We start from the raw sequence: 72,089 nt of genomic DNA on the forward strand, positions 1-72,089 counted from the left end.
ACAGGTACGTAAATTGAAAAACTTACTTATGGAAACAAATTTGGAAATCGTTACATGGAAACCTGGCGTAATTTGCATCTGTTTAAGTTAATAGATTTATGAGGTTAGTTTTTATTAAGAACTTAAACTTAAAATTTAAACAACAAATAGAAGTTATAAAGTGAAAATTGTGGATGCAAATTTCCACCGTCTTTTCTTTTGACGAAAATGCACCTGCAAAATAATAACACTTAAGATTAAGGCCAAAAGCCTCACGCACCCAAGATGAATGTGGGGGGGGGGGGGCTTTGGCCGAAGAATCTCCGATGCCAAAGTTAAAATTTGAGAGAGAAAGTGTTTAGGAATTTTTGAGGAGAGAATGGCCTAGCATTTTAGTGAGAAAACATGACTATTTATAGGGGAGTGACCGGCCCTATTTAGAGAATAGAGGCCGGCCACATACGGTCAAATTGTGAGTGTAATTGCAAGATATTATGTGAAATAATATCTTGCAATTAACTTGGCAATTAATCCCAAATTGAATAGGAAAATTGGGAGTTACCTTTTGAGTGAGAATTTGATGAGGACTGATGAGAGGGTTTTGAATAATTACCATTTCGATCACCTTTGACTCTTCATTGATTGAGCCACTATTGTCTGTTGCATGCGTGTGAGATTCTCGGTGTGCCTCGAGGGTAATTTTGTCATTTTCACCCAAAAAGTACACGTGTCGCCTCCATAATTTTCTTGATTATTTTTGGCTCCACAAATGCCCCCATACCTGCTGGGCTGCTAGCAGGAAAGGGCAGCAGATGTAGAGATCTCCAATTTTGATGCAGATTCCCATTTGGACTTGGAATTAGATTCTTCTAGGAAAGGTAAATAAATCGCTTCCAAAGCCTATTTAAGCCTACCTTAAGTAAGGGATTAAATCAACTTTGGAGGGCAATTATTTATCCCTACAAGAAAGAGAGAAAGCTAGAGGATATCTGTTCCCCCATCCCTAGCGCTCTTCTTTTCTTGCCCATGCAAAAAACCGTCTTCTGTTGATTTCTTTGTCTTCTTCGCGCCGCACCAATGTAAGAAAAACTTAATTTTCTTTGTCTTTTCTTGGGTGGTGCTGCTACATGGCAGTTGTCGGGATGGTGCGGCACGTTGGCTGGCAGGGGCCAGGAATCAGCCTGCCATGGGCCGAGGAGGTGGTGTGGTAGGGGGCCACAACTTGTGTTGCTCGGCTTGACTGAAGCCAAGGGCTGGCTCGACATGGGCTAGGAAGTGGGGTGGCATAGGCCACGGTTTGGGTTACCACGTATGGGTTGCTTGCTAAGAATGAGGAAACTGCTTGAGTTTGATTTCTTAGCTGCCGTAGATGGAGCAATCAAGGACAGAGTTGCCAAGATCAGAGCTGTTGAAGATGAAATGTTTGATGAGCGAACTGTTGAGTGTGAAGTGGTTGTTGCCCCCTGACCATTTGCTGCTTAGCTGGCCTTCGAATATTGGATCTTTTAAGCTGTGTTGCCTTCTCGCATTGGAGAGCATTTAGTTTACCCTTTCGCACTAGAGAGTAGACCTAAATCTGTGTCGGGGAATTAGTTTACCCTTTCGCACTGGAGAGCAATTAGTTTATCCTCTCGCACTTAAGAGCAGACCCAAATGGTTGTCGGGGAATTAGTTTACCCTCTCGCACTTGAGAGCAATTAGTTTATCCTCTCGCATTGAAAAGCAGACCCAGATGGGTGTCGGGGAATTAGTTAACCCTCTCGCACTGAAGTGCAATTAGTTTATCATCTCGCATTGGAGAGCAAACCCAGATGGGTGTCGGGGAATTAGTTTACCCTTTCGCACTGGAGGGCAATTAGTTTATCCTCTTGCACTGTAGAGTAGACCCAGATGGGTGTCGAGAAATTAGTTTATCTTCTCGCATCGGAGAGCAGACCCAGATGGGTGTCGGGGAATTAGTTTACCCTCTCGCACTGGAGAGCAATTAGTTTATCATCTCGCACCGGAGAGCATACCCAGATGGGTGTCGGGAAATTAGTTTACCCTTTTGCACTAGAAAGTATGGAAGTCGTTGTTGTGAGCGCAGTTAAGGAAAACTGGACTGCTAGATAATTGAAATAATCATTAGCTATGAAGTCTTGTTCGGCAATCTACATGAGACTTCAAACTGCTTATGGAACCTGCGTAAAGGTGTAAGTGAGAAGCGCAACGAGCTGCTCCCAGACATTCTTCAAGTATTGTGCCATTGTTAGATGTTTCGTCATGTGCCATTCTGAGGTTTGGTTGATGATCAGCTGAGAATCTAAATAGATTGCAAGCTTTTTCATCGCTAAGTCTTTAGCTAGCAAGGGCTACTAATAAAGCATTGTCTTTTGCTCTATCTTTGGATGCTTTGAAGTTTGGAGTGCTATGGGCTTGGTCAGCGCGATTAGGAGACACAGGGCAAGATGGTAGGGTTAGGAGCCATGGTGTAAGATCGGCATGGTTTGGAGCCATGATGACAGATCAAGGGCTGTGGAGAGCCATGGATCAGGTTGGCATGACTTTGAGCACGAAGCTGGGGTCGGCTCGGGCTAGGTTGTGCACCGTAGGAGGACATGGACTACTAGGTCATGGATGCTTGCTTGCTGGTGATGTGTTGCTCTAGTATTATGGAATGATGAGCATAAGACATGCTACCAGTTTGGGCTAGTGTGTTCTTTTGGTACTCGTTTACCCCCATTGCCCCATTAGGCTGGGTTGCTGCGTTTGTCGGAACATAAGTAATCATTGTATCCTCCAATGTATATAGGATGGTTTTGTTTGCTCGATCTTGTCAATGAAATGTTAATGTTACCTATTTATGTTGGTCATATCTCATCGAAGAGCTTTGTTGCGTTAGAAATCGCGTAATCGCTCGGTCATGCGCCTCTTTACTTCTTCCGAAATTTTCCTTTGTTGGGGTAATAGAGCTCTCAGCTACCTCCGGTCGTGACCTGTTAGTCTAGGCTGCTCTTCTATGTGTTTGGCTCAGCTATATCGCATCTGTGGTGCATGTGGTACGCTCCTAACAGGCAAGCAAATTTCTTCGCAGGCTGCTGGTTGAACTTGAGCCGGATTGTGTGACTGTTTATCTCCGTTCTTCGTGCTGCATTCTCAGATGTAAAGTGGATGATGCTTTTTGCGGGCCTAGCCGCGAATGAACACTTCGCCTGGAAAAGGTTGCTCGTGTTGATTATTAGAGTGTGGCCCCAACTGTAAATGTATGCTCGTCTGTGGGCTTAACCAAAAGTGCACGCTCCTCCGTGGGCTAAGATGAGAGTATATGCTATCTCGGGGGCCCAGTCAGGAGTGTACGCTGCCAGAACGCTTGGTTCATAGCTGGTCAAGTTTCGTTCTCTGCCATTGTCCTACTTCAGGACATCTTGTCTGGGGCACGCTGCATCTCGGTACGCTACAAGAGCTGATTCACCTAGGTAGTCTGTTGCACGAGGGCGCTTGTCAACTTTATAACTTGTTGAGATAAATGTTGTTCACCATTTTGGGTAAAAGAGCATAGACGATATACGTCTCCTTGAGTAATGGAAGTGTAATGGATTCCAGGCGCGAGGTTTGAGATGGGATTTGTTAAATCTGCAGAGAAATAGGGTGAAAATACCCCTTATTCAATCGTTGGTCTAGAAATCTGAAGCTGGGACGGATGGTTGAACAAGTTTTGGGATTGTATGGAAGGCCACGGGAGTGGGCTGGGCCACGTGCGTGAGCTGATTTGCATAAGGGGCGCTTGGGTGCGGTGCAGCCTGGTTTGCTTGGTGTTAGGTTGAAGGTGAATTGGGCTTGCGCAGGGCTTAGAGTGCGCTGGGCTCGCGTTGAGTCGCAACTTTGGCTACTTCTTGTGCAGCTCAGGTCGGTTCGCTTTGGGCATGGGCCCATGTAAGCTGGAATAGCGCTGGGCGCTTTTGCCTTGGGCTTGTAGCCCCTGGTTTTGGGCCAGCATCTATTGGGCTCGTTGGGGTGTAGCATTTTGGGTTGCTTTGATATAGGCTTGCGACATTGTGGCGCGAACCTGGGTCTGCTGCTATGAGGTGGCGCGGGCATGGGCTTACTGCTACATGGTTGCCTGCTTACCGTAGGCAGAGGGCTCACCAAAGGTTACCACAATGGTTATTGCAGTGGTGGTTGCCATGGTGGTGCCCCCTGGGGTGGTGCTACTTCATTAACCATTATGTTAAGCCTTGTAGATCGTCGTGGTGGGGCTATGCCTCAATCTTTATTGCTTGGCCCAAATCCTTAAACGTAGGAAGTTCCGTTTTTTGTGGTTTTCGAATTTCTAGTCATTGTACTTTTCTTTTAAGTTTATTCAAAGAACTTTATAAAAAATTCTAGGAATAAGAATGTACGAAAAATCTACAAATGAAAGAAAAATTGGAAACTTTGAATGCAAGAGTCTTCTTTGAGCGTGTGAATCAAGTTCTCAATGAAAGCATCAATTTGTGGATGCAAATTTCCACTGTCTTCTCCTTTGACGAAAATGCACCTACAAAATAATAACACCTAAGATTAAGGCCAAATGCCTCACGCGCCCACGATGAATGGGAGGGCTTTGGCTGAGGAATCTCCGATGCCAAAGTTAGAATTTGAGAGATAAAGTGTTTAGGATTTTTTGGGGAGAGAATGGCCTAGCATTTTAGTGAGAAAACATGGCTTTTTATAGGGGAATGACCGGCCCTATGGTCAAATTATGAGTGTAATTGCAAGATATTATGTGAAATAATATCTTGCAATTAACTTGGCAATCAATCCCAAATTCAATAAGAAAATTGGGAGTTACCTTTTGAGTTAGGATTTGATGAGGAGTAATGAGAGGGTTTTGAATAAATACCATTTTGATCACCGTTGTTTCTTCCTTGATTGAGTTGTTATTGTCCGTTGCATGCGCGTCGGAATCCCGATGTGCCTCGAGGTAATTTTGTCTTTTTAACCCAAAAGTACATGAGTCGCCTCCATAATTTTCTTGACTATTTTTGGCTCCACAAGCATATACTAACTTATTGTTAGGTTGATAATTAAAGAGATTTTATAAATTGTATTGTGTAATTTTTTTTAATGTTATTATTGGAGGAAATACGAATTGAGATCTATTTCAACATTGAGAAAAGACTTTCGTTGATGCACATATTTCACTTAATTTAAATTTGAGGCAATGTCAGTCTAAGCTTATAACTTGGTTTAAATTTGAGGTATGTTTTTAGTTTCCTTGAAGTAATTTGAACGTCTTTTTGTTCTCCAACTCCGTGTGATTTAGTTGGGCCTTTTCATGCTTAATATTAAATTGTCACCCAATAGGTTTAAAAGAGCGTTTCTAAGGTGGTGCGGATCGGAATTCAACGGTCGTGATTTGTTGAATTCACGGTAGAACCGGGCTGTTGTGACCTAATGTAATTCAAAACTTTTAATTTTTTTTATTTACTGGGTATGTTTTTGTTGAAAAGAAAGGGGGAGGCGGGGAACTGAGAGATTATTTGCGTGTTGAAGATAGAAAGTGATGCGAACTAAGTAAGCACACAAATTAAAACCCTCTTGTGACAATTGTAGTAAAGATGCAAGTAGGGATCGTTCTAGACCGGGGATTAGGAGGGATTACTAAATCACTTGGAAACTGACTCAAAAACGTAAAACAAACGTTAAAAACACTAAACTAGACTCAAAGAATGCAAAGCTAAACAATAAAACACTAAAGCAAATCAAAAGACTCAAAGAATACAAAACGCTTATAAACACAAACTAAGACACTTTCTAACTAAATTGGACACTAAGGTAAAGGGGGATTGAGGTTTTGACGAAAATAAATCAAATGCACAAATTGTAATTTAAAGGCAGAATTTAAATATGAATGTGATGAAATATGGAATGAATGCTAGCTAGAAGGTTCTTCTCCACACATGTTACACTTGCATACAAAATGATTTTCAGTTGGTCTTTCGATAAATTATGAAACTCAACACCCCGGGTTAATTAGGTCCGCTTAAATTAACCGTCAAGTTTTCCTTAAGTTAATGAATTGGATGGGTTAGCGCAACGCAATTCAAAACATTCTCCAAAAGTCCTTTACGTGAAAAGCACAATAAAGATACAATCAAAGATCATTAAGCAACATGAAAACTATAAGTGTTGACGAGGCATTCGTTACTATGATGAGCATGAAACTAGTGCCAAGAATTCATTTAACGCGATTGTTTATAAGCAACCTCCACTACTTGTGAATATAAGTTCATAACTATTAGGTGAAACTCACTTATATTCTAGCGTCATATTCATGCATGAAAATTAAGCGTGCACTCTCAATCAACATACATAAATAAGTTATCGATCAAGCAGTTAAACAAATTGAATTCACCATTCATGAAATTCCAACCAAATATAATCAATTCATATTGCAAGCATAAACATGGTTTCGAATCACCCCCTAGCTAACTAGGGGGATTTAGCCTCTCATGTTCACAACAAGAAAAATAAACTTGAATTTAAACATAAAGAACAAAGGATGGATTACACCTAGAACGCCCAACGACTCCACTTGAATTTCTGCGCGTCTAAGTCCCTTTTTCCTCTTCTCCTTGCTGCGACAGTGAAGTTAAATGGTGTTTTTGGTTGATTTTCTGGTTTGGGAATGGGTTTAGGGTAGTGTGGTGGTGCGGCAAGGTGGTGGAGTGATGGAGGAAAGGTTGTATGGTGGCTGGAATGGTGGGAAGGCTGCGGACAGGTTTGGAATTTTATGGGATGGTGGCTGCACGGCTGGACAGTTTTTTTGGGAAGTCACGGCTTAAGGGGGGGCGAATGGATGGAATTATGGAGAGAATATTAGGGTCAAATGGTGGCTGCATGAAGATGGGGGAAGATCATTGGTAGTGCACGGATTAGGGTGGAAAAAATGGGCCAAATGCGGCTAAGAAGAAAATATATAAATATGGTGGCTACGGCTTTTGTTTAAGGGAATTAGGTTTTTTTTTTATGAAATCCATCAATGGCAGCGGCTTAGGTTAGATTAATGGGATAATGGGCTGCACGGATGATGGTAGAAAAATGGGAAAAAGTGGTTGATTAAAAAAATGGACAATGGGAACCCACGGCTTATGAGAAGAATAATGGGATGGTTTAAATGTGGAAGTGGCTGCATGGTAAATAGAATTAGGGAGAATGTGGTTTTGCGGCTAGGGTTAGGAAAATGTATGATTTCAGAAAACTAACCCTAGCTTATTTAAAATTAAATCAAAGGCTTACGAAAATAGGAAATTAAAACATAAATATAAAGGTGCGGCTAGGAAGGGAAATAGGGCTAGGGCCTTGGTTTTGTGTCCTAAAGTGCCTATAAGGCCGTCAAAGTGGCTAGAAAATACGGACGTTTAAGTTTAGGAAAGGTTACCAAAACGGGAAACTTAGGGTTAACTTTCCTAAAATAGGAAACCTTGTTTGAGTAGGATTCCTCGTTTTGGTAAGAATTCATCGTTGGAGTATGATTTCATCGTTTCTTCAAGTCTTCAACTCATTCGTTCCTCTTTCGCTCCAAAAGACTCCAATTTGCATCTTCTTGCACACTTTGGCCTTATAATCTGAAAATACACAAAAGTGGCCTTAAACACTAAAACAACTAAGTAAACACAACATAAATGCACGAGAACAAGCTAATTAAGTCGCATGAATATGCTCCTATCAAATTCCCCCACACTTAACTTTTGCTAGTCCTCGAGCAAAACAAAACAACTAAAGTAAACAAAACGCAACAAAACAAACAAAACATAACCTAAACCTTCCAACGTTTGCCTCAAGGATTTCCAATGAAACATGACATGTCAAAGATCATTACGCACATAACTTTTAGTCTTACTTCCCCTTAAGCACATACTTAATCATAATCACCATTCACTAGTTCGCATTTAATCAATTAAAACACATTTTGAAGGTAGTAACATGCCTTAGAGAATTCCCTCAATTCCTCACTAGTTATGCACTCAATTTTCACTCAGATTTTCTGACTACACACCCTACACTAGTTATATGTGAGCAGATTGATGTAACATGAAAGACTAGTACTCACATATGTTATAACAAAGAAAGCAATTTCTAGAGTAATTAAACGTGTTTGGATATGATCTCATGAATGGAATGCTACTACTTAGATGCGAGAACCAGTGACACCATATGCTCATACCAAATTCAAACTCCACAATTGAAATGCACAACACTCAAGATAGAAGTCAAGGGTTGTAACGGGGCTTGGGGTGTTGGCTCACAAGGAAAGGTAGGGATAAACAAAAGTTCTTGAAGCATTAGCAAGTAAAGTAATGAAATTAAGACTTAGAATTCCCTTAGAATGCAGAAATCAACTTTTAGACAAACAGGGGAGATTTAAACAACTCTTATGGCCTAATTCATTGTTTTGGGCCCTTACTTCAACAACCAATACTTTTCAATTTTTTTTTTCTTTCATTTTTTTTTTTTCTTCTAACCGTGCCTATGGCACAAAAACTCACATCCATAATCCTTCCCCCACACTTATTTTCTGCAACACATTAATCAAAAGGAATTCATTGCTTACTATGCTTCAAGAACAAGGGTAAGGATTGTCCTAATCTAGGCTAGGTGAGGATAATGCGGGTTAACGAAGAATATGGGCTAACACGGCTCAATGGGGTGAAACTTAAACACAAAATGAGTGAAGGGCACATGGCTGTTTGGCTTTTGTGGTGGTCACTACACAACTTCATCTTGAATATGTGTTATGCAAATCAATATCATGCTTTAAATGAAATGGGCATGAGTTCTAGCATTTGGAACTAAGTGATGAAACGCCTTCTAAGTAGTAACCAAGCAAAGAATAATGAGATCATGCAACGACTGAGAAAACAATGATGCAAAGATTATAACTCTCCAAATAACGTTTAGGCTCAAGTCTCACAGGGATGTAGCGTTTGTTTAAGTTCCTTCCTTCAAGCATGTTACAAAAACTAATTTTTTCTTTTGTGATTACATGTGAGTTCGTAAACTATAACTACAACCAAGCATAAACCAAAGAGTATATCAAACGTCCATCCATGTTTGTAACTTTCTTTAACCATCATGCAATTACAAACCAAATCCTCATCATTGTGTTGGAAGGTACCCTACGACACAAACAAACATACAAAAATAACTCTTTTTGGGTTTTTGAAAACAAATTTTCAAATTTTTATGGTATTTTCGGATTTTTAAGTCAACACACACTAAAACACTCTAAAATAGCTTAAAAACACATAAAAACAGTGGGAAACCAGTTTAGACATGTTAGGTGGTAATACCCTACGATTTTCATGCACAAATATCTCAAAACAGAATGTTACCCCCCCACACTTAAACTAAACATTGTCCTCAATGTTTTAAACACAATTAAAAAAAAAAAACATTACACAAAACATAAAGTAAGCAACAAAGGAAAGGGTTTAGGGACGCAAATCTGAGTGTGGAGCGATTCCCAAGTTCTTCCTTTGTTGATTGCATGGGTTGCCTCCCACGAAGCGCTTGCTTTAACGTCTTCCAGCCGAACGAAGAACACAATCATGCCTTAATGGAACCCACGGCATGGAGTTGATCATTGAATGGATGATGATACTTGAAATGTTCCGGCAATGGTTGAATTTCAAGAGTGGGTGCCCTAATTATTGACATCAACAACATATTAGTCAAAAACGACTTTGGATTTTGAGTTGGTGGCTTACCTACATGCTCCAATAAGAACTTAAGTACATCCTCCACGAAATGCTTCTCAAAACATTCAAGAATTGGATCTTTGTATGGAGTGGAATAGAGATCTGTCCTAAGATCCATGTAAACTCTTTCACCAAATTGGATTTGAGTAGGTGCCTGCAATGAAGAATGTAACACACGATTAATTGAAGTGGGAATTGGAATTTGAGTTGGTGGCTTACCTATGGGCTGCAATATTGGCTCTAAAGTCGCAGCACATTCAACAAACGCACAAGGGATGTTTTCATTTAGATTGGACATTTTGAAGGTTGTGGCTGTGTGATCCACTCCAATTTCCTCCTTGATGAATTCAAGATGCTCCTCAACCACTTTTTCCTCGTGACTTGTTGGAAAGGTGTCCAAGATGTCTTTCTTCCCCTCATCTTTCATGGATTGCATGAACCTGCCAGGGAAGGGTGCATTTGGGGGAACAAAGTTAGAAATAATTAAATTTGGAACAACCTTACTTGAATGGGGTGGTGTAGGAATATTGGGAGGTTGCAGCAAGGGTTGTTCTTCCCTTGCCGTGCCTTGTGCATCCTCCTCCTCTTCGAGCAGTAGCAATTCATCCATGGGCTCATCTTCAACCATTTGTTCTTGAATTTGTTCCATGCATTCTGCATTCTGCCTAAATTGACTGTTCCACTCAGCCAACTTTTTTGCTTGATAGAAATCCTCAATTGGTCGCCAAAATGCGTTTTGTTGAAATGGTTGAGCTTCCCTGCCCTGCTCCACAGAATTCAGTTGTTGAATAACTTCCTTATAAAAATTTGATATACCTGAATTTGGATGTGAAGATTGAGGGGAAGGCTGTGGTGGTGCATATGAATCCTCATATGGTTGCCAATATGTTTCTTGGTGAGTCTCCTTAGCTTGATTTTGTGAACCCTGCACCAAAGAGTTTAATTCATTAAGAATTTGATTATAATCTATTGATGAACCTGAGTTTGATTGAGCATATTGCATATAAGGTTGTGGCGGCTGCATAGATCTTGAACAGAACTCCTCATATGGCTGCCAATATGCTTCATGTTGAACTTGTTGAGCTTTCCACCACATAGAGTTTGAATGATCACTCCAATCGCTTTGTGGATATTGATTGGCTTGGTATCCTTGCCTATAAGACGCACTAAATGTAGGGACATTTTGTATTGTGGTCCTTTCAGCAATCTGCGACAATTGAGAAGTAAGATTTGCCAATTGAGCTTGAATGCTAGCAACATCCATGTCTTACTTCTCAAGCACCTAAAATCAAAGAAAAAGAACTAAAGCAAATATCAAAAGTAACATCAAACAAAGAAAATAAAACTAAGTTAGAAACTAAAACGAAAACAAACTAAACGAAAATAAAATAACCAAGGGATTAGCAAAGTTGCTAATCCCCGGCAACGGCGCCAAAAATTTGATGCGAACTAAGTAAGCACACAAATTAAAACCCTCTTGTGACAATTGTAGTAAAGATGCAAGTAGGGATCGTTCTAGACCGGGGATTAGGAGGGATTACTAAATCACTTGGAAACTGACTCAAAAACGTAAAACAAACGTTAAAAACACTAAACTAGACTCAAAGAATGCAAAGCTAAACAATAAAACACTAAAGCAAATAAAAAGACTCAAAGAATACAAAACGCTTATAAACACAAACTAAGACACTTTCTAACTAAATTGGACACTAAGGTAAAGGGGGATTGAGGTTTTGACGAAAATAAATCAAATGCACAAATTGTAATTTAAAGGCAGAATTTAAATATGAATGTGATGAAATATGGAATGAATGCTAGCTAGAAGGTTCTTCTCCACACATGTTACACTTGCATACAAAATGATTTTCAGTTGGTCTTTCGATAAATTATGAAACTCAACACCCCGGGTTAATTAGGTCCGCTTAAATTAACCGTCAAGTTTTCCTTAAGTTAATGAATTGGATGGGTTAGCGCAACGCAATTCAAAACATTCTCCAAAAGTCCTTTACGTGAAAAGCACAATAAAGATACAATCAAAGATCATTAAGCAACATGAAAACTATAAGTGTTGACGAGGCATTCGTTACTATGATGAGCATGAAACTAGTGCCAAGAATTCATTTAACGCGATTGTTTATAAGCAACCTCCACTACTTGTGAATATAAGTTCATAACTATTAGGTGAAACTCACTTATATTCTAGCGTCATATTCATGCATGAAAATTAAGCGTGCACTCTCAATCAACATACATAAATAAGTTATCGATCAAGCAGTTAAACAAATTGAATTCACCATTCATGAAATTCCAACCAAATATAATCAATTCATATTGCAAGCATAAACATGGTTTCGAATCACCCCCTAGCTAACTAGGGGGATTTAGCCTCTCATGTTCACAACAAGAAAAATAAACTTGAATTTAAACATAAAGAACAAAGGATGGATTACACCTAGAACGCCCAACGACTCCACTTGAATTTCTGCGCGTCTAAGTCCCTTTTTCCTCTTCTCCTTGCTGCGACAGTGAAGTTAAATGGTGTTTTTGGTTGATTTTCTGGTTTGGGAATGGGTTTAGGGTAGTGTGGTGGTGCGGCAAGGTGGTGGAGTGATGGAGGAAAGGTTGTATGGTGGCTGGAATGGTGGGAAGGCTGCGGACAGGTTTGGAATTTTATGGGATGGTGGCTGCACGGCTGGACAGTTTTTTTGGGAAGTCACGGCTTAAGGGGGGGCGAATGGATGGAATTATGGAGAGAATATTAGGGTCAAATGGTGGCTGCATGAAGATGGGGGAAGATCATTGGTAGTGCACGGATTAGGGTGGAAAAAATGGGCCAAATGCGGCTAAGAAGAAAATATATAAATATGGTGGCTACGGCTTTTGTTTAAGGGAATTAGGTTTTTTTTTTATGAAATCCATCAATGGCAGCGGCTTAGGTTAGATTAATGGGATAATGGGCTGCACGGATGATGGTAGAAAAATGGGAAAAAGTGGTTGATTAAAAAAATGGACAATGGGAACCCACGGCTTATGAGAAGAATAATGGGATGGTTTAAATGTGGAAGTGGCTGCATGGTAAATAGAATTAGGGAGAATGTGGTTTTGCGGCTAGGGTTAGGAAAATGTATGATTTCAGAAAACTAACCCTAGCTTATTTAAAATTAAATCAAAGGCTTACGAAAATAGGAAATTAAAACATAAATATAAAGGTGCGGCTAGGAAGGGAAATAGGGCTAGGGCCTTGGTTTTGTGTCCTAAAGTGCCTATAAGGCCGTCAAAGTGGCTAGAAAATACGGACGTTTAAGTTTAGGAAAGGTTACCAAAACGGGAAACTTAGGGTTAACTTTCCTAAAATAGGAAACCTTGTTTGAGTAGGATTCCTCGTTTTGGTAAGAATTCATCGTTGGAGTATGATTTCATCGTTTCTTCAAGTCTTCAACTCATTCGTTCCTCTTTCGCTCCAAAAGACTCCAATTTGCATCTTCTTGCACACTTTGGCCTTATAATCTGAAAATACACAAAAGTGGCCTTAAACACTAAAACAACTAAGTAAACACAACATAAATGCACGAGAACAAGCTAATTAAGTCGCATGAATATGCTCCTATCAGAAAGTGAGGCAAAGAAAGGGAGCTAGGGTGAGGATTCGATTTCAGGTGGATTGAAGCTCCGTTGCAACTGTGACCCGATAATCTTATACATTTAATTTTTTTTGTCCACTAGGTGTGTTTTTTTTTCTTCAGCGAGAGATTGAGTGATTAGGGTTGTCTTTATAGGGAAAAAGATGCAGAGAGAGGGAGCCAGTGAAGGGTGAGAGTGTTCGATTTCAGGTGAATTGATTGCAACCCAGTAAATCTTATACCTTTAAAAAAGAAATTGTTCAATGATGTGTACTTGTCGGAGAGAGAATGATAGTTGAGGGTTGTATTTGTAAGGAAAGAGAGACAGAAAGATGGAGTTGGTGAAGGGTGTAAACGCTTGATTTCATGTTAATTGAAGTTGCGCTTGGATTGGAGTTAACAAGGGTGGTTCATCTAGAACCTTAGAACAAACTCAGGCTGTGAAGGTTAGCCTTTGAAGAAATCTAGATGCTCTATTATAATCCATTTGCATTTTATTTTGGTATCACTTTCAAAATAAATGGGCTAATTAGGTCACCTATTAAACCTACGCGTTTTCTAAGGTGCGGTCTAAATGTGGTTCATTAGATCAAATCTGACAGGCTAAAAATCAATCCATCAAAATGAGTTTGTGATGAAACTGGGTTATAAATGACCCGTCATTAAATGAAAAGAATACCCGACACCAACTTAAAATTTTTTGGATTTAAGCTCTCTCCCTGCCTGACAACAACAGTAACCTTTTTAAATTTATGTGCTCCTCCCAAACTCTCCATCTCCAGCAAGCGCTCAAATTTCCTTCTCGTTCAAAATATTGCTTCTCATTCAAAAATTTGTTTCCTGCTCTAAACCTAGTGGTACTTATGATATGCTTGTCTTCTCCAGCCTCATTGCACTTACAGACAGCGGTTCAAAAAATTAGGGGAGTTTTGTTCAAGGGTGTCTAGTCGGTTTCACATAAAGGATGTGTTTTTCGCTTCATTCAAGTTGGGTTTAGAGTCATAATCAACGTCATATTTGATTCTCCACAGTAAATTTCAAATTCGATGAGTGATGCTTTGTTCACAATAGATGTAAAGCTATGAAACTTTGTTGACAGGTTGTTGTAAGGGTATCTATGGTTGAATTTGTTTGTGTTAAGGATATGCTAACCCACGATATTCAACTAGTAACCAAAGAACAAAATTCTTATAAGAGAAAGTTAACAACCTATTCCAAGCCCCATGTGTTGGGATTAATAAGGAGAAGTTTGATGAGGCACATCTTTGTTCCTTTAGGGCAACCTGCTTTGGTGACCTTAAGTAACTGACCTATTTAATAGGTTATGAAATGAACAAGTTCACAAAGCAGGGTTTCTGCCTCATTACTGGGCTAGGATGTAACGAACTCCATGACTTAAAGGTTGAGCCAGAACGGATTGGCTACTTAAGGAGTTTTTCCTGGGAAATTAGGGTTGGTAGGTGAACGTAGCAAAGGGAGGAAAAAAATAGGACATAGGTAAAGCAAAGGCCACCCCTAAGAAAGTCACCAAAAAATTATATTTGACTTGTTGGGAGATTGAAATGGTCTTTATGGAGTGCAAGAACGAGAATGATGCCTTCAAGCTAGGTCTGGTCTACTTTGCTGAGGTTGTGTTGATTGGGACAAATACCAATGTAGCTATGAATCTAGACTACCTCTACCTCGTGAAGAATATGTATAGGTTCAACAGTTTTTCATGAGGTTCTAACTTCTTTGAACAACTTTAAGACACCCTCTCCTACATTACTTTTAGGAGAGGTAGAGGTACAGTTGACGATGGTGGTTAGGAAGATGATGAGGAAGAAGAAGAAGAAGTTAGGGAACCAAGAGAGGGTAGTGGTTCGGATGGGGCTACAAAGGATGTTCATACGTTTTTCAGGTATTATGTGTTGCTTTCGTTGGTAATATTGACTTTATTACAATGATTGAATAATAATTAATTGAGCAATACGTAAAAGTGTAGGCATACGAAAAAAAAATCCCCAAATTAAGATGTCCTTACGTTACTGTAAGATGATGGATCCAAGAGTTACATCGAGAATTATACGATGGAAGACAACAAAGAAGCAACCGATCTACGAACAACTGAAGTTGTACATAACTGAGAGCAGAGAGGTATCACTGCATTTCAAAACTTTTGAAATTTATGAATGAAAGTGAATGTCTATGAATAATGAGTGAAAATGTAAACCTAATGAGTGAATTTAAATAGAAGGAGGCTGTGGAGATATGAAAGATTGTCCCCGCTAAAGCGGAGAAGAACAAAGCGTACTAGACGTGGGTTGATGAAGTCAATGTTATGATACCTGACAACCTCATTTCCGACACAAATGATGTTAGTGAGTTGAAACTGTAGATTAAGGATTTGAAGGTGTCAAGAGAATGAGATTTCAGATAAGAAAGTGCTGACAAAAGTGGAAGAGCTGTCCATGGTGGTGGAAAGAAGATTTGGCAACAAAATGGACTGGTTTCTAGTAATGTATCCCACATAATTTCTCCTAATGTTGAAAATTGTGGCAATTGTGATGTTGAGTGTCTTTTTGTATCGATAAAATGTTGTAAATGTTTTTTCTAATTATTTTACACTTGTGGATAAAACTACTGTGAACGCTACCATGATGCGAGGACAACTCAAAGATCAATTAGAGATCGGAAATGCATTGTGTTTAAAGGATTTGGGCTAGTGTTGTTGAAAACAATGATGGGGTAGTGGTGGAGTTTAGTAGATCATGGTTGGACGTTGTGAAGCGGGTCTACATGCCCCTGAGCCTTGATCACCGTTGGGTTGTCGTCAAGATGAATCTAAAGCTAAGAAAATAATTGTGTATGACTCATTAAATATAGCAACCAACTAGCGCCAAGCGGCTGTAAAATTGGCATTGCTCACGTGTTACCGGATGTCCTCAAAAGCCAATTATGGGAGGGGAAGAAAGAACCTTGGCCAATCATGATAATTCCAAGGTCCTCACAACAAGACAAAGAGTGAGTTGAAATGTTAGTGAATTTAGTCAAATATTGAATTGTTACTGAAAGTTGTTGAATTGTTGTATGGCACATGGGGGATTGTAGTATTTTCACTTTAAAAGTAATTCAGTTGTTTTTTGCCAGACTTTCCTTTAGATGTAGTACCGCCGTCCAATGTCCTTGCATTTCAACTCATGATGACAGTTGACATGTTGCATGGGGTACACGATCTGTAGAATGATTCGTGATTAACAATTTTAGTGTTAGTGTAGAATGATCGGTAATGAACAGTGTTAGTGTAGGGGAAGAAATACAATATTGTTGATATGTGGTGCTAGACAACTTTTTTATTTGTAAACACATTTTGTAGTTGTTTCGGATGCATGTAATGTGTTGGACAGCTGTTTGATTGGGAATGTTCTAAATATTTATCTATATTTGTAGTTGTTTTAGATGAATTCGTAAACATGTTGAACCAATGTTTTTCCATATTTCTACATATTAATTAGCAAATATGTTGAACCAATGAGGATTAGCAAGGGCTCATTCACAAACAATATGATGAGCAAACAAGGACATATAGTGATCACCAAAGCAAATATATTAAGTAAAGATAATTTGTTCAAATACTAAAGGTTACATTGCCCACAAATAAACCACATTTCACAAAAAAAATCTTAAAGTTTAAAACCATCCAACCGTCTAAGCTAGCTAAAAACTCAAACAAGAAACATAAAGTACTACTACTAGAACATCAAGAAACATTAATTAAAACTATTGGAACCAATCCGTGTAATTCTAAGTAACCTATAATACAATAAAACTACCGCAAGCAAACCTTAGGCTGGCCAACGCAGGGAGAGGGGGGTGTGGTTGGCCGAAGGCTCTCCGACGGTCAAATTAGTGAATGATTTGAGATTCAAGCAGTGGGCAAGAGAATTAAAGTATATAGATTGCGTTGCCATAGATGAACCCTATGTGGGTGTATTTGTACCGTGGGAGAGATTTTTTAGGATAAAATCCTCATTCTAAGCTGGAGAATCCTAGAGGATATCTAGTATGTAGATATTACATCCTCTTAGTTGTTGTGATTATTTGCAGCACACATTTATCCCTAGATTGTAAGGACTTCTGATTGTGTCTATATTTGGGGTTAAATCGCGTGTCTTGTGGAACAAGCATGGTCATCCAGTGGAGGCGCTAGGACTCCGCCTATTACCCCGGCATTGAGTGATGGTGGCACCCTGCTTCGTATGATATAGCTCTGCCTAGAGCTGGTGAGTCCATGACCAGACTTTTGCGATAACAGTATTCGAATCCGCTTTACTCCGACCTTGAAAATCATGGTCCCACAAAAACGTCTAAACTTTAAAATTAAACAACCATCCAAATTCTTAAACTTCTCAACTCCATCATCATTTATTGTCACCTCTACAGTGACTGTTACTTGAACATTTAGACAACGCATTTGTTTTTTTTTTTTTTTTTTGAGAGGAGCTGGAAACGCGTTAGTGACTATCCTCTCCCTGTGGTCCAGACCAACTCTTGACTCATCCCTTACACCATCTTCCTTTCTACTCTCTGGTTGAGGGAAGCAAAGGATTAGATCATCCTCGAACATCTTATTAACTAGAACCAATCATCTAGGTATTTCAGATGACATCCACATCCCTCAACTATTCGTCTCCCACAACATAAACATACCTCAAAAACTTTTAATAACTGAAGAAAGTAGGCAGACAAACATCCTTCAACACTATTATTTGTAAGCGGGTACTAATGGTGAATGATTGATTGGGGATGTTTTAGAAATACGTCTCCATATTTGTAGTTGTTTTTCATAACTCCTCGTCCCTGTTCACCACTAGCACCAGCTTTAGCAGTAGAAAAACATCAATTTTTGTATTCACACTCTAATGGTCATTGCATTAAAGGAATTAATAGAGCCATCATCAACCCTTACAAGCTTGTCATTGGGTAGAGTGACATTCTTGATGATCTTCGAGTTCCTAAACTAGATAGGTATCTGAGGGATTTAGACCCACATAGTCAACAAAGTTATAGGATTAGATTCCCTAAACTCCACCATCCACCTTTCCAAATGAAAAATTTGTCCTCTCACATACCAGTGATGGTTGTGCATCACATACTCAACTTTATCTTTGGCAGTGAACACTAGGGTAAACCATTTATGGTTGAAATAGTATGAGAAAAATGTGTTTTTAAAACCACATTTTCAACTCAAAGTGAGCTCCTTGTAGATGACCTCATCCTCGAAAAGTTTCCTAAACATTTTTCCATTAAGACCCTGGCCTTTATATGCTCCACATAAATGATGAAAACCTGGTTGGTGTCCACCCTTGTCACAGCCCTTTCCAAAACTTACAATTGTCAGTTTCGAAAGTAATTAGAGTATCCCTAGGGTTAGGAATTGGAATGAGTTTGCCCAGAAAGGAAGTATACGGTTGGAGCATGATCTTCTAAGGTGGGATGAAGTAGCAACAACTAGGAAGTTGTGAGCAATTTTGGGGGAGGTGGGTGAGAGAGTAAGTGACGATTTAAAGTTTCGGGTTTGAATGAAAAAAGGGCAAGGAGATTATGTCATGCACAAATGACACCACCAACAAATAAAGGATAAAAGTGGCGTGCAGAACAATATGAACAAGCAAATAATGATTGCAAATATTTCAATTATCTGGGCATGGAAATAAAGAAGCCATACCAGGCGCCTAGGGGAAATGAAAGGACTCCATAATTGAGATTGGATGACCAATCATGGCACAAAGAAGGTTTAACCTCTTTATGAAACGTTCCATGCGAAGAGGTGGTTCCATTCAGTTATTCCCACCACTTGATTTTGAAACGAGGGTGTTTAAGATGAAGTCGTTAGTTTATTATGTATGGGATGATGAGTCAAAGGTTATGACACTAAACCCTAAATAAGTAAACAGCCCTACAAAAAACCATCTAGTTTCGCCATGTGGGAGGCTATGACTAGGTCTCTATTATAAAACTAAAATTCCACCCTCTGCACACCACCAGACTTGTCACATATGGCTAAGATTGAGCCTCTTTTATAAAAGTAAACCTGACATTTCATTTCCCTCCACCCTATTGCTGCCTGATGTATCCACGAGGCTGACTCAGGGTATGCCACATGTAAATTAATTTGTAATGATAAATTTCTAATAAAAAATTAAGAATGAAAAACGTACAAATATAAAAAAAAAAATTAAAAAAATTATGAAGCCGCTCGGGATCACATCCTCTAAGATATGATCGCGGTTATATGGCGATATGTATTTTTGGAATTAATGAAACGGTCTTGAATATTGTTTTTACTAAGATGGGCCATAATTTGAAAAAATTGTAATAATTATTTTATAAATGGGAAAAATGTAAAAAAATATTAGAAACGCTTGTATTGACAAAACCAATAATGCACAAATCGTAGTGACAAACACTAACCGTCAGATTGTCATTTACAAACACCTTTGATTTTTCATCACCGTTAGCCTATTTCATGATTCTTTTTTCAAATATCATATTTTAGTGGAATGCTAAAGATGAACGGTTTGGATCGTTGACATCATGTTCGGAAGATTAAGGTTTGCTCAAATATTACTCGATGTTCAATAAGTTTCTAAACACTAAAGAACATCACGTTCTGGCATTTGATAATTAATTGCAAAGCGAATGTTTCATCTGTTGTAATAAAGTGTACATTTTAGCATTTGAACCGAACCGTCTTGCTTTTCTTTTACTGGGAGAAGAGGTTGAGATGGTACAAATTATTGTACAGAGGGTAGGGACTTGAATTAGAAGTGATTTTGTGCAGATGGTAGTTGAGATTTGAGAGCGTTCCAGGCTGGTCTGTTCAGTCTTCAGTATCAGTTCACGCTAGCTCAGTCCGACTCTTAAGGTAGGCTGTGCGGGTTATACTGTTGTATCTAAATGTACTTGCAAGTTGCTTCAAATAAAAGAAATTTAATCCCTGGCATATCTTTCATTCTTTTCTCCAGATATCCTCTAATGACTTGATTTATAGATTATTCAAGTAGAATGTGCAAAACGTTCGGTAGTTCTATTCCTTGGATAATTAATGGTTTAGCTTAATGTTAAGGGCCTGTTTGGAAGTTACTTAGGGAGTTTCATAAGTGCTTTCGGGGAAAAGCACCTCTCATGTCTCTTTATAAAATCACATGGAGATTTTATGAAGAAACACTTCTCATGTGCTGCCCGATAAAATCACGTGTTTCTCACAGTAGTGATTATGGCCCTTCTGGTATCACATTCAAACAAGGCCTTAAGATTCTTCTGAAAATGTTCACAGTTTACTTGACTCAAAGGCTAGTTGGAAATATAAATTATCATAATCTTGGTAGGTGTTTATCAATAGAGCGGCACAATTAGAAATGAGAAGTGATTTCTGCTTACCTTTTTTCTCCCTTGGACGTCTCATTTTTATTTCTACTCATTGGATTCAATAAATCAAAGAGCACCAAGCAACAAAATTAACCGAGGAAGTGTGGACATCATTACCTTCTATAAATTTTCAAAAACTTTTTTAGATGTGCAGGTCGAATTCAGTATTTTAGAAGCCCGTTTAGAAAACCATAAATCTCAAGGCATAAATTGAAGAATCACAAACATCTGATCCCATGATCAGAAAGTACAAACAAGATTACAATTTTGAAGTTTTGAAATTTGGCAATTGATTTGAAACAGTTTTAGTTTTGTTGAAGAGTCCACTCACACGAAAAAATACTGTTTCAAATCAGTGAAAATTTGAGTTAATCAGTGGAAAACCAGACAAATTTTGTGGATAAATTCTTGATACAAATGATTCTAAGGGAGAGGGAGGGGAAAGTCAAACACATGACCTCGAATTTGAGATTGATCATATTCTTCACTCAAGGAAACATTGTTACTAAAATCATGATAAGTAGAGTAGAGAAGATGAAGCTTACAACTTAACAAGAAATCATGGTCTTTACCCCTTCTTGTTGTTAAAAGACCAAGTTAATTACCAAGTTGACGTCCAAGAATTACTGCAGATCAATTCTAATAGCAACAGGTTATATATTTGCATTGGATGACTCAAAATGTTCAATACCTTGAGACGCCTTGTAAGTTCATTAGTATGTAACAAGTTAGCAAGCTTGGATTGTGCAGAGGCATAATATCTGTTGTATCTGTATATTAGCAACCAAAAGGGTTAGATTATTGACGAAAACTTCTTCGAAACATGCACTTCGAAATATTAAAAACCGATGCTAAAGTATTAAATCAGCGCAGTTGAAAGAAGATTTACCCTACTTCATCATTAATTTTATGAAAATGAATCCCTTCATGGTACCCATCTGGATGAAGTGACGATGATACATTAACAATTCTCCCCTCTATTTTGCTTTCTCATAACGTGCTTTTCATGGTCTTCAGCAGAAGTTCGGTGAGAAGAAAATAACCTGCACATTGGACGGTTCAAGTAACAAATGAATTGGTAAAAACAGAAGGAAATATTACAAAAACAATCCGTTGGTATACAATTTAAAGTATAAAAAAAATTGTTAGGCAGCAAACCTAAATGGTTAGTTGCAAATTGCATTTCTATGCCGTCTTTGGAAAGCTTGAATGGAGCCGCTCCTACCCCTGCATTGTTACTTACATCAAAGAAGAGATTGCATTACTTATAATTGTCATATTAACATTGTATAAAGTAAGAAAATGTTAGTAAATTCTGTCTTCAACTTGATTGATTCATACTATAACATTTTAAATGTTTTGGTTCAAATTGAATGGTTGTGTAAGACGGTATCAGATCTCAGTTGTACGCGTTGTATAATTTAAATCGGTTTGTTTGCAAATATAATATTGAACCTTATCTATACTGTCTAATTTAATCTAGTATGGCTCAAAAATAAACTAAAACAGTTGCTTTTCTTACACCAGGATGTTCAGTGGAAGGCCAGACGAACAATAATCTGCTCCAAAGTTTCTTACAGATTCCAATGAGTTGAGATCCAATCCCTAACATCAATCTTTGCACCAGGGATTTCTTCAAGTATCGCTTCCTTAATGTTGGAGAACAATTCAGAAATAAGCAAAAAATAACAGAAATAAACAGAACTTGAAATTCTAATATTTTATTAACTAAAAATACTTGATGTGCAGAATGAAATTATAGCAATAAATATAGAAACTAATATAAGAATATCAATGATACTAACTTGATCACAGAAGGTAGAGGCTAGTGTAAAGCTATGTCATTCGAACAGTATTTTCGTCCTACTCTTGTGCTTGTGGTTCTACGTCTGCTCGACCAGGATTTAACTACCTAATTCTACAACTCGCACTGGATTCTAGAATTCTAGCGAATTTGCTTTGTGTGCTTACTCTCTGGAAATTTCGTACGGAAGAAAAAGAGGAAGAAAGACTGATCTCACTTGGATACTATGATTGCAAATATATAGGTTGTTTCACACCCCATCAAATACCTGTTTAGTGTATTTGAAAGTACACAACTCTGTCTAATAGCTGTGTCTTTTAATCAAAACGATTTTTAATTAATAAATTAATTAAAAAACTTAATCCGAAAATTACAATTAATGAATCTGATTAATTTTAAATTCTAAGGCCCCAAGTGCCCTTGTCCTTGATTAATTAATATTAATTGTATTTAGGCTATATTATATTCAAGTCTAATCCACACAACCATAAAGCCTAAGCCTTCAATCCATTTCCAAATGGTCCAAGTTCTAATTACTAAGTAGAAGGAATAAGCCTATATAAACGCTAGTGAAAAAATACTGTTGCCTAATGTGGGACAAGAAGGTCTCAAACTCCTACAATACCCCACATTTGAGACGTCTCTTTGGTCCTAGAAACACTAAGATACGAGACTAAACAATAGATGTGACATACATTAGGAGAGGTGTCTTTTGCACTTGAACCTACCTTAGTATATACTTATCGGATTTACTAGATGACGCAGTGAATATAAAATCTTGAACTGTTTATCTCCGCAGTAAACCAAGACAATAAGCAAAACATATGCCACATTTACACATCACAAATTCGTACGTTGGTGTGTTTTTTGGTCCTGAACAAATCCTAGATTCATAAGAGCTTTAGAGAATGTAGTCATGTAATTCTCATAAATGCGACTCTACATTTACTCTCATATAGGTGATATTGATTAAGAATAGGCTGCTACTATTCCACTTGATTTACAAGTATTAATATCATTAAACTAATGTATCCTACACCATCAGCAGTCACGACACTTCTTCCATCATAGGAATGGGTATGTAAGTGTGTTTCTTCTTGAATTTAGCCAAACCAGTTTGCCTATTGAACCTAGACCATGGGATCTCCAATCAACTAGGTTAGATTTCCGTTTGGCAGTTTCATTTACTCTATTGGCTTTAAACCCATTCCCCTCGATATATGCTTAACTTGCTCTCTAGACAAACCTTTAGTAAGCGGATTCGCAATATTATCTTTTGACTTAACATAGTCAATAGAATTTTACACCACTAGAGAGGCATTGCTTTATTGTATTATGACTTCGTCTAATTTGTCTAGACTTCCCATTGTATACACTATTTTTAGCTCAATATTGTGCAGCTAAACTATCACAGTGCATACATATTGCCGTTACAGGTTTAGGCCATATGGGAACATCCTCCAAAAAATCTCTTAGCCACTTAGCTTCTCCTCCAGACATATCGAGAGTGATAAATTCCGATTCCATAGTTGATCGGACTATGCATGTTTGTTTAGAAGATTTCCAAGATATTGCTGCTTTTCCTAAAGTAAATACATATCCACTTGTGGATTTTGTATCATTACTATCTGATATCCAATTCGCATCAGTAAATCCTTCAAGCACAGGAGGGTACCTCGTATAATGCAATCCATAATTCATTGTATGCTATAAGTATCTCAATACTCGAATTAAAGCTTCCCAATGATCATATCCAGGATTGCATGTATATCTACTCAGTCCACTCACTAAGTATGCTATATCAGGCCTTGTACAATTCATAATGTACGTAAGACTTCCAATAACTTGTGAGTATTCACGTTGAGATATAGTATCACCTCTATTTTTCTTAAGTTTGCTATTGGCATCAAAAGGAGTAATTGCATCTTTACTGTCTAAATGACCATATTTTCTAAGTGTAGCTTCTATATAATGGGACTGTGTAAGAATATATCCTTCTTGGTTTCTTTTTATTTTTACACCAAGAATCACATCAGCTAATCCAAGATCTTTTATATCGAAACTTGATTTCAATATCTTCTTAGTCCAATTTATTATCTCTTTGTTAGTTCCCATTTTAAGCATGTCATCTACATATAAACATAACATAACGTAAGCATTATTTTGAGTTTTTGTGTAGACACACTTATCACACTCGTTTATCTTAAAACCGCGTGTTATCATAATATGGTCAAATTTTTCATGCCATTGCTTTGGAGCTTGTTTAAGCCCATATAGTGATTTCACAAGTTTACAAACTTTGTGTTCTTGACCTTTAACCACAAACCCCTCGGGTTGTTCCATATATATTTCCTCATCTAAGTCTCCATTTAAGAATGTAGTCTTTACATCCATTTGATGTATTTCCATGTAATGGAGTGCATCTATAGCAATCAACAGTCTTATTGACGTAATTCTCGTTACAGGCAAGTATGTATCAAAGAAATCCAAACCATGTTTTTGACGGTATCCTTTAGCTACCAAACGAGCCTTATATTTGTCAATCGTACCATCAGGTTTTAATTTCTTCTTAAAGATCCATTTGTACCCAATTGAAATCGACTAATTCCCATCTATGATTTTGCATAATGGAATCTATCTCACTGTTAACTGCATCCTTCCAAAATGGAGCTTCATGAGTGGACATGGCCTCCTTGAATGATTGAGGTTCTGTCTTGGTTAATAAGGTCACAAAATCAGGCCCAAAGTCCTTTCGAATTTTTGTCCTTTTACTCCTTCTAGGTTCAAGTTCTTCTTCTTCTTGAACTTTAGACGAGGATGAACCATCATCATGTTCTCTAGGTTCGTCACTAACCTCAGATACATCATCATGTAATCTCTTTTTCAATAAATTAGACTTGCCTATTTTGTATGGAAATATATCCTTAAAATATATTGCATTTATAGATTCTATAATAGTATTGACATGTATATCACTGACTTCGGAATGAAAAACTAAGAATCTATAAGCTAAACTATTAGATGCAAAACCAATACAAACACAATCTATAGTTTTAGGCCATAATTTTGTTCTCTTTGGCAATGGGACTTGTACTTTTGCCAGGCAACCCCACACTTTAAGCAATTTAAACGTTGGGGCTTTTCCTTTCCATAATTCATATGGTGACTCCTTTCTCGTTTTAGGTGGAATTTGATTCAAAATTTTATTTGCAGTAAGTAAAGCTTCACCCCACAAATTGTGTGGAAGCCTAGAGCTATTCAACATAGAATTGATCATGTCTTTAAAAGTCCTATTTTTCCATTCGGCAACACCGTTTTGTTGCGGTGTATAAGGGGCTGTTGTTTGATGAATTATGCCATGTGTGGCACAAAATTCAGCAAAGGCATGGGACTCATATTCTCCTCTCCTATCAGACCTTAAGACTTTAATCTTCTTGTTAAGTTGATTCTCAACTTCTGCCTTTATGTCTTAAACATATCCCATGTCTCATCTTTACTATGAAGTAAATAAACATAACAATACTTACTAAAATCATCTACAAATGTTACATAATAGTTCTTTCCACCACGAGTTGGATATGATCTAAAATCACACAAGTCACTATGAATTAAATCTAATAAATCATTGGACTTTTCATGCACGGATTTAAAGCTTTGACTTGCAAATTTCGATTCTGTACAAGTCACACATTTAACATTATCTAGATAATCATTTTGGGTAGCAAACCTAAATTATACATTCTAGAAAGTGAACAAAAATTTACATGTCCTAACCTAGAATGCCATAAATTAGACGAATCAACAATATAAGTAGAAGCATTATTTATTTCATTCATAGCATTAGCAAGTACATTTAGTTTGAATAATCCATCAGCAATGTAACCCTTCCCTACAAACATTCCCCCTTTAGTTAGTACAAACTTATTGGACTCAAAAACTAGTTTGAATCCTTTATTACTAAGGATAGGACTAGAAACAAGATTCTTCCTTATATCGGGGACATGCAGCACGTCAAGGAGGGTTAATTCCTTTCCAGAAGTGAATTTCAGAACACATTTCCCTATTCCAGCCACAACAGATGCATATGCATTTCCTATAAACAGCTGCTCGTTTCCTTCGATTTTCTGGTACGAAGAGAACATATTTCTATCACCACACACATGGTGAGTTGCATCGGTATCTATCCACCAATTAGTGTGATCAGATACAAGGTTGATTTCAGAAATCATTGCAGCTAAGGCATCCACATTGTTTTCAATCAGGTTCGTGCGGTTGTTGTTGCCTTGATTTCCATGACCTTGATCCCTTCGATGGCGACATTCTTGAGCCCTATGGCCATGCTTTCCATAAACCCAGCAACTTCCCTTGATTTTCTTGAAGTCTTTGCCTTTCGCACCAGGGACAAAGTGTTTTTCCTTCTTCTTAGTTTTCTGGAACTTCGGCCTTTGCTTTGATGAACTTCCTTGGCTTCCATACTCGAAACCAAGCCCTTCTCATTCTTTCTGTTATCTTCCTTTATTCTCAGCCTGACAATGAGATTCTCAAGGGTCATCTCCTTACATTTGTGCTTGAGATAATTCTTAAACTCTTTCCAAGAAGGTGGCAGTTTTTCTATAAAGGATGCTACTTGGAAAGCCTCATTGATCACCATCCCTTCAACATGAATGTCATGGATAATTTTCTGGAGATCTTCAGTTTGAGAGACAACGTACTTGGAATCCACCATTTTGTAGTCCAAAAATTTGCCCACGACAAATTTCTTCGAACCAGCATCCTCAATTTTATATTTTTTTCTTAAGTGATTCCCAAAGTTCCTGGCTGTTTTGCATACTACATAGACATCATACAATGAATCATCTAATGCATTGAGAATATAGTTTCTGCAGAGGAAATCATTATGATTCCAGGCATCTATAGCCATTAAAGTTTCTGCAGAAAAAATATTTTCTCCATCTGCAGTAGGTATAGTCTCGTGCAGAACATTAGCCAAATTCAAGGTTGTCAAATAAAACATCTTTTGCAGCCATCTTTTGAAGTCTCCGTCCTTAAATTTCTCAGGCTTTTCAGAATGAGGTTTAGTTTCTGATTGTTCCATACTGTTCGAAGATTGTTGGAGAACAATTCAGAAATAAACAAAAAAATAATAGAAATAAACAGAACTTGAAATTCTAATATTTTATTAACTAAAAATACTTGATGTGCAGAATGAAATTATACAATAAATACATAAACTAATATAAGAATATCAATTATAGTAACTTGATCACAGAAGGTAGAGGCTTGCGTAAAAGCTATGTTCTTTGAACAATATTTTCGTCCCACTTTTGTGCTTGTGGTTCAGTGTATTTGAAAGTACACAACTCTTTCTAATAGCTATATTTTTTAATCAAAACATTTTTTAAGTAATAAATTAATTAAAAAACTTAATCCGAAAATTAAAGTTAATGAATCTGATTAATTTTAAATTCCAAGGCCCCAAGTGCCCCAAGGCCCAAAGCCCTTGTCTTGATTAATTAATATTAATTGTATTTAGGCTATATTATATTCAAGCCTAATTCACACAACCATAAGGCCTAAAATATTAGAATTTCAAGTTCTGTTTATTTCTATTATTTTTTGTTTATTTCTGAATTGTTCTCCAACACTTAACGCTTTCCCCAGCTTCCGTGTTCCTTACTGCCATAACTACATGGACACCGCGCAGTGCAAGAACCCGAGATGTCTCCGCCCCAATACCACTTGAGCCGCCTGAAATTTAAACCAAATTAAGCTCACTATGCCTATATCCCTTATCACATGATACAATCGTATATGAAGTTAAAGATAGAGAATGAACCTGTAACAATGGCATTAGACCAGTTCCATCAATCCCTTCAGTAACTTGCTCGGCTGTCGACCACGAGGAGAACCCAGATGCTCCTTTCTTGCTAAATATCCCACCCATTAATGTCGCAGACGATAATACGAAGTTAAAAATTTGCAATACAGAGAAAGGAGAGTGCCAACAAAGCCACCAGAAGACTGAAGTTATAGTACTCTTGAAATATTGTGTCAACGAGAATAGAGTGACACCCAATGCTACTAATTAAGGATATGGCGATAGCAATTTATAAATACAATAGATTCAATCTGAATAGTTTATATGTTTATACAAGCAAGTCTGTAGCATGCATATATATATATAAAAATTACAAAAAGGCTGTCATCATAATCAATGATGATTGATAGTAATCTAAGTTAATCATATGCATGCATGAAGCAATCGTAAAATGATAAAAACGTTCTTATTGACACTTAAAACAATATGTTGCACACAAAAAATAAGAAAAATGAGTGTGCATCTATTTCAGAGTGCTGAAGACTCCGAAGAACATGTGATGTGATCTCACCCAATGCCACTTGAACCTCTTGGTATTAAACAAATTTATACACTAAAAAATATTTAAACTTTAATTAACAATCTTATTTTGAGAAAAAAGACTTTTATGATACAAATATGTAATTACCGTAGTGTTTTGCCAATAGACATGTGTAAGTTTCTCTTTACATAACGTTATATCATTGAAAAAAGTGTTGAGAGAATGAATCCTACATTAATGGAAGCAATAACCTTATATGGGTTTATAAGTAAGTTGATCCACTTCTCATATTACTAATTGATTTTATAGTGAAACTTCAACTTTCTTCACAAATCAATGCCCATGCAAGATGGTATATACATGACAAATTGCAGCTATGTATAATAGCTTTTATTACAAAAACAGATCATGTATAAGGACATTTTTTAACTTGTGACGTGGAAGGAAACTCGAAGTCAAATATTTAGTAATTTGTCATTTTTTTATCGGATGTCCCCCTTGTCATCTAGTTTATGGAATATACAGTAGAAATTGTTATTGGCACTCCATAATTCACATTTGTTCTCCAAACTTTCTATATTTAGAAAGAAAAATATACTTGTGAGGAGTACAAAATGAGATTTTTGAAGTGTCAATAACAATTCCTTATTACCATTAAGGAATAAGATAATATATATTAGTTTTCTAGGTCCTTTCATGTAGTTTATATACTCCAGTTTCTAGTCCAACTGATTAAATTACAAATACAGTGCAAACGGGAACTTTAAAGTATGAGTCGTCCAACGTTTTATCACAGTTCAAAATTTGGCAATTGATTTCACTACACAAGAACTGGTCAATGGTAACGAAGCCACCACAACACGACGAAGCAGCAAAGTCTAATACCCCTCATTATTTGGGATTGGTTAAAGTCAAACTAAAATCCCAGAGTTTTGCAGCCAAATCCGCATCTTTTGCCTGAGAGCTCGATTTGGCAATGTTACAGTCTACAAAGTATTCGCCGCTTACTCCCTGTACTTGTGGATGAAGTGCCACTAAGCATGTGGTTGCCGCACCCTACACGGCCATGTACAATGAGATTATTTAACCACATTGGCTATATAAAATGTCAGCGATACAAGATTCCGAACCCCCACGAACCAAACAAAGAAATTAACTGCATCATATTGCAGATCGCATTTCTAATAGAAGTGAGTCCGACTTATACTTTTGAATCTCACCTCTTCAATGATGTGGTCTACAAATATGATGCATGTGGCATTAGTCCCAAAAGTATAACAAAAGATTATATATAGGCACACTTTGTGGAAAGTATAGAAGTACATACCTGCGGAATAGTTTTACCGGTAAATATACCGAACACGTTAAATAAACCTGTGTCAAGCCATTAAAAAAAGTCAGTTGATCAGTGGAAAACAAAACAAATACTCAGTGTCAACACAATAGATACTGAGGGAGGGAGAACCGAACAAGGGCCTGGATGCAATGCAAAATGTTCTTAGCAACTTAAGCTACAAATCATTTAGTTAATGTACTCAAGAAGTTTGGTTATGAGCTAATATGTAAAATGACGCATCATGTATCCATGAAGGTAACCCTCCCTTTGGAACAATATGACGCTGGTAAAGTACAAACGACGAATTCTTACACTGAAGAAAGCAATCATTGCGGGTAATTTTGGTGCCAATTGCTCCGGGATGAAGAGAATTAGCAGTTATCTCTACCCCTTCTTCCTGTTAAAAAATAAGTAGCCATGCGAACCAAGAATTAGTGGAGATCAATAATAGCTGTATGAATACTTATATGTATAGATATACGCAGTGTATTGCTACTGGGTGACCTAATTAAAATTCTCAATACCTTCATACGCCTTGTAAGCTCATTAGCATGCAAAACGTTAGCAAGCTTGGATTGTGCATAGGCGAAATATCTGTTGTAGCTGTGTAGTAGCAAACAAAGCGGTTGATTATTGGCATATATTTATCCAAAACATACACCACAGAATGTTAAAAACGGAAATAAGTACGAAATCAGCATACCCAGCTGTATCATTAATTTTATCAAAACGAATTCCTTCACGGTATCCATATTGATGAAGAAGTGATGATACATTGACAATTCTCCCCTCTCGGTTGCTTTCTCGTGATGTACTTTTCATGGTCTCCAACAGAAGATTTGTGAGAAGAAAATGACCTGCACATTTTATGGTTCGTAGCAAGTTGCTCAATGCATTGATAAAATTAGAGCAAATTGTACAAAACCGATCTGTTGGCTGACAGTTCAGAGTTGGAAAAAAGTTGTTAGGCAACTAACCTAAATGGTTAGTTGCAAACACCAGTTCTATGCTGTCTTGAGAGAGCTTGAATGGAGTTGCCCCTGCCCCTGCATTGTTACTTCCAACAAAGAAGAAAGTTAAGTTCGCGATGTGCAGATAGAATTCAAACTAATACGATCCAATAGGGTATATATCTCTAGCACAATACACACAAAGTGAAAGTATAAACTGAAGGAAAAAAATTAGTAAGGTGGTTGCTCTTACATTAGGATATTGAGTGGAAGGCCGGAGGAATTATAATCTGATGCAAAATTTCTTACAGATGCCAATGAGCTGAGGTCTAACTGCCTGACATCAATTTTTGCGTTCGGAATTTCTTTTAGGATTGTTTCTTTGACGGTCGCCCCAGCATCCATGTTCCTGACTGCCATAACTACATGGAGACCGCGCAAGGCAAGAACACGCGCTGTCTCTGCGCCAATTCCACTTGAGGCTCCTGAAATTGAAGAGAGTTTAGACAATGAAATTCATACAACCTTATATATGACAGAGGAAGACATGATAATTTAGAACCAAAACTGAAGGATATAATATATCCCAGAAGAGACATCTCTATATTACACAAAAGAATTTATTATATAAGAACAAATTGATTTTCCAAAAAACTAACAGAAGTACTTAAATAAATGTAAATTAAAATATAACCCATTCGAGCTCACCTTGGCATATATCACAGAATTAGTAAAATTAGTCAAAATCACCTTCTTCTATATCCTTTTTGTATTCTTACATGAGAAAAACCTTTATCACATAAAAGTAAGGTATTGAAGTTGAGTTCCACCTCTAAATTAATTGGCACATTTTACCGTGGAGTTTTCACAGGTTCCACTCCAAAATCAAATGGGTATTAGTGGAGTAGCCCAACTACTTACAAAAAATCTTGAGTCCTTTAACTTTCCGGTAATTAGTACTTTACTTTATCACATGTATTATACGAAATTTAGAGTTGACGATGACCTGTAACGATGGCAGTAAGGCCAGTTCCCTCAATCCCTTGAGTAACTTTCTCTGCCGTCGAAGAGGCGGAGAACCCAGATGCTCCTTTCCTGCTAAATATTCCCATTTAATTCTGCAGACGATTATGAAATTACAAAAATTACAACAAACTGAATGCTAAGAAAGTTAAGCTAACATAGTAGAGTTGTAATCTTAAGATATTGGCAACGAAAATAACTGCCAATTACGTGAGGACAACGGATATATTTGATTAATGGACATCCCTACTCCACCAAGTCGGCAATTGTTTTCTTGCTGTTGTTCCTATCCCATGTCTAACGTCGCAAAAACTCTTGGCATTGTTACAAGAAACGACGTTGTGCCTAGGGCAAAATTTCCAAAATTTTGCAAAGTGTTCTGGACCTATTCTGATAAAAAAAAATTCAAAATATTCCGATTCTTTAAAGTTATTTACTAAATTTAATTTTTTAATTAATTTTGGTATTTTATTGTTAGTTTTGGATGCATGTTTTCTCGATTGTTTTATGTTAATCATACACTTATATATTAAAACAATAAACATACTAGACTTACTAGTATACAACAAAATTAAATGGACTTATACATGAACTTAGTACTACGGTATAATACATGAACTTAAGACTACGGTATAATCATGTTCTTCATTAATGAGTGAGAGATCTTAGGTTTAATTACCGCTATTATGAGACTTAGCCCACTGCCCCACCCTTTAGTGCAGATAACATCGTAATGTATTAAAAAATATATTTATAAAAGCATATACCAAATATTAAGAATTGAACAATTAAAGGTATGAAAAAGTTCGAAAATATTGAAAAACTTGAAAAATATATGAATTTTTTAATTATATTTCGAAATTTCCGTAAAATACTCAGATTCTAAAAATTGTGAATTTAAATATTGTGGTCTGATCTAATTTTGAAATTTTGGAATGATAATTGGAAACAATGTTTCCGATCCCATTCTTCCGAAAATCATCCATAGTTCTTTCGATTGAAATGCTTAGAAAAAGCCAACAAATCATATGCATGCATGACGCAACGGTAAAATTAAAAGGCGTTGTTATATATTTGATGCTTGGCTTAATCGAAGAACAACTAACAGAAATGTACCCCTAAATCATAAATACCTTCGAATTAGTGAGAGTACAACTAATAGAAGTGTGTCATTAGAATAAAAAGTTTGATTAATGTTTATTGGAGTAAACCTTCTCGTTCGTCTTTTGTTGATTCATCATTTTATAGACGGTTGGTCTCTTTTTCTTCTTGCATGCTCTAAGAGATTAAATAGTAGTTTTTTTTTTTTAATAAAGGAATTGCTCTATTAGTCAGCTAGAGTGAATCTTCCTGAATAAGAGAGAATTAAGTTATACTTGAATATTTAGTTAACCATTCGTGTATGCTATGACATAAACAACAATTGGTCTTCCATTGTAAGGCGTGTGGTTAATCTAAACAAATCAAGGTACGTCGTGTTGTGACAAGGGGCTATTACAAGTCGTGTAATGATAGGGAGAATAAATTTGTAAATTAAATAATGTGTTACCAATAGAAAATCAGCACGTTTATCAACGTTTAAGTAATAATCCAATCATTTATTTTCATGTCATTTAGTTTACAAATTTAATCAACAAATTTAATCTCCCTAGCGTTACTCATTACAAGTCATATCTGATCAAGGTACGTTGTGTAGTTCGCCCAATAGGTATTCTCGCTTTTTGGAGTGGTACTTCTCTACTTTTGGGATTTACGAAATGATCAACTATGGCGTGACTTTAAGACATTATCTTTTCTTTATTTTGTCAAATGAAATTACTTTCATTAAAATCTAGTACAAGAATAGAGACCAAAAAACCTCTCATAAAACAATAGAAGGTAAAATAAAAGGCTCAAACAAAATAAGATCTGCAACCCAAGATACAACGGGAGGCCTCACAAACTTAGGCCCGTAGGTAGAAAAAATAAACAACAAAAAACCCTAATTTGAAGCAACATAAACCAAAACGCTGACGCCACCACATCCTCGAAGAGAGCTAAACTCCGAACTGAGAAAGTAGATACCAGACTCAAATCTCCTTCACGAACTCCTACAAATATATACAAATAGTGTACCATATGGATAGAAAATGAAGCTAAGAGGGTATGTAAAATACCCTTACTGTGACAGAGGCCACAAAACACATGGCCTCGATGGGGCTCCAACATACCGGTTGTGAAGGGGAAGTGAAGGAGGGAAATGGATCTAATTTCCAATTTCAGATCGGAGTATGCAGATCCGAGCTCACGATAGGGGAGATGGATTATCACGGCGAAAGAAGAGGGAGGAAGCAAAAATAATAGACATAAAGTAGTAAGAATAGGCGAAAAATGCCGGATAAGGGGAATGAAACCTAAATCTGAGACAAGCTCAGAGTTATTAAAACTAAGCTCAAAGAAGATTGGAAAATGGGAAGGAAGATAGGGTGGGAAGCTGTAAAAGGGAAGGAGCAGAGGAGATGGGAGGGGAGGAAAAAAAGGAAAATGCAGAAGAGAAGGGAAGAAAGGAAAAAAGGGAAAGAGCATAGGAGATGGGAGGGAAGTGGGAGGGTGTAGCAGGCAGTGAGAAAAAATGAAGGAGAAGAGAATAAGGGTGGGTTGCCACCAACACCTAAGCCAAAGGCTAGGGCTGACGACAAAAGAGAATATTGGGTTGGTGTTTCAGAAAAGAGAGAATTTTTTCTAGAGAGATGTTATCTACTAAAGAATAGAAAACCCAAATTCATCTTGTAGGCGTGACATTATCTATATTTAAGAAAGTTTTCTTCAATTTAAAAGTAGTTATGACATGATCTCCTTATATGAGGTGAGATATATGTAAGAATATTTTAATATTATAGTGTTGTTCACATGGCATGGTCTATATGTGATGTATTCTGGTTAATAAGTAACGTTTTAGAAGAAATCATGTTGGTCAAATTATAATAATTGATTTCTTATTTCATTACCATGATGGGTGTAATTAATTATGTGCTTCAGGAGGAAATACGCCCTCTCTGTCTATAATATTGCACATACCCATCTAATGTGTACACGAATGAAGAACACGTATTAGGGTTTTAACGTGCAAGCATGACTAGAGACAGAAACCTAATTTCCTTCACAACAACTGTTTGCCTACAGATTGCTCAAGATAGAGATGTGCAATTTGTAGAATTATCAGAGAGACGGGCCATACAGCCCACTTCCAACAACACTGATACTATCCCCAACTTGGTAATTACCACCTGCACAATCCGTCAGGTGTGAGGTTTTATCACAAAAGGTCTCGGTATTAGTTGGAGTGGGATTAGGGTATTTAAACTATTCATAAACATTGATACAGTCGATGTGGGACATTTCAACACAACCCCTCACGTGGGACCCAATTAGTGGGTCATACGTGGAAGATCCACACATCGACAATCACATGGAGCTAAGGGGACTCATCCTACACGGGGGGCCAAGGGACCCATCATCATTGCGTGGGACCAAGGGGACCCACCCATCACGTGGCAGTACAGTAGGGGCTCGCTCCCTGGCTCTAACACCATGTAGAATTATTAGAGAGACTGGGCCATACGTCCCACTTCCAACAACACTGATACTGTCCCCAACATGGTAATTACCACCTGCACAATCCGTTAGGTGTGGAGTTTTATCACAAAAGGCCTCAGTATTAGTTGGAGTGGGATTAGGGTATTTAAACTATTCTTTTGTCATTGATACAGTCGATGTGGGATATTTCAACACAATGTATGTATTCTACAACAATTGTTTGTGAAGTTCATGGTGTTCAAGATCTTGGTTCATGGATTGGGTCTTATAAATTTACCTAATTTTAAGTTTACTTGTTAGAAAGAAAGAAAAAAAAAATTACTTGTGGTATCAGAGCATAATTAAGAACTCCCGTGATATTTCCTTTTCGAATATAGTCAAAATAATTGACCAGATTGATTGAGCCGCATAATGTTTTGGCAGCTCTATAAGGAATTGGTTTTGAATCCATCACATGGGCACACACACCGTATTGGTTTGGACTAAATAATAGTTTAACAATTCCAGACTTTGATATTATGAATCCGTTGAATCAATATTGCATATACTTTGGTCAGTTTTTCTTATACTACGTTTTTGGGATTTTTCCGTATATGAATGGGAATAATTCGTTTTTCCCTATGTATATGAATTTTAATAGGAAAAATTTATTTGAACTTATATGACCTTACTCTACACCCAACTTACATTACTACAACTAACATTTTTCGCAACAAAGACAAATTTGTTGCGTAAAGACATATTCCGTTGCATTCACAGATTGAAAACTCCGTCGCAAAGTTATCATCGGGCAAAGCTCTTAAAAAAAAATTTTGTGCGACGAAGTAATGATATTCATCACATAAAATGTAAAGAAACGAAACCTGTTGTTGCTCAGATAACAAGGGTATGAAACTATGTTGTCATGTTGAGTTCATGGTGACAACAAAACGTCGTTAGGACGTTGCGGGACAAAGGTCTCTGCCGAGTAAACCTTTATCCAATACAATTCGACTAATTTTTATAGTATTTAATTATTCCGTTGTTTACCGATTCACACGATGACAACCTTTCTTGCATTTAATCTTATGCGATGGAGTGATCCGTCGCGTAAACGTTTTTTTTTTAATTTTTTTTTTGTTGGGTTTTCATATTTTAATAAATATAGGAGCTTTTAGATCTGGATCCAAAAATATAGATGAGTTTTAGGAGTGAGTTCAGTTATCTAATTACATGTTTTTCTTTCTTTTATACTCTTTTTATATTGTCTAAAAATATTAAAAATCAATTAAAATCTTTGAATATCTTATAACAAAAAAATAATAATAAAAAAAACTAATATACCAACATAAATATACTTGCAAAACATTATACCCTAACTCAAGTAACAAAAATATAAATGTATATTATATCTATAAATAAGACATGAAACCTAGAAAAAAACTTAATATACCTACAAGCATTACAGATTAATCTGCGACAAGTTGATTATAAAAAAGAATTTGTCACATAGAGAGATAAATATAATTAACCTGTGATATAAGTTAATTATAAAAACTAATAAATGGGATCTAAAGCAGTAGGAAGAACAAGAAATAACAAAACAGTAAATAAAAAGAAATAATTAGAGAGCAATCCCAGGATGAGTGACCCACTGGGAAGTTCTTGTGTGAGTTCCTAGAAACAAAACCGTGAGGGCGTAGCCATGACCCAAGGTAGACAATATCGTACTACGGTGGAGTTGAGACTGGGATATGACATAATGGTATCAAAGCCACTATGTCGTTCGGTGCAGATGTGCCAGTGAGGAAGCCAGGTTCCCCTTAAGTGGGGTGGATTGTAAGATCTCACATCGGTCAATGGATAGGAGGTGATGTGCCTTATATGTACATGCTCCCCTCCCTAGCTATAGCACGAGACCTTTTGGGAACTCACTGACTTCGGATTCCATCGGAACTTCGAAGTTAAGCAAGATTGGGCGACATCATTCCTAGGATGGGTGACCTACTGGGAAGTGTTTGTGAGTTCCAAGAAAAAAAACCGTGAGGATGTGACCCAAAACGAACAATATCGTGTTACAGTGGAGTTGAGTCTGGGATGTGACATTCTTTTATAGGAACCTTAACACAAAAGTATTTTTTTTTTTAGTGAAAAAGTAAATTTATTACCAACAAGGAAATATTACACCGAAACATTATACACAAGGAAACCACAATAGTTACAAAAACAACATGGACTTCCAAAAATAAAAACAAACAAGCCCAAGTATATAGTGTAGCTGAGCACACGCAAAACACAACCCTAAGTTTCTAAAGCTACTGTAGAAACTCCTTCCACCGCAGACACACCTCATAATGAAGCTTAAAAGCCAACCTCCATCACCATCCAAAAAACCAAAATTGAAGATGAAGAAGAATGCTGCACCATATCCATAGACCACCAAAACAAACACCACCCAAAAACAAAGGAAACCCGCAGGAAGAAATATCTGATAAGCGACATCACCAACAAGGGCGAACACCAGGAAAGACCAACAAAGGTCAACAAGGGTGATGGTGTGGACACCCGAGCCAAAGCTCTCTACACCCTTGCGTTAAAACGTGAAAAATCGCAAGAAAAAGTAGGCAAATCGAATTGACCCACTAAAAGATGATGAGGCCAAATGGTGAGGATATCATAGGAAGGGGAAGATATGGAATTTGGGATCCAAATGGTGAAAGAAAGGTCTAGATTGGGACAAAAAATGAGGTGGGCTTATTGCAGACAGGCAAAAAGGGAAAAGAAAAGAAGAAAACACAGGAAAAGCATGGACCAAGTGTTTTAAAAATTGGCCTAAGCAACCGCCTAAGATGCGTCTAGGCGTAGAATAGTCGGTTACCACCGCGATTAACTTGTAATCAGTCCTAATATCAGAAAGCATATTAGGCAAACGACTAGGCAAAACTAGGCTGGATTAGGCAGAGCTGGGCAAAGTTGGGCAGGGCAAGACGAAGGTTAGGTGGGCATATGTGCAATACACAAGAATCTGGAAATTTTCTTGTTGCAGAGCCAGTCTTGCATAAGGAAGAAGATGACCCCTTTAATGACACATTTTCTCACTCAGAAGGTCCCCACCATCTTCTATTTTATTTATTTTATATTTCTTTATTGTTTTCTTTAATAGTTGCTGCTAGATACAGACCTAGACTGGTGTGGATAATCATATGGAATCCTAATAAAATATGCAAGTCTTTTTGGTTTTAGTGCTAAGTCGTTTTTTTTTTTTTTTAACAAATGATATTATCTAAACTAAAAGGGAGGGGTTAGGCTAAACCTCACAATGGACTAGCAATAATATGGTTCAAATTCGCCTTTGGCGAGAATCGAACCTATGACCTCTCACTTACAAGTGAAGAGAAATACCACTAAAACGTAGTACTAAGTGGTGTGCTAAGTCACTTAGACATGAAAGCATTTTGTAATTTGTAGGGTTGTTTGGGCAATGAACATTGTGGACTCTTTGGGTTCTTTGCATTTTGTAGGCTTTTTCATAGATTGGTACAAAATCAATCTTTAATGTCAAAGATAATAAGTTGTATTCTTCTGTTTTGTATTTTATTTTCTTTGACATTTTAACGTAATTATATTTTAAATAAAAATAGACATTTATTTATATAATAAATAAATAAATATATGTAAATCTGCCTAGTCCACCTAGGTGGTAAGCCCCAGCCTGCCGCCTGACTAGAGCCTAGTGTCTTCTAGAACCTTGGCATAGATTACCACCAACCTTGGCCATAGCAAGGGCCTAAGTTGCTCAAATTTGAAGATCTTTTACTGAAGAAGAAGACGTAAATTTCATTGTAAATACCAAAATCATCGGAATTTCAACAACCGTGTCTTGGGGTGTGTCTAAAACATGTCTTAACCGTGCCCAACCAGTGTCCGGGGCATATCGACGTGTCTGGTTGTCCGACACTCCGACACTTCAGGGTTGGGCAGGCGATTACACAGGAAAACGGATGAGAAAGCTGAAACTCATACTACAGTGAGAAATACTCTCTTGGAGAGAAGAGCTCTTATTGGAGGAAAGAACTCTTAGAAAAATGTCATTTTACCATAACACAAAAGTAATGGAGAGATATAGATGAGGGAGTTGGGGATGTATTGGGAATGGAAAACCAAAATTTTGGAGCCTCGTGATCAGCACCTCCCAAATTGCATCAGAGAGGGAATCGATTTCTGATCAAGAATTCATGAGGATTTGTAGGATTTAAAAATCCAAACGACAATGTACCCATTATCAAAGTATAAAGGATACAATTACGAGCGTTTGCATATTTTTTCACTCTTTTTCACACTTGTAAATTAATTATTATGAATGTTTAATGTGCTTTAGAATTTTTTAATCTCACTTATGGGTCATTAAACACTGTTGCTATTATAGTAAGATTTTTTTTGTAGTTTACAATTATCAAACTAATTTTTTTCTTATCAGGTTGAAATGAGTTACCCATGGGTAAACTAGCTTAACGTGTGACCCGATAACGACCAGCTTAGTTAACGTGTTGATCCAAACTGTTATTTTCATGTCCTTTTGGATCGAGTTTACATGTCATATAAGAAATTGTCAAGTCTATTTACCATTTAGTACTCAAGTATTATTCTATAAATGTGGTCTTCGTAGCCTTTTCCAATGAGATAAACTCATAGGAATATGACTTGTACATATTACTTGTCAGATCACATGGTACACCAATATAGTACAAAGAATGTAGCATTCTTAACATTTTTCAAATTTTATTTTTATTGGTCATAGCCATTATGACTTCTTAATCGGAGAGTATGGTTGGAATATAAATTTTATAGGGAGTTTGTAAGATGTTTTCTAGTCTTTCAAGTTAAAATTTCATTGAAATAAAGAGTAAATGTGTTTTGTATTGTATATTTTATTTTCTATTATATTGAAATCAGTTCTTTAAAAACAGAAATTTACAAAAGTTGGGCAAAAATAGTATTTTCGGCATTTTACATTTTTTAAATTTGTTTTCACAAAACAATCTGCCTAATGCATTTTGCACTTTTTTTTGGCAATTACAAAACGAAAAACTATTTTGCAAAGAGTGGTGTTATTCCCACTTCAATGTCTTATCTTCCCATCCACCTTTTAATAAAAAATTTAATTAATTACAAATTTGTTCATTTGTAAATGGACTGATAAGGATATTAATTACCCTCTTTTTGTTGCTGTTCTTATAAGATTGAATGCATTTACTTTAACTTAGCTTATAAATTAAATGTATTTTTATGCAAGTGTTTTTGAAACCATGTCATCCAATCACTCCTATAACAACAAACTGGAAAAGATATTGATCTTTAGAATAGGCTACTCCCTACATTATTCGTATACAATAGTTCATATCCATTCTAGAGAATACTGTCATAACTAGATAGACCGCGGAGCTTGATGAAAATTGAAGTTGGTGCAGTGGTTGTCCAAAAGTTTTAAGTTTCCCATTTTTTATTGGTCAATTGTATGACTTGTTTTCAATTTTAAGCTTCAGTTCTGACGTCAGTGAAGACTTTTCCTTGGACACTCCTATAGTCCTATCCGTCGCTCTCTTCCCTTTGGTTCTTGCTCGCTTTTGTTTCTTAATTTTAGTTTTATATAGGGGTGTGATATTCACACATCTCATTTTACTTTTCACACACTTTTTTAATTTTCAGCTGTCGGATCGGATGAATTGAAGAAAATCAACGGATAGAAATTAACAAGGGGTGTGTAAGAAGTAAAATGAAGTGTGTGGATAGCACACCCCTCTATATATTATTTGTTTATATTTTTTAAGAGTAAAATGAGATGTGTGGATAACACACTTTTTATATATTATTTGTTTATATTTTTTAAGAGACAATTTTATAATTTTATATGTACGCATATATTAAAGGAAAATTAATGAAAATAGCTTGAAACGTTGAGTTTTAACGATAAGGACAAAATAAAGCATAAAGTGAATAGTATCATGATTGACTTTTTAATGTTAAAATATAGTTTTTTATTAAAGTGAATAGTATCTGGAGCTTTTCGTTAAAATTCCATATATTAAAAGTTATTTTGAGAATAATAGTGAGTGGAAAATAACATTTTAATCTTTTAACTTTTTAAAGTGGGTGGGATAATAATGTAGATGAGGAAATAAGAGAATGAAATGGATCTAGTAGCTCTCGTAGAAAGTTAAAGAAAAAGCTTCTATGCGGAAAGGACGAAAAATCAAACGCATTTTTTTATGGGGTAGTTTGATCCAGGTCCAAAAAATTCACCTGTTTTCGGATTGGGTCCAATTTTATTTGATTTTTTATTACACCTATTTTGGCCCTTGAAAATAAAAAATATTTAAATTCTTTATTTTTGAATTTAAAAAATTTAAAATTTGAATATTCAAATACCTTTATCTACCCATTTTCTAATTAAAAACATTTTAAAAACACATTACAACCAATCTTATAAGTTTATCAAAAATTAAAAGAAACGTTGTCGAGGTAGATAAAAAATTTGTGATGTAGGTAGATAATATTAATTAATCTATGATATAGGTAGACTATGGATAAAAACCTATTGTATAGATAGATAACACAAAATAATATGTGATATAGATAGACTAATGAGCAAAAACATATCGTATAGGTAGATAAAATACATAATCTATAACACAGGTAGAATAAACAAAATATACAAATAGATTCATTACAGAAATATATAATACAGGTAGATAAACAAAATATACAACATCTATCATGTGGTTCTATATTTTGAAGATGGGCTATGGACACGAGTTTTCCTCTACATAATCTTGTGTGATGTTATCGATTTCCACATAACTAGGATCTTCTTTGTTCTGGTTATAGAAAGGGTGAAACTTTTTTTTTTTTTTTTGCTCGTTCTAGTTTCTATATGCTAGATCCCAACAGTGTACATTTTATACATCTTGACAACCACTATACTTGAATTTCATAAGGCGAATGAGTTGGTTTAGTATCCTGGATGTTGACTCGAATCCATCTGCCTGGTTTGGAATTTGTTCAGCCCCGAAGTTACTGGTTGTTTCAGTGTTGACAAGTTTTATTGTTTATGATTTTAAAGTAGTTGAGTCTCTGTTACGTTAGGCTTGGCCTTTTCATTCCTTTTGAATTGAGACATTCTTATCGAGCAGGATGTTGGTTTCAATTTCCTTACGCCTGTGGGCTGTGGCTATTTAATTTATCCTGGGAAGAGAACATTTTTCTGGAAATTTTAAAACTTGAAAGAAGAAGACTGAACAAGAAGGAAGGGGATCGGAGAACACAGCAAAAATTGTAGACGGGAGTTATGGAAGAAGAGATTGTAGACATCAAAATTTCGGTGAAATAAATGTTGACCAATAATTAAAATTTCAACGTCCACGTGTCACATAAATTTTACATGTAGCGTGTGATTCAACGAAAAATCGAAATAAATTGGAAAAGTCATCAAATATGACACGTGTCAATACCTGGCAGAAATGATTTATTTCATCTGATTATTTAAATCCAAAAATCAAGTTTTGGAATTCTATAAATATGAGGCCAAAGGCATTCATTTAAAAGAGAAAAAAGAAGAGGGAGAAGGAAGAAGAGAAAAAGAAGAGGGAGAAGGAAGAAAGGAAAGGAAGAAAAGAAGGAAGGAAGAAAGAAAGAAGCCTTGAAACTCTAAAGCTCTCAAGCAAATCCCGAAGGATCAAGAAAGCAATCTTCGTTCTTCGTCAAATCCACCTTCAAGATCAAGCCCCGACGGCCCTTGAAGAACTTCCACCAACTCAAGATCAAGCCCCGACGGCCCTTGAGGAAAGTGTTCATCGTTCATCATCCGTTCAATTCAAGATCAAGCCCCGACGGCCCTTGAAGAACTTCCACCAACTCAAGATCAAGCCCCGACGGCCCCTTGAAGAAAGTGTTCATCGTTCATCATCCGTTCATCCTTCAAGATCAAGCCCCAACGCCCTTGAAGAACTTCCACCAACTCAAGATCAAGCCCCGACGGCCCTTGAGGAAAGTGTTCATCGTTCATCATCCGTTCAATTCAAGATCAAGCCCCGACGGCCCTTGAAGAACTTCCACCAACTCAAGATCAAGCCCCGACGGCCCCTTGAAGAAAGTGTTCATCGTTCATCATCCGTTCATCCTTCAAGATCAAGCCCCAACGCCCTTGAAGAACTTCCACCAACTCAAGATCAAGCCCCGACGGCCCTTGAAGAAAGTGTTCATCGCTCATCATCCGTTCATCCTAAGATCAAGCCCCAACGGCCCCTTTGGATCAACAACCTCAACAAATCCACACATCCGTTCATCCTTCAAGATTAAGCCCAGAAGCCCTTGAAGATCCGTTCATCCATCAACCTTCAAGATTAAGCCCAGAAGCCCTTGAAGATCCGTTCATCCTAAGATCAAGCCCCAACGGCCCCTTTGGATCAACAACCTCAACAAATCCACACATCCGTTCATCCTTCAAGATTAAGCCCAAAAGCCCTTGAAGATCCGTTCATCCATCAACCTTCAAGATCAAGCCCAACGCCCCTTGAAGATCCATTCATCAGCTGTGCATCCTTAGATCAAGCCCCGACGGCCCTTTGGATCAACAACTCATCCACAAACCCACACCCTACGAAGATAGAATCAGAGGACCAAATTACAAAGAGATTGTAACCCCAAAATCATTAATACAAAATATTATTTTGTACACGTGTTCTTGTCGCTTGTTTCAGGAATTTCTCGTGTTTACAAATTTGGCACGCCCGGTGGGATAATCTCTACCTCTCATCTCTATCCTCAAATCATCAAAAAACGCAAATGGCATCAAGAAAGGATCAAGCTGTTCCTGCAGTCAAAGCGAAGAACAAGAACATTATCGCCGCAACTGGTGATATTTTGGGCATCATAACCCGAAGTGAAGCAAGAGCTCTTTTTGCCGCGGCTTCCGCCCCTGCATTAACTCTGTCAAAGGAACAAGAGCACCTGAGGCACGATCCTGTGATCACCCTAGCCTCGCTAAGGGCATCAAGAGGGGAAAGCCTGAGGAAATACTCAGAGTCCCTACCCTCCGACGCTGATTCGAGCGGCAGTACAACCATGCAAGTCATGACCACTGGAGCAACTTCAATCGAGGAGCAACTAGCTCAGATGAATGAAGCAATCACAAAGCTCACACGGACTGCAGAGGAGAAAAACTTGCAAACCGCCGGACTCATCAACCGTCTGGAGGCACAGCATGGCGTCAAAATGAAACCAAGCTCTCTTCCAACTAAGAAGACCGAAGAAGGCTTTAACCCAAATGCCTACGAACCCATGTCAAAGGCTAGGCATGACTTTGCTTCCTCTTCAAATCTTGGAAAGAAGGTTTCAAACACCGTCGATGACAAAGAACTTAACCTCACCAAAACTCAAAAGAAGTTGAAGGAGCATGGTTACAGAGTTGACAACAACAAAGCCGGACTTGGCTTCACACCAAATGCACCCGTGAAGATTTCGAGCAAAGTGAAGAAAGCTAGCGCTCAACACATCAGCGTGAGCATTGAACAAGACCAAAAGGAGCCTAAACCCGCCCCTCGGCCGTCGGTCTTCGATAGGATGAGCCATTCAAGCTCCAGAATTTCAGCGCTTAATCGCATTGGTAGTCAAGGCCGAACCTCTGTCTTCAAGAGGCTTAGCGTGCCAACATCCCAAAGCTCTGTTTTTGAAAGGTTGTTAAAGCCTAAGAAACAAAGCAACACAGCTATCTCTCCTCTGCGACCATCAGCTTCGGAAAGATTTGAAGATAATGAGAAGCCTTTTGGAAAGAGGAAGACAACACCAAAGGAAGAAAAGTTCGATGGGTTAGCAGAAAAAGGCGACGTTCAAAGCTTGATTCCTTCAAGGATGAAGCGCCAAGCAATCCTAGAGGTCGACACAAAAGGACCACTGAAGGTAAGAAGGCGCATCGTCGTCCACACTGGCAAATCTTCATGCCAACAAACCCAAGAGGACGGCACTGAAGATGAAATCCCTAAGAAAGATGTCACTTCTGGCTCTTTCGACTCAAAGTCTTCACCTCGACTGTTGGGGGCATGCTCCAAGTCAAGTGAAATTGAAGGATGGACTCATGTCGCTTCGAAGAAACTGCACGAGAAACATATGTCTTCTCCACAAGTGCACCAATCAGAAAGGGGGGAAAGCAGCTTTCGCCAACCTCCAAAGCAATGTGAAAATGTTGAAGATAAGAAAATTTCAACACAAAGATCGTTCATGCGGGATCTTTTCTTCCTCGAAGACTTATTCAATTTCTCGATCAAGACTCCTTGCTATGAAGATTGTGAGGAATGTCTTTCGAAGATCGCTGCGAAGAAATTGGACAAGCAGCAACCATCTTGTCCACAAGTTTATCAATCGAAAAGGGGGCAAAACAGCTCTTGTCAACCTCCAGAACAATGTGAAAGTGTTGGAGATAATGAAATTTCGACACAAAGATCGTCCATCCCCATCACAATGTGCGACCTCTTCCCAGAAGACTTCTTCAATTACTCGGTCAAGGCTCCTTCCTATGAAGATTGCGAGGAACGCCTCTCCCAGATCGCTTGACAAATCCACAACAACAACCAAAGCTCCTTGTCCGCACGAGCATAAAAGGCGACAACAAACGCTCCTTGCCTGCATGAGCTGAAAATGCAAACGGCACCAAGACGCTCCTGGCCCGCAAGAGCATAAACTGTGTACGGCAAAATCATCATTAAAACCATCACTCATTTGAACTACGTTATGACTTGATCTCTTCTTTGGAAGAGTACGTAGGCAGCTTGAAACTTCAAAACTTCAAGTACAGTCACATCGAAATAAAGAATAAAGATTTCATTAAAGGTTTGATTAATGAAGGTCAATGTTATTGCAATTTCTTTGTACAAAACAAAAAAAAAAAAAAAAAAAAAAAAAAAAAAAAAAAAAAAAAAAAAAAAAAAAAAAAACAACAAAACAAAAAATATATATATATATATATATTTATATAATATATATATTTCTATATTATATATGTTGAAGTGTCCACTTATCTTTAACTGCAGTATTGCAATTCGACAGATCTAAAAAAAAAAAAAGCTCCAGCTTCCTCTCTCTCCCTCTCTCTCCTTAAACGTATCACTCTCTCTCTCTCTCTCTCAGTGACGTCGTTTCGAGATTGACAGCAAGCAAAGCAAACAACGAACTAGCCATGGACGTGATCTCCAGGAGCGCGACGACGTCGTCGAATCTGAATCCCAATGCTCCGATGTTCGTGCCGCTGGCGTATCGGACGGTGGAGGACTTCTCCGCCGAATGGTGGGCCCTGGTTCAGTCCTACCCTTGGTTCCAAGACTACTGGCTCCAGGAGCGCTTCCAAGATCCCCAAAACGATGCCGCCTTTCCCGATATTCTCGATCCTGGCCTCCTCCCCGACATCGACGCCTTCTTCGACAACATCCACGTGCACCACTGCAAGCCCGCCGGCAACACCAACATCGCCTCCAGCCCCACCCATGTTGGCTGGCGCGGCAAATCGGACGGCGACGGCATCTCCCTCTTCGGCGCTCGCAAAATCTGGATCGACCACTGCTCCCTCTCGTTCTGCGCCGACGGACTGATCGACGCCATCATGGGGTCCACCGGAATCACGATTTCCAACAACTACTTCGCCCACCACGACGAGGTGATGCTATTGGGCCACGACGACAAGTACCTGCCGGACAGCGGGATGCAGGTGACGATTGCGTTTAACCACTTCGGTATGCCGCGGTGCAGACGGGAGTACATCCACGTGGTGAACAACGACTTCACGCGGTGGGAGATGTATGCCATCGGCGGTAGCGCTAACCCCACCATCAACAGCCAGGGGAACCGCTACACTGCTCCTCAGGACGAGAACGCCAAGGTTGCTCCTTTTTGGAAAGTCTCTCTCCTTGCATAGGTTTCCACATGTTTCTCGGAATGCTTGGTTCCATAGAAGTGTTTGTAGTCTGAGTCTTGCAAGTCTTGGCTTCAAAGGAGATCTTGAAACGCCAGAGAATGGGAAAATCAATGAAGTCAAGGTGCTGAAGTCGCTTACAGGGGTCCCAAAGAGTAAAGCCAAGGTGGTTAGAAGCCATGTAGTGAAGGCAGCTGGGCCACACAGATCACTTGAAATAGATTTGAGTATCTTTAATGCGAAGTCGTTTTTTTTTTGAGCTCGGCCTTCCACCTTTGTTGACCGAGAGGTTAGAGAAGGAAGGCTTCAAGACCCCAACTGATGTTCAAGCCACTGCAATTCCAACAATTCTTGAAGAACATGATGTTGTAATTCAATCTTACACGGGCTCAGGAAAGACGTTGGCTTATCTTCTTCCCATCCTTTCTGAAGTGGGCCCTCTAAAGATGAGAACATCTGAGGGCGATGGTGAACCTGGGAAGAAAACAGATATAGAAGCAGTAATTGTGGCTCCTTCTAGGGAGCTGGGTATGCAAATTATGAGAGAGTTTGAGAAGATATTAGGGCCTGCACACAAAAAAGTGGTGCAGCAGCTTGTTGGGGGCGCAAATCGAACATTGCAGGAGTCCTTCACTGACTTCACAAAAGTTTTTTCCAAATACCATGAAACTGAACAAGTTGATCAAATAAGAGCCAAAGAGTACTCCCATCTCTCACAGTCAAACCACACCTGCCTTGATTATATTGGCATCGGCCTCTCACTCTTTCAACCCGATTTCCTCATTTCTTCTTTCTACAAGATTTGTGGGGAAAACCCTTCTGGCTTTGCATGCCTCTTTGTCAAGAAATCTGTTGTTTCAGTACTAGAAGTTTCCACAAGTACAGGAATTGTAAATCTTGTCCCGGCAAAGCAATTGCTTCAAATAGCAGGGGATTCTTCTGGTACCGACACAGAGCTGGAGGAGACGCCGAAGACAAAGAGGCCCAGATCAAAGCCCGCGGCTACTGTTACGCCGGCGGCGAAATCCGGGTCCAAACGGCCCAGCGAGACCCAGCCTAAGGATTCAAAGCGGCCAAAGAAGAAGGGAGCTGCGGTGGAGCAGGAACCGGACCAGGTCGAGGAGGAAGCGAAGAAGTCCAAGCTGTTCCAAGAGGATTTGGAGCGATGAGGATGAGATAAAAAAAAGGTTCCGAATGGTACTCGAAATGGTTTACATAAAAGCAAAGAACAGAATGTCAATGGCTTCTCTTCGCAAATTCCTTGTCTTCCCGGTGTTCCCTGGCCTTATCCATGGAATGCAGCAATTCCTCCACTTCAGGCTTGACGCCTTGCACTACCTCGAGTTCGTCATTCTGGTCACCATGATCAAAATCAACGAAGAGCTTCATTGACCGCCGTCAAACGACTAGCCGGTCTTCAAACTCGACGCCTTACGCTCTGCCTCTGGCTGCTTCTGCATCTCCGCCATGGCTGCTGCCTTTGAATGTGATCAACAAAATCAAAGTTTGTCAACTCACACCCAAAGATCTCGTCCGTCTGCTTACCTCTGCTGCTGCCTTTGAATGTGATTGACAAAATCAAAGTTTGTCAACTCACACCCAAAGATCTCCTCCGTCTTCTCTCGGACTCGGCCTGGGTTTTCACCCACGAACTCAGCCTTGCAGATGGCCTTATAAAGAAAAAAAAAAAAAAAAAAAAAAAAAAAAAGTAGCAATGATTATGCCGGGAAGCATATTTCAAAAGAATAATAAAAAAAAAAAATCAATGATGATGCTGGAAGCATCTTTCAAAAGAAAAATAAAAAAAAAATATATATATATATAATAAAAAAGAAAGAAAAAAAACGATGGTGGTGCTTCTGGCACCATCTGAAATATATATATATATATATATATAAATGAATGGTGAATCAGCGTCACCGAAAGCAAAGAAAAGAAAAAAAAAAATGGTGATGGACGGTGATGTATATGTTTTATCTGTATTTAGCATAATACACTAAATAAAACAAAGCATGTTCATTGATTTTCGAGAAATTACAAATGTGTACAAAAAAAAAAAAAAAAAGAAAAAAAAAAAAAAAAAGAAAAAAAAAAAGTTGAAGCTTTCACAAAGGATGTGTACGTGAAGCCCCACTACGTGGCAACACTCTCAGAGCAGGAGGCATCGGAGCAGAAGGCATCGGAGCAAGAGGCATCGGAGATAGAGCATTCGAGGCCTCAATACTTGGCGGAACGCTGGATGACCCAGGAAAGAGGTGCCTCTGGAAGAAAGCTGCAAACCGTTGACGATCATCAAGCTCATCAAGCTTCCTCTTCATGCCCGACGAATAGTTATTTGCAAGCACATGCAAACTTCTATTCTCATACTTAAGCTGTTTAATCTCCTGCTTAAGATCTTCCACCTCTGCCATCAAGGATTCAACCTGACGGGAGCGAGCAAGAAGGCGTTGGCCCATGTTGGACACAGAGCCAGCACACTGAACACTCAGGGCCAGGGATTCCTGAACGGCCAACTCATCAGACCGTCCTGAAAGCAGCTGACTGTCTTTGGGAGTGAGAAGGTTCCGAGCCACTATTGTAGCTGTTGTGGCGTCCTGCATCACTGAGTCTTCACCTGTAAGAGGACCGTTAGAAGATAAGAAAGAAGGACACCATACATTACCTTGAAGCGGCGCAACCGGATCACTGCTGAGACTCAATTCTAAGCTAAGGTTCGACGGGTTAGCCATTTTTCAAAGGTGTTAAAAGAGATGGGTGGATGGAGTTAAAACTCAAAAGGCCGGAGATGATTTTCAGGAATAAGCAACCTTCAAAGTATGCATGTTACAGTTGATCAATACCTCTATAAAAAAAAAGAGGCGTTTGCTCAGAAATCAAAGAGGCGTTGGTTCAGAAATCGAAGGGCCGCTTATTCAGAAATCGAAGAGACATCGCTCTGCAAATCTCAAAAGCTGGATTTTCCGGCATAAGTTAGGCGACGCTTTCTCGGCTTTCCAGAAAACGCGTTCAACTTTGTCAAAAGATCTCCGACAAAGTTGAAAACACGTGGAGGCTGGCGACGCTTTCGCGGCTTTTCAGAGCACGGGTGCCACTTTGTCAAAAGATCACGTGGAGGTCATCATCGCAGCTACACATCTTTAGCTGACAAGCGCAAAGTTCGGCGACGCTTTCTCTGCTTTTCAGAAAACGCGTGCCACTTTGTCAAAAGAGACGCTCGTTCAGAAATCGAAGAGGCGTCGTTCAGAAATCAAAGAGGCGTATTCAAAGATCGAAGAGCCGTCACTATTTCAAAAAGCCGGATTTGCGGGATCAAAACGTTTGTCGACAAGGGTAAAAGAACAGTACCACCACTTGCTATTGGGAAATCCCTATATATGTCGACCTTCATCTTTTATGGCAAGGCAAACCTGCAAACAAGAAAAAAAAAATGCCCAACTCTTCCTCACCTCCGAGAGTACACTCCCAGCAAAACATCTCAAAATACTCAATTTTTTCCTCTTCCCCAAAGATGATACCAGATGCCTGGAGTACAGATGACCCAGGAGGAAACGGTAGATGGAAGCATGTGCTGATTCATTCACCGCTTCTTCAAAAGCAAAAGTATCTCATATCATCAAGGGCGAAAGCAAAGGTATCTCATATCATGCTTTTTCCCTGTCCTTTTCTTTGTCCTTGCTCTTACATGCAGGAGAAGGGGAAATAGAGTTATCAGTCGGAACCTGAAATCAAACTTCCGACCTGGAACTGATTGCCTGGAACCTTTGCCTGGTTGCTTACCTTGCATTGCTCTCGAGTACTCATCGTTGCGGAGAAGTAATGTTTTGAAGCACCATTTAAATGCAAAGGTTGCATTCCATTCCTGCATCAGAGGACAAATACTACACGAGAAGATGCCAAACCTGCATAAGGAAATACCACTTCTGCAAAGGGAGCAAGTAAGACAAGTGAAAATGATACATCAAAGCATGTGGAGACAAGCACAACAAATATATGTGCTGATTCATTCGCTGCTTCTTCAAAAGCAAAGGTATCTTATATCATGCTTTCTCCATGTCCTTTCCTTTGTCCTTGTTCTTACTCGCATGGCAAAGTGAAAAGAGCAATCAGACAGCACTTGGAGTCAGTTTTCCGATCTACCCTCTTCAATACGAATTGGGGAAAGATTGAACAAAGAAACAGGTCATCACTTCCACCTCCTGCTTGCCTGCCATGTGTCTGAATCCTGCTACCCAATTCAAGAGTAGCACAAAGGAAAATCAACGGTAGGGGGAGACCAAAAGAATCCTCCAGCCCAGTTCAAGATCAAGCCTCGATGGCCCTTGAAGAAATCACAAGTCCGATTCAAAATCAAGTGTTCACCACCCTTGAATCAAATTCAACTCCAGATAAAAGGAGTAAGTTCAGACCTTCGGAGGAGACCAAAAGAATCCTCCAGCCCAGTTCAAGATTAAGCCTGTGGAAAATCAACGATTGGAGGAAACCAGAAAATCTTCCAGTCAAGCTCAAGATCAAGCCTCGATGGTCCTTGAAGAAATTTCCAGCCCAATTCAAGATCAAGCCTCGACGGCCCTTGGGTTGACATCTACATTAAGAGACTTCAAAACGCATCTTCCACACGTGACAAGCACATGTCTACGACGCGCCTTGAAGTGGGGGCATTTGTAGACATCAAAATTTCGGTGAAATAAATGTTGACCAATAATTAAAATTTCAACGTCCACGTGTCACATAAATTTTACATGTAGCGTGTGATTCAACGAAAAATCGAAATAAATTGGAAAAGTCATCAAATATGACACGTGTCAATACCTGGCAGAAATGATTTATTTCATCTGATTATTTAAATCCAAAAATCAAGTTTTGGAATTCTATAAATATGAGGCCAAAGGCATTCATTTAAAAGAGAAAAAAGAAGAGGGAGAAGGAAGAAGAGAAAAAGAAGAGGGAGAAGGAAGAAAGGAAAGGAAGAAAAGAAGGAAGGAAGAAAGAAAGAAGCCTTGAAACTCTAAAGCTCTCAAGCAAATCCCGAAGGATCAAGAAAGCAATCTTCGTTCTTCGTCAAATCCACCTTCAAGATCAAGCCCCGACGGCCCTTGAAGAACTTCCACCAACTCAAGATCAAGCCCCGACGGCCCTTGAGGAAAGTGTTCATCGTTCATCATCCGTTCAATTCAAGATCAAGCCCCGACGGCCCTTGAAGAACTTCCACCAACTCAAGATCAAGCCCCGACGGCCCCTTGAAGAAAGTGTTCATCGTTCATCATCCGTTCATCCTTCAAGATCAAGCCCCAACGCCCTTGAAGAACTTCCACCAACTCAAGATCAAGCCCCGACGGCCCTTGAGGAAAGTGTTCATCGTTCATCATCCGTTCAATTCAAGATCAAGCCCCGACGGCCCTTGAAGAACTTCCACCAACTCAAGATCAAGCCCCGACGGCCCCTTGAAGAAAGTGTTCATCGTTCATCATCCGTTCATCCTTCAAGATCAAGCCCCAACGCCCTTGAAGAACTTCCACCAACTCAAGATCAAGCCCCGACGGCCCTTGAAGAAAGTGTTCATCGCTCATCATCCGTTCATCCTAAGATCAAGCCCCAACGGCCCCTTTGGATCAACAACCTCAACAAATCCACACATCCGTTCATCCTTCAAGATTAAGCCCAGAAGCCCTTGAAGATCCGTTCATCCATCAACCTTCAAGATTAAGCCCAGAAGCCCTTGAAGATCCGTTCATCCTAAGATCAAGCCCCAACGGCCCCTTTGGATCAACAACCTCAACAAATCCACACATCCGTTCATCCTTCAAGATTAAGCCCAAAAGCCCTTGAAGATCCGTTCATCCATCAACCTTCAAGATCAAGCCCAACGCCCCTTGAAGATCCATTCATCAGCTGTGCATCCTTAGATCAAGCCCCGACGGCCCTTTGGATCAACAACTCATCCACAAACCCACACCCTACGAAGATAGAATCAGAGGACCAAATTACAAAGAGATTGTAACCCCAAAATCATTAATACAAAATATTATTTTGTACACGTGTTCTTGTCGCTTGTTTCAGGAATTTCTCGTGTTTACAGAGATATACTTTAAAACTAATTCTACAAGTAGGGGATTATTTAAAGATAAATAATTAATTTCATAATACAAGTAAATCTAGAATTAAAGGACAATGTTAATAGAGGGGTAATTTTGACAAAAAAATGAAAATAAAATGACGTGGACAATGAGTCACTGGACTTAAATCAATAATTAAATAAAATTGGATTATATCTAGTAATTGCTTACAAATTTGGACTTATTTCAAGTTTCTCCCTTTTTTATTTAGTTTGGCCAAAAAACCCTTGAAGGTGCTTATAGGTTATTGAAGTATCTATTATTATTGGTGGTAGGGTTTGTCTAGTTGTCATTGTTTTGTTTAGTTGATGATGGATAACAACTCATTGTCATCTTACTTTCGGTGCTTGTTTTGTTTACTTTAGGCTTATTTAAGAGCAATATTCCCTCATCATGAAAGCAAGGTATTAGTTTAAGCTAGACATAGTGGAGGTACTCATGCTTGCTGTGCAGCCATCCCTGTCCGCACCATTCCTCCACTTTCTTTCTTGTATTCCTTTCCTATTTATGGTTGATCTTGTAAACTACTTCAGATATGATATATACATAAAATTGTCCATATGGTATCAGAGCAGTGATCCCTCTCGGACCTGCTTCTGTGTTCTTCCGAAAAACCCACCAAATCCAAACCAGTTGAGCCATTATGGCCATACCAGCAGAAAAAACTTCAAAAAACAAAACTATGGATACCAATCCAACTCAATGTTTGAGCTCTGTGCTTCTAAACGAATTCAACTACCTGCCCTGGTCACGAGCTATTTCTCTCGCTCTTGGAGGACGTGGAAAGCTCCCATTCATTCAAAAGGATGACATCATCCCCGAAACAACTGCACCGGATTATGCAGCATGGGTATCCCAAGATCAACTTATCATGTCTTGGCTGTTAAACTCTATGGAACCAAAGATGGCTAAGATTTTCAGCTACTCAGTATCATCTCACCAACTTTGGAATTCCGTACGAGACATGTATGGAGATCTAAACAATGCTGCGCGAGTCTTTCAGCTGAAGAAAGATCTTACGGAATTACAACAGGGAAATCTCTCTTTTGTTCAACATCTTGGCAACCTGAAGGCCAAATGGAATGAATTGGATCTCTACAGACCTCATACCACGGACACAACCATTCTTCTAAAGCGTGCTGAAGAAGACAAAATGTTCCAGTTGCTTGCCAGCATTGGACCAGATTATGAAGACCTTAGAAGCCATCTCTTAATGACACCTGAACTTCCCACTTTACAGATGGTCTGCAATGTTATTCAACGTGAAGAAGTAAGAAAGAATGTCATGAACGCAGACATGGTCGTTGGAGAATCAAATTTTAGGCCATCAGAAGCAAGAGCCTTCACCTTCTCCAGACCATACAAGGGAAAACGACCAGACTTAAAGTGTTCTCACTGTGTGAAGATAGGTCGTACAGGTATTGGACACATAAAAGAGAAGTGCTGGATTCTTTATCCAGAACTTAAACCTAAGTTCAATGACGATGGAAGAGCACCAAAAAACCAAATGAAGCCTGCCTACACTCCTAGAGGAAATCTTGTTTGCGACAATGTCTCCAATAATGTCATAAACTCTTCCTCTAGTCCCATTGCTCTCATAAATGAATTCGCTAACTTCTTGCAACAGAAACAAGGAGCAACAAATCATGAAACTCCTTCAGCCATGCTCGGCAAGTTTGCTGGCTTCCTCGAACAATCAAACTCAGTGTCACAAAATGACATGCCAGGTATTATTGCAACTATCTCCACTGCTTTGGATCTTAGTAGTAGTTGTGATTTTTGGATAGTTGACTCAGGAGCTTCAGATCACATGACTAACGATGCATCTTTACTAAATGATTTTCAAAACTTTTCCACTCCTTCTTTTGTCTCCGTAGCTAATGGCACCAAAGTTCGTATAGTAGGCAGAGGGAAACTCAAAATCTTCTCGAGTCAAAAAGAATCCCTTGTCATGCATGTCCCTTCTTTTCCTTTCAAACTATTGTCAGTAGGAAAAATAACACATTTGCTAAATTGTCTTGCAATTTTTTCAACTCACTATGTGATTTTCCAGGACCAAGTTTCGAAGGAAACGATTGGTAAAGGGTTCTTCGTCAATGGACTGTACTATGTCAAATTCTCTTCAAGTTTCCCAAAAAGTTTCCACGTAAACTCAAGCACCATAAACAAGGAGCAGCTGTGGCACATGAGATTAGCTCACCCTTCTTCACATGTTATGTCTTTTCTTTTTCCTAGTTTCTGTAAAGTGATTCCAGATTGTGAAGTTTGTCAAAAATCTAAGTTCACCAGGTTACCCTTTCCCCACTCTCTCTCTAGAGCTACCAAAGCCTTTGAAATAGTCCATTCTGACATTTGGGGACCTGCCACCTTAGAGTCCTTTGATGGTTACAGATTTTACATATCGTTCATTGATGATTTCTCTAGAACTACTTTTGTGTATTTACTTAAATTCAAGCATGAAGCTTTCCAGTGTTTCAAAAATTTTCATAAATTAATTCAAAATCATTTTAACTCTAAAATTGGCATCTTAAGGTCTGATAATGGGTCTGAGTACACTTCCAAAATCATGACAACTTACTTAAGTGAGCATGGAATTTTGCAACAAACAAGTTGTGTAGGAACGCCACAACAAAATGGCATTTCAGAAAGAAAGAACCGAGATTTGCTTGAAAAAACACGATCACTAATGTTACAAGCAAAAGTCCCAAAGAAGTTCTGGTCTCAAGCTATACAAACCGCTGCATACATCATCAATCGCCTTCCTAGTAGAATCTTGAAGTTCAAATCTCCTTACCAAATTCTCAAGGGGAGAGAAATTGACATAAGTCATCTCCGTGTGTTTGGATGTGTATGTTATGTGCACATTCAAACTATTCACCGAGATAAACTTGATCCAAGGGCTATCAAATGTGCATTCATAGGTTACTCAACTTCCCAAAAGGGATACAAATGCTACGACTCTAAGACCAGAAAGGTATGTGTATCCAGGGATGTGCGTTTTGATGAAACTCAATCCTTCTTTCAAATGCATGATGATGAACCTCAGAGGGAGCTCTCATATGAAGTTTTTCCTACCCCTCTCTTCCTTGATGATACAAGGCTGTCAACATCACAAAATGATGCTGTTGAGATAGAGCCAGCTCCTGAAAGTATGGAAGCAGATAATGAAGAATTCATTCTCGAAAGGAGAGAGCCTCAACTTGAACAACCTCCTCCTCCACGAAGGAATCCTTCTCGAAACAGACAACCTCCAGCCAGGCTTGATGATTTTGAAATCTACACACCTAGACATCCTATTGGACAAATGGTTTTTCATAGCAAGAGCTCTCCATCTCATGCTGTCTTTGTGACCAAGTTATCCCAAAATTCTGAGCCTCGATCCTTCGAAGAGGCACACCAATCTCCTGTATGGAGGCAAGCCATGCTTGAAGAACTGAAGGCACTTGATGAAAATCAAACTTGGAGCATTGTTTCTCTGCCAAAAGGTCAACGTGTGGTTGGGGCAAGATGGATCTATAAGACCAAATTTCACTCAGATGGAAACATAGAGCGACACAAGGCAAGGTTAGTTGCAAGGGGCTTCACACAAACCTTCGGAGTAGATTACAAAGAAACCTTTGCCCCTGTGGCAAAGATGAACACAGTTAGGGTGCTTCTTTCGGTGGCTATCAATTCAAACTGGTCTCTACATCAAATGGATGTAAAAAATGCCTTCCTACATGGAGAGTTAGAAGAAGAGGTATACATGCGACTACCACCTGGTCATGAACGAGAGAAGGAACAAGGAATAGCCTGCAAGCTTCACAAGGCTATTTACGGTCTCAAGCAATCTCCAAGGGCTTGGTACTCAAAACTGAGTTCTGTCCTTATGTCATCCGGCTTTAAACGAAGCAATGCAGATTCTTCAATGTTCACTAGGACTGGTACGCATGGAAGATTGGTGGTACTTGTTTATGTTGATGATCTTATTGTCACGGGAGATAATCCAGAAGAAATAACTGCCCTCAAAGCCACATTACATTCAACCTTCAAAATCAAAGATCTTGGCAGACTTCGATACTTTCTTGGAATCGAAATGGATCAATCTCCAACTGGTTTGTTTCTGAATCAACAAAAGTACGTTCTAGATCTTTTAGAAGAAGCAAATATGATGCATTGCAAGCCTGCCAAAACACCACTACCAACAAATTTCAAGGATGAAACCTCAGGCATCCAGCTTGAAAATGCATCGGAGTATCAAAGGTTGGTAGGAAAACTTATCTATTTGACTATAACCCGACCTGACATTGCTTATGCTGTTAGCTTTGTCAGCCAGTTCATGCATTCTCCCTCATCTCATCATTTGCAACTAGTTAAAAGGATCCTTCGATACTTGAAAATCTCAATATCTACTGGGATTTTCATGCAAAACAACGGACACTTCACCATTGAAGGATACACAGACTCTGATTGGGCAGGCAATGTCCTTGATCGCAAATCCACAACTGGTTACTGCACTCTTGTTGGTGGTAACCTCGTTACATGGAAGAGCAAAAAGCAATCTGTTGTAGCTCGGTCAAGCGCAGAAGCTGAGTACCGTGCAATGGCATCGACTGCATACGAACTAATTTGGCTAAAGAGGTTACTACGTGATCTTGAAATCATCTCCTCCAAACCAATTCTTCTTCACTGTGACAATCAAGCAGCAATGCATATTGCTGCCAACCCCGTCTTCCATGAACGCACAAAGCACATCGAGGTTGACTGTCATTTCGTTCGCAACCAAGTTCAGTCCAAGCTATTACAAACTGTATTTGTTCGTTCCAGTGATCAACTTGCCGATGTGTTCACCAAGCTTCTGCCTTCTGCACAACTTGATCGTCTTCTCTTCAAGCTTGGATCCAGAAAAACTCTCGATCCAGCTTGAGGGGGAGTATTGAAGTATCTATTATTATTGGTGGTAGGGTTTGTCTAGTTGTCATTGTTTTGTTTAGTTGATGATGGATAACAACTCATTGTCATCTTACTTTTGGTGCTTGTTTTGTTTACTTTAGGCTTATTTAAGAGCAATATTCCCTCATCATGAAAGCTAGGTATTAGTTTAAGCTAGACATAGTGGAGGTACTCATGCTTGCTGTGCTGCCATCCCTGTCCGCACCATTCCTCCACTTTCTTTCTTGTATTCCTCTCCTATTTATGGTTGATCTTGTAAACTACTTCAGATATGATATATACATAAAATTGTCCATATAGGTCATAAGCCTTCGGTAAGGAAATTAAATTATGTAACGGTAAAAGGCACTTGCATTTTCCAATAGATTTTTAGTTTGACGACCAATCTATTGTTCCCAACTAGTCTGGATCAGTCAGGCTCAAGCTGAGATTCTATAGCTTCTTTGCCAATTCTGCATTTTCAGCCATAGAGTTTCTGATATCCTTTGTTCGACTAGTTTCAAATGACTTTGAAAAAAAAAAAGCCAGCATGTTGTTGACGCACCCTGCGTGCTCCAATGGAGTCAACGCATATTGCGAGAGAGCGAAACCGGGAAGAAAGGGATATGAGGGGTCACAAGTCGTGATTTGTGATTTCGATATCATTTAATTTTTCTCATTCCTTAATATAAATATATCATTGTATATAAAGAAATTTGGTTTTTCCCTTGATTTTAAATTTACCAACTTGAGGTTTTGATACAAACACATAAATTTTTGCACTTTCAATGCAAAAAAACAGCAGAACTGTGGAAAAACGAAGGAGAAAGATTAAAACTTTTTCCAGATTCAAGCACAAAAAACAGTGGCAGCAAAACACTACGGGGGCGTTTGTTTGCCCTCACTAAGTTGGACTGGACTGGATTGGACTAGCTATTAGTCCAATACTGTGTTTGTTCCATGCTGGGACTAACATTAATGAGACTAAAGGGGACTAGCATGGACAAAACCCTTCACTAAGAGGTCTTAGCGAGACCCCCCAATAACCATGGGACTAGCTAAGACTATCTTCTCTTTTTTGTCCTCGTCATGCTCAACGACCACTCTCAACAAACTCCTCGTCATCTCCGGTCACGTAGATCAATCATTAACTTTCCGACTCTCTTTCAGATCCATTTCACAACCAACTTTCATACAAAATATACCAAATTGAAGTTGGGAGTGACAAGATTACGATTTTACTTGAATCGATGCCAAAATGTGGTCGAATGTGGCCGGAAAATGGCCTGGAAGTCTTGGCCTGTTTGGGCTTCTTCAAATCCATGACAGATTCGAGCATTCAAAGCTAAGATCTCGGTCCAGGGATGGTGATGAATTTTTTGGCAGTGCTAACTTCATCCAATTTAACAAGGAAATGGTAGGAAAAAATGAAGAAAAAGATAAGATCATAATAAAATATTAATAATTTATATATTAAATAATATAATATTATAATTTGTTATTATCCAGCTTCTTAGTCCAATACTGCACCAAACGCTTCACTAAGTTAGTCCAGTTTAGTCTAGTCTAAGCCAGTCCAGCTTAGTCCTTGAAGCTAATCCAGTCCGAGATAGTCCGGCGCAACAAACGCCCCCTAACAAGTTATAAAGCAAAAATGCAGAAGAAAGTGTAGACAATATAGACAAAAAAGGAGAAACACAACCTTTCTGCCATGGATAGTCAAAACACTCGTCCCAGAAAAATATCCTCCCGACTTTTCAAACAACTGAGGAAAAAAATAAAAAATAAAAAAATCAACTAGACTAAATGCTGAACGGGTTTAGATCTACTTTCCAATTTTTTCCTACTGGCAACTGCCTCAAATCTTTTGTGAGAAATTTTATTTGAACCCATTGTGTATACGCTGATGCATGCAATGTTCCTTCTTCAATCAATATGGGATTCATTCTCAACATCACTACTTAAATGTCAATGTGTGTAGTCAATCCTAAGGAAAAAGTTGTTGCTGTTTATGTCCTAAATTTACAGGATTCAAACTGAAATCACAAAGCTTCTTTGCCAATTCGGCATCGTTAGCTTGAGAGCTCAGATCGGCTTTGTTGCTGTCCACAGTACATTCACCGTTGAAATCCTTAATATAATGATGCAACGCCACGGAACATTCCGTTGCTGCTCCCTACAGGTCATGCCAAATATATGAAAAGACAACCAAAATGCAATGAAGCTGGTTCAGCATATCTTGTAAGGATTGGCTGATGGTAACATGCCTGATAACTAAATTAAAGACAATTGAGTACAAATCTGAACTTTAGTCTGAATCCAGTATCTGATTACAGTTTGCAATTTGACAATTTTATTTATCGACACAACAAAAAGAACATTAACTCCTGCTACTCCGGATTGGTCAAACTCAAGCTAAAATCCCAGAGTTTTGCAGCCAAATCTGCATCTTTTGCCCAAGAGCTCGGTTTGGCGACGTTGCAGTCTACAAAGTATTTGCCCCCTATTCCTTTTACTTGTCGATGGAGCGCCACAAAGCATGTGGTTGCCGCACCCTACAAGTACGGCCATGTTCAATGAAATAATTTTAAGCATAGATGATATAAAATGTTATTACATGTGTGGTTTGTGCCTGACAAATAAAATTAGCTGCCATATAGTACATAAATAGTTCAAAGTAAAAGAAGTACCTGCTCAACTGTTTTGGATACCAATATGCCCAGCACCTTAAGCAGACCTGTGTCAAGCCAAAGGGAACATAAATTGATCAGTCGAAAACCAGACAAAAGTTTCACTGTCGAGAACATTCAAAAGTGATCACAGTTGTAGAGTATAGGAGCTGAAACTTACACCTTAAAAAGCAATCATAGCGCATAAAATTAGCTGTTACCTCTGCCCCTTCATCCTGTCTAATTTGTTTCGAAAATAAGTTACCGTATAAATCAAGAATCATTTTAAAGTGCATTAACAACTTATATGAATATATATGCTGAAATAAAAGACATAATTGTAGACATCGAAATTTCGGTGAAACAAATGTTCACCAATGCATTAAAGTTTTGACGTGTCAAGGCATACATGGCATACGCCACGTGTTGTACAAATTGTACACATGGCGTGTGACTCAACAAAATAGGAAGAAATACCCTTGAAGGATTAAACAAGTTTTTCTTCTCATTTTTGGGCAATGACAAGGCAAGCACATTTCAATCCATTGAGGATCAAAACAAGTTTTTCTTCTCATGTTGGGCAATGACAAGGCAAGCACACTTCAATCCATTACGGATCAAAGCAAGTTTTTCTCATTTGGGCAATGACAAAGCATACACATTTCAAGTTTAAAATGGTGTTAAGTGGGAAATTAGGCCATAAGTTACACCACTTCAAGTTTAAAATGGTATTAAGTGGGAAATTAGGCCATAAGTTACACCACTTCAATTTCAATATTGCATTAAGTGGGAAAATTAGGCAATGGTGCTTGGAAAGGAAAAAAATATTTTTGTGGTGGTGATTCATTCTCAAAGCCTATAAATAGGCTTCTCCATCAAGGTATCAAGCATCAAGGAATTCACAAATACATTTCTCTACTCCAAAATTAGAAGAGGAATTCCCCAAATCCTTGAAGCTTTGAAACTCCAAAGCTTCCAACCATCCAAATTCCCAAGAATTCCGAAGGATCAAGAAAGCTCTCTTCGTTCTTCGTTAAATCCTCTTTCAAGATCAAGCCCCGACGGCCCTTGAAGAAAGTGTTCATCGTTCATCCTAAGATCAAGCCCCAACGGCCCTTTGGATCAACAGCACAAACAAATCCACACATCCAATCATTCTTCAAGATTAAGCCAAAAAGCCCTTGAAGATCCGCTCATCCATCAACCTTCAAGATCAAGCCCAAAAGCCCTTGAAGAAATCCACACAACCATTATTCAAGATCAAGCCCCGACGGCCCTTGAAGAAAGTGTCCATCATTCATCATCCGTTCATCCTAAGATCAAGCCCCAACGGCCCTTTGGATCAACAACATCAACAAATACAGACACCAAAACCTTGAAGCCTTAAAGTTCTAAAGTTCTCAAGAAAATCCCGAAGGATCAAGAAAGCACTCTTCGTTCTTCGTCAAATCCTCCTTCAAGATCAAGCCCCAACGGCCCTTGAAGAACTCCCACCATTATTCAAGATCAAGCCCCAACGGCCCTTGAAGAAAGCGTTCATCATTTATCATCCGTTCATCCTAAGCTCAAGCCCCAACGGCCCTTTGGATCAACAACCTCAACAAATCCACACATCCAATCGTTCTTCAAGATTAAGCCCAAAAGCCCTTGAAGATCCGCTCATCCATCAACCTTCAAGATCAAGCCCAAAAGCCCTTGAAGAAATCCACACAACCATTATTCAAGATCAAGCCTTGACGGCCCTTGAAGAAAGTGTTCATCCATTCATCAACTGTTCATCCTTAGATCAAGCCCCCGACGGCCCTTTGGATCAACAACTCATCCACAAACCTACACCCTACGAAGATAGAATCAGAGGACCAAATTTGAGAGAGATCGTAACCCCAAAATCATTAAACACAAAAATATTATTTTGTACACGTTTATTTCTTGTTTCTTGTTTCAAGGAACTTTCGTGTTCACAAATTTGGCACGCCCGGTGGGACATCTCTACCTCTCATCTCTATCCTCAAATCATCGAAAAACGCAAATGGCATCAAGAAAGGATCAAGCTGTTCCTGCAATCAAAGCAAAGAACAAGAACATCATCGCCGCAAGTGGTGATATTTTGGGCACCATAACCCGAAGTAAGGCAAGAGCTTCTTTTTTTTGCCGCGGCTTATGCCCCTGCATTAACTCTGTCAAAGGAACAAGAGCACCTGAGGCACGAGCCTATGATCACCCTAGCCTCGCTAAGGGCATCAAGAGGGGAAAGCCTGAGGAAATACTCAGAGTCCCTACTCTCCGACGCTGATTCGAGCGGCAGTACAACCATGCAAGTCATGACCACTAGAGTAACTTCAATCGAGGAGCAGCTAGCTCAGATGAATGAAGCAATCGCAAAGCTCACACGGACTGCAGAGGAGAAAAACTTGCAAACCGCCGGACTCATCAACCGTCTGGAGGCACAGCATGACGTCAAAATGAAACCAAGCTCTCTTCCAACTAAGAAGACCGAAGAAGGCTTTAACCCAAATGCTTACGAACCCATGTCAAAGGCTAGGCATGACTTTGCTTCCTCTTCAAATCTTGGAAAGAAGGTTTCAAACACCGTCAATGACAAAGAACGTAACCTCACCAAAACTCAAAAGAAGTTGAAGGAGCATGGTTACGGAGTTGACAACAACAAAGCCGGACTTGGCTTCACACCAAATGCACCCGTGAAGATTTCAAGCAAAGTGAAGAAAGCTAGCACTCAACACATCAGCGTAAGCATTGAACAAGACCAAAAAGAGCCTAAACTCGCCCCTCGGACGTCGGTCTTCGATAGGATGAGCCATTCAAGCTCCAGAATTTCAGCGCTTAATCGCATTGGTAGTCAAGGCCGAACCTCTGTCTTCAAGAGGCTTAGCGTGCCAACATCCCAAAGCTCTGTTTTTGAAAGGTTGTTAAAGCCTAAGAAACAAAGCAACACAGCTATCTCTCCTCTGCGACGATCAGCTTCGGAAAGATTTGAAGATAATGAGAAGCCTTTTGGAAAGAGGAAGACAACACCAAAGGAAGAAAAGTTCGATGGGTTAGCAGAAAAAAGCGACGTTTGAAGCTTGATTCCTTCAAGGATGAAGCGCCAAGCAATCCTAGAGGTCGACACAAAAGGACCACTGAAGGTAAGGAGGCGCATCATCGTCCACACTGGCAAATCTTCATGCCAACAAACCCAAAAGGACGGCACTGAAGATGAAATCCCTAAGAAAGATGTCACTTCTGGCTCTTTCGACTCAAAGTTTTCACCTCGACTGTTGGGGGCATGCTCCAAGTCAAGTGAAATTGAAGGATGGACTCATGTCGCTTCGAAGAAACTGCACGAGAAACATATGCCTTCTCCACAAGTGCACCAATCAGAAAGGGGGGAAAGCAGCTTTCGCCAACCTCCAAAGCAATGTGAAAATGTTGAAGATAAGAAAATTTCAACACAAAGATCGTTCATGTGGGATCTTTTCTTCCTCGAAGACTTATTCAATTTCTCGATCAAGGCTCCTTACTATGAAGATTGTGAGGAATGCCTTTCGAAGATCGCTTCGAAGAAATTGGACAAGCAGCAACCATCTTGTCCATAAGTTTATCAGTCGAAAAGGGGGCAAAACAGCTCTTGTCAACCTCCAGAACAATGTGAAAGTGTTGGAGATAATGAAATTTCGACACAAAGATCGTCCATCCCTATCACAATGTGCGACCTCTTCCCAGAAGACTTCTTCAATTACTCGGTCAAGGCTCCTTCCTATGAAGATTGCGAGGAACGCCTCTCCCAGATCGTTTGACAAATCCACAACAACAACCAAAGCTCCTCGTTCGCACGAGCCTAAAAGGTGACAACAAAAGCTCCTCGTTCGCACGAGCCTAAAAGGTGACAACCAAGCTCCTCGTTCGCACGAGCCTAAAAGGTGACAACAAAAGCTCCTCGTTCGCACGAGCCTAAAAGGTGACAACCAAACGCTCCTTGCCTGCACGAGCTGAAACTGCAAACGGCACCAAACGCTCATTGCCTGCACGAGCTGAAACTGCAAACGGCACCAAACGCTCCTTGCCGATCATCCAATCCCGGCTGATTGGAAAATCTCAGACGACTTGCCTGACGAGGAGGTGTTCTACATCGACATCTTCCCAACATGGACGATGTTCTTCGACGGATCTGCACGAGCAGACGGAGCGGGGGCATGAGTAGTATTCATGTCGCCACAAAGGCAAATACTACCTTACTCCTTCCAACTGAATGAGCTATGCTCCAACAATGTTGCTGAGTACCAAGCATTGATCATCGGGCTCCAAATGGCGATCAACATGGAAATCACAGCTCTTGAGGTATATGGCGATTCCAAGCTCATAATCAATCAACTCTTAACTGAATATGAGGTGAGGAAAGATGATCTCGTCCCATACTTCCGGCTAGCGACCCAACTGCTACAAAAGTTCGAAGCTGTGACACTGGAACATGTGCCAAGAAAGGAAAATCAAATGGCAGACGCTCTCGCCAATCTAGCCTCGAGTATGACACTAGGAAAAGATGAAGTTGCAGACGTGCCAGTTTTCCAAAGATGGGTGATTCCGCTCGTTAATGAAATGTCACTAGATGATACAAATGTCATCTCAGTACTTCCAGTCGATGCTGAAGAGTGGAGACAGCCGCTGATCGACTACTTAGAGCACGGAAAGCTTCCAGATGATCTCAGACACCATTCCGAAATACGTCGACGAGCACCTCGCTTCCTTTACTACAAAGGAACACTCTATCGACGCTCTTTTGAAGGAGTGCTCCTGAGATGCCTAGGTGAGGAAGAAGTTAATCTAGCCATGGAAGAAGCACATTCAGGTGTGTGTGGGGCACATCAGTCTGGACCAAAGCTACATTTCCGGTTTAAAAGAATGGGTTACTACTAGCCGAGCATGGTGAAGGACTGCCTGGAACACGCCAAAAGGTGCCAAGCCTGCCAATTCCACGCCAACTTCATACATCAACCGCCTGAACCATTACACCCTACAGTTGCTTCATGGCCGTTCGACGCATGGGGATTGGACGTTGTAGGACCAATTACGCCAAAGTCATCTGCAGGGGAAGCTTACATCCTAGCTGCAACAGATTACTTCTCCAAGTGGGCTGAAGCCATCCCTTTAAGGGAAGTAAAAAAGGAAACTGTTGTTCGTTTCATCAAGGAGCATATCATCCACCGATATGGGGTGCCTCGCTACATTATCACTGACAACGGAAAACAGTTATCCAACCGACTCGTGGACGAGCTTTGCGACAAATACAAGTTCAAGCAGCACAAGTCTTCCATGTATCACGCTCCTGGCCCGCAAGAGCATAAACTGTGTACGGCAAAATCATCAAAAAAAAAAACCATCACTCATTTGAACTACGTCATGACTTGATCCCTCCTCAACCAAGGGTACGTAGGCAACTTGAAACTTCAAAACTTCAAGTACAGTCACATCATCAAAATAAAAAAATAAAATAAAAAAAAAAGGGAAAAAAACACATCTTGGTGATGTATATGTTTTATCTGTATTTAGCACAATACACTGAATAAAATAAAGCATGTACATTGATCTCCGAGAAATTACAAGTGTGTACAAAAAAAAAAAAAAAAAAAAAAAAAAAAAAGATGAAGCTTTCACAAAGGATGTGTACGTGAAGCCCCACTACGTGGCAACACTCTCGGAGCAGGAGGCATCGGAGCAGGAGGCATCGGAGCAGAAGGCATCGGAGCAAGAGGCATCGGAGATAGAGCATTCGAGGCCTCAATACTTGGCGGAACGCTGGATGACCCAGGAAAAAGGTGCCTCTGGAAGAAAGATGCAAGCCTTTGACGGTCACTTTGCATTCGACCTTGAGATTCTTGCATCTCATCAAGCTTCCTCTTCATGCCCGACGAATAGTTATTTGCAAGCACATGCAAACTTCTATTCTCGTACTTAAGCTGTTTAATCTCCTGCTTAAGATCTTCCACCTCTGCCATCAATGATTCCACTTGACGAGACCGAGCAAGCAGGCGTTGGCCCATGTTGGACACAGAGCTCGCACACTGAACACTGAGAGCGAGGGACTCTTGAACGGCCAACTCATCGGACCGTCCTGAAAGCAGCCTACTATCTGTTGGTGTGAGGAGGTTCCTAGCAACTATTGTAGCTGTTGTTGCATTCTGCATCATTGAGTCTTCACCTGTAAGAGGACCGTTAGAAGATAAGAAAGATGGGCACCATACATTACCTTGACGCGGCGCAACCGGATCACTGCTGAGACTCAATTCTAAGCTAAGGTTCGATGGGTTAGCCATTTTTCAAAGGTGTTAAAAGAGATGGGTGGATGGAGTTAAAACTCAAAAGGCCGGAGATGATTTTCAGGAATGAGCAACCTTCAAAGTGTGCATGTTAGAGGTGATCAATACCTCTATAAAAAGGAAGAGGCGTTGGTTCAGAAATCGAAGGGCCGCTTATTCAAAAGTGAAGAGACATCGCTCTGCAAATCTCAAAAGCTGGGTTTTCCGGCGTAAGTTGGCGACGCTTTCTCAGCTTTTCAGAACACGGGTGCCACTTTGTCAAAAGATCACGTGGAGGTCATCATCGCAGCTACACATCTTTAGCCGACAAGCGCGAAGTTCGGTGGCGCTTTCTCTGCTTTTTAGAAAACGCGTGCAGCTTTGTCAAAAGAGGCGCTCGTTCAGAAATCGAAGAGGCGTCGTTCAGAAATCAAAGAGGCATATTCAAAGATCGAAGAGTCGTCACTATTTCAAAAAAGCCGGATTTGCGGGATCAAAAACGTTTGTCGACAAGGGTAAAAGAACAGTACCACCACTTGCTATTGGGAAATCCCTATATATGTCGACCTTCATCTTTTATGGCAAGGCAGACCTGCAAACAAAAAAAAAAAAAACAAAATGCCCAACTCTTCCTCACCTCCGAGAGTACACTCCCAGCAAAGCATCTCAAAATGCTCAGTTTTCTTCCTCTCCGGGAATGCCCTTGCAAACAAATGACACCAAGGCAAAAGTATCTCATATCAACAAGGGCGAAAGCAAAGGTATCTCATATCATGCTTTTCCCCTATCTTTTCCTTTGCCCTTGTTCTCACCTGCCAAGACAAGGACAGAGAAAGCAATATGTCGGAACCTCCACTCAAACTTGCGCTGCCACCAAGAAGTGATGGTCCATTCAAATGCAAGGTTTGCATTCAACTCCTGCATCAGGAACAAATACTACAAGAGAAGATGCTAAACCTGCATAAGGAAATACCACTTCTGCAAAGGGGAGCAAGTAAGGCAAGTGAAAATGATACATTGAAGCATGTGGAGACAAGCTACAACTGCATATGCTGAGCTATCCTCTAACCCTCTTCAATACGAATTGGAGAGATTGAACAAAGAAACAGAAAAAAGGAGTAAGCTCAGACCTTCGGAGGAGACCAAAAGAATCCTGCTGCCCAGTTCAAGAGTAGCACAAAGGAAAATCAACGAGTGGAGGAGACCAAAAGAATCCTGCACCCAGTTCAAGAGTAAGCCTGCGGAAAATCAACGATTGAAGGAAACCAGAAAATCTTCCAGTTGAACTCAAGATCAAGCCTCAATGGCCCTTGAAGAAATTTCCAGCCCAATTCAAGATCAAGCCTCAACAGCCCTTGGGTTGACATCTACATTAAGGGACTTCAAAACGCATCTTCTACACGTGACAAGCACATGTCTACGACGCGCCTTGAAGTGGGGGCATTTGTAGACATCGAAATTTCGGTGAAACAAATGTTCACCAATGCATTAAAGTTTTGACGTGTCAAGGCATACATGGCATACGCCACGTGTTGTACAAATTGTACACATGGCGTGTGACTCAACAAAATAGGAAGAAATACCCTTGAAGGATTAAACAAGTTTTTCTTCTCATTTTTGGGCAATGACAAGGCAAGCACATTTCAATCCATTGAGGATCAAAACAAGTTTTTCTTCTCATGTTGGGCAATGACAAGGCAAGCACACTTCAATCCATTACGGATCAAAGCAAGTTTTTCTCATTTGGGCAATGACAAAGCATACACATTTCAAGTTTAAAATGGTGTTAAGTGGGAAATTAGGCCATAAGTTACACCACTTCAAGTTTAAAATGGTATTAAGTGGGAAATTAGGCCATAAGTTACACCACTTCAATTTCAATATTGCATTAAGTGGGAAAATTAGGCAATGGTGCTTGGAAAGGAAAAAAATATTTTTGTGGTGGTGATTCATTCTCAAAGCCTATAAATAGGCTTCTCCATCAAGGTATCAAGCATCAAGGAATTCACAAATACATTTCTCTACTCCAAAATTAGAAGAGGAATTCCCCAAATCCTTGAAGCTTTGAAACTCCAAAGCTTCCAACCATCCAAATTCCCAAGAATTCCGAAGGATCAAGAAAGCTCTCTTCGTTCTTCGTTAAATCCTCTTTCAAGATCAAGCCCCGACGGCCCTTGAAGAAAGTGTTCATCATTCATCCTAAGATCAAGCCCCAACGGCCCTTTGGATCAACAGCACAAACAAATCCACACATCCAATCATTCTTCAAGATTAAGCCAAAAAGCCCTTGAAGATCCGCTCATCCATCAACCTTCAAGATCAAGCCCAAAAGCCCTTGAAGAAATCCACACAACCATTATTCAAGATCAAGCTCCGATGACCCTTGAAGAAAGTGTCCATCATTCATCATCCGTTCATCCTAAGATCAAGCCCCAACGGCCCTTTGGATCAACAACATCAACAAATACAGACACCAAAACCTTGAAGCCTTAAAGTTCTAAAGTTCTCAAGAAAATCTCGAAGGATCAAGAAAGCACTCTTCGTTCTTCGTCAAATCCTCCTTCAAGATCAAGCCCCAACGGCCCTTGAAGAACTCCCACCATTATTCAAGATCAAGCCCCAACGGCCCTTGAAGAAAGCGTTCATCATTTATCATCCGTTCATCCTAAGCTCAAGCCCCAACGGCCCTTTGGATCAACAACCTCAACAAATCCACACATCCAATCGTTCTTCAAGATTAAGCCCAAAAGCCCTTGAAGATCCGCTCATCCATCAACCTTCAAGATCAAGCCCAAAAGCCCTTGAAGAAATCCACACAACCATTATTCAAGATCAAGCCTTGACGGCCCTTGAAGAAAGTGTTCATCCGTTCATCAACTGTTCATCCTTAGATCAAGCCCCCGACGGCCCTTTGGATCAACAACTCATCCACAAACCTACACCCTACGAAGATAGAATCAGAGGACCAAATTTGAGAGAGATCGTAACCCCAAAATCATTAAACACAAAAATATTATTTTGTACACGTTTATTTCTTGTTTCTTGTTTCAAGGAACTTTCGTGTTCACAATAATGATTGATGATTTTAAGGAATTCAGTACCTTCAGACGCGTTGTAAGCTCATTAGCATGCAATATATTAGTAGCTTGGATTGTCCATAAGCATAATATTTCTGGTATCTAAAAATTAGCAAGTAAAGAGGGCAGATTGTTGATCATTATCTAACATACACCTCTAAGGCTTGAACAATTAAACAAAAAAAACAGATGCCAACTTATTAAACCAGCATATATATACCCTAAATGCTTCAAAATGATGCTGCATATACAAAAGTATACCTTGAGTCGTCACTAATTTTGTCAAAACAAAATCCATCACCGTATATATATCGATGACCTAGTGATGATACATTAACAATTCTTCCCTCTGTTTTTCTTTCTCGCAATGTGGTTTTCATGGTCTCCAACAAAAGATTTGTGAGGAGAAAATGACCTGCACATTGGATGGTTTTAGTAATAATACTAAATAATGAAAGAAACCTTGTTAAAAACTTGATCCATTGGCCTCTGGGAAAAAATTCATTAGACATGTTAGGGAGCGTACCTAAATGGTTAGTTGCGAAATGGAGTTCTATGTTGTCTTTGGAGAGCTTGAATGGAGTTGCCATAATCCCTTCATTATTACTTCCAACCGAAATGAGAGAGTGTTAATACTTCATCGTCATAGTATAAAATAAACAACTGTTTAGTTCTGCCTATATGACGGTGAGATCTCTGTCCTTATTAAAAAAATAAAGAGAAACTGGTTGGAATCGCAGTAATAAGAATGAAAAAGTTGCTTATCTTACGTAAAGATGTTCAATGGAAGGCCGGAGGAAGTATAATCAGTTGCAAATTTTCTTACAGATGCCAATGAGCTGAGGTCTAACTCCATGACACCGATCTTAGCATTGGGAACTTCTTTAAGAATAGCTTCTTTGATGTTCGACCCAGCTTCCATGTTCCGTACTGCCATAACAACATGGACACGGCACAATGCAAGAACACACGATGTCTTTACGCCAATACCCTCCTGAAATAAACAAAGTTCACACACACTAAAGTATTTAGCAACCTTACAACCTTAGTTTGAGACACACAGGCAATGAAGTTAATTATATAAAGCTTAAAGAAGAACATGACCTGTAACAATGGCGGTAAGACCGCTTCCGTCAATCCCTTGAGTAACTTTCTCTGCGGCGGAAGAGACAGAGAATCCAGATTCTCCTTTCTTGCTAAATATCCCACCCATTGATTCTGCAGACGATGATATGAAGTAATAATTTGCAACACAGATGATGGAGCTCTTTTTCCTTGAATTATTTTCAACGAGATTTGGACTTATAGCGAA

At 39.1% G+C, this 72,089-nt stretch overlaps 1 protein-coding gene and 2 pseudogenes across 1 annotated transcript; all 3 read right to left on the reverse strand.

Moving 5' to 3' along the window:
- Positions 1-21,058: 21,058 nt before the first annotated feature.
- LOC103942178 lies at positions 21,059-28,479 on the reverse strand (annotated as a pseudogene).
- A 1,306-nt stretch (positions 28,480-29,785) lies between these two features.
- On the reverse strand, positions 29,786-32,292 carry LOC103942177 (short-chain dehydrogenase TIC 32, chloroplastic-like). The gene is made up of 8 exons (XM_009352382.3): positions 32,187-32,292; positions 31,434-31,665; positions 31,208-31,287; positions 30,934-31,087; positions 30,755-30,833; positions 30,543-30,627; positions 30,222-30,268; positions 29,786-29,950 (listed from the first exon to the last, which is right to left on the reverse strand). The coding sequence occupies exons 1-8, from the start codon at positions 32,290-32,292 to the stop codon at positions 29,786-29,788; spliced, it is 948 nt and encodes a 315-aa protein (XP_009350657.2).
- A 28,836-nt stretch (positions 32,293-61,128) lies between these two features.
- On the reverse strand, positions 61,129-71,990 carry LOC125479934 (annotated as a pseudogene).
- Positions 71,991-72,089: the final 99 nt, after the last annotated feature.

The sequence above is a fragment of a genome, unplaced genomic scaffold, assembly GCF_019419815.1.
Source record: "Pyrus x bretschneideri cultivar Hongxiangsu unplaced genomic scaffold, Pyrus_bretschneideri_v1 Contig30, whole genome shotgun sequence".
Lineage (NCBI taxonomy): Eukaryota > Viridiplantae > Streptophyta > Magnoliopsida > Rosales > Rosaceae > Pyrus > Pyrus x bretschneideri.

Coding starts and splice junctions, on each gene's coding strand:
- LOC103942177 (XM_009352382.3), bottom strand. CDS start 32,292: ATGGGAATATTTAGCAGGAAAGGAGCATCTGGGTTCTCCGCCTCTTCG. Junction 31,288..31,433: donor CTTCCACTCAATATCCTAAT/GTAAGAGCAACC, acceptor CTTTGTTGGAAG/TAACAATGCAGGGGCAGGGG. Junction 30,269..30,542: donor CAATGATTGCTTTCTTCAGT/GTAAGAATTCGT, acceptor GGCTTGACACAG/GTTTATTTAACGTGTTCGGT.